General features: G+C 35.2%; 6 protein-coding genes across 9 annotated transcripts in view; 3 read left to right on the top strand and 3 right to left on the bottom strand.

Moving 5' to 3' along the window:
- LOC122277178 overlaps nucleotides 1–8,948 on the top strand; it is a 10,106-nt gene extending 1,158 nt beyond the window's left edge. The window contains exons 2-7 of the mRNA XM_043087076.1: nucleotides 939–1,083; nucleotides 1,227–1,280; nucleotides 1,376–1,467; nucleotides 7,211–7,446; nucleotides 7,860–8,030; nucleotides 8,339–8,948. Of these exons, the coding sequence (XP_042943010.1) occupies nucleotides 939–1,083; nucleotides 1,227–1,280; nucleotides 1,376–1,467; nucleotides 7,211–7,446; nucleotides 7,860–8,030; nucleotides 8,339–8,436 (796 nt within the window). The 3' untranslated portion in view covers nucleotides 8,437–8,948. The remainder of the gene's footprint in view (nucleotides 1–938; nucleotides 1,084–1,226; nucleotides 1,281–1,375; nucleotides 1,468–7,210; nucleotides 7,447–7,859; nucleotides 8,031–8,338) is intronic.
- A 417-nt stretch (nucleotides 8,949–9,365) lies between these two features.
- On the bottom strand, nucleotides 9,366–12,265 carry LOC122277177 (leucine-rich repeat receptor-like protein kinase PXC1). The gene is made up of 2 exons (XM_043087074.1): nucleotides 10,503–12,265; nucleotides 9,366–10,254 (listed from the first exon to the last, which is right to left on the bottom strand). Exons 1-2 carry the CDS (start codon nucleotides 11,860–11,862, stop codon nucleotides 9,581–9,583), a joined length of 2,034 nt encoding a protein of 677 aa, XP_042943008.1. The 5' UTR covers nucleotides 11,863–12,265; the 3' UTR covers nucleotides 9,366–9,580.
- Nucleotides 12,266–13,111: 846 nt separating this feature from the next.
- LOC122277179 (probable 3-deoxy-D-manno-octulosonic acid transferase, mitochondrial) lies at nucleotides 13,112–19,537 on the bottom strand. Of its 3 annotated transcripts, none has more exons than XM_043087078.1 (14): nucleotides 19,156–19,537; nucleotides 18,980–19,073; nucleotides 18,842–18,884; nucleotides 18,620–18,742; nucleotides 18,373–18,492; nucleotides 18,213–18,291; nucleotides 17,965–18,081; nucleotides 17,377–17,474; nucleotides 16,709–16,799; nucleotides 15,997–16,116; nucleotides 15,842–15,912; nucleotides 14,942–15,119; nucleotides 14,208–14,368; nucleotides 13,112–13,507 (listed from the first exon to the last, which is right to left on the bottom strand). In XM_043087078.1, the coding sequence occupies exons 1-13, from the start codon at nucleotides 19,355–19,357 to the stop codon at nucleotides 14,220–14,222; spliced, it is 1,485 nt and encodes a 494-aa protein (XP_042943012.1). In that variant the 5' UTR covers nucleotides 19,358–19,537; the 3' UTR covers nucleotides 13,112–13,507; nucleotides 14,208–14,219. The 3 variants fall into 3 exon arrangements, with proteins under 3 accessions (XP_042943012.1, XP_042943011.1, XP_042943013.1); XM_043087077.1 differs by having other exon boundaries at nucleotides 13,112–14,120; XM_043087079.1 differs by lacking the exon at nucleotides 18,842–18,884 and having other exon boundaries at nucleotides 13,112–14,120; nucleotides 19,156–19,297.
- A 22,275-nt stretch (nucleotides 19,538–41,812) lies between these two features.
- On the top strand, nucleotides 41,813–43,850 carry LOC122275107 (cytochrome P450 76A2-like). The gene is made up of 2 exons (XM_043084060.1): nucleotides 41,813–42,982; nucleotides 43,094–43,850. The coding sequence occupies exons 1-2, from the start codon at nucleotides 42,068–42,070 to the stop codon at nucleotides 43,703–43,705; spliced, it is 1,527 nt and encodes a 508-aa protein (XP_042939994.1). The 5' UTR covers nucleotides 41,813–42,067; the 3' UTR covers nucleotides 43,706–43,850.
- A 3,032-nt stretch (nucleotides 43,851–46,882) lies between these two features.
- LOC122277176 (protein PSK SIMULATOR 1-like) lies at nucleotides 46,883–49,779 on the bottom strand. 2 transcript variants are annotated; one of them, XM_043087072.1, is made up of 2 exons: nucleotides 49,503–49,779; nucleotides 46,883–49,022 (listed from the first exon to the last, which is right to left on the bottom strand). In XM_043087072.1, exon 2 carries the CDS (start codon nucleotides 48,962–48,964, stop codon nucleotides 47,246–47,248), a length of 1,719 nt encoding a protein of 572 aa, XP_042943006.1. In that variant the 5' UTR covers nucleotides 48,965–49,022; nucleotides 49,503–49,779; the 3' UTR covers nucleotides 46,883–47,245. The 2 variants fall into 2 exon arrangements, with proteins under 2 accessions (XP_042943006.1, XP_042943007.1); XM_043087073.1 differs by lacking the exon at nucleotides 49,503–49,779 and adding an exon at nucleotides 49,242–49,473.
- Nucleotides 49,780–55,958: 6,179 nt separating this feature from the next.
- LOC122275199 (AT-hook motif nuclear-localized protein 1-like) lies at nucleotides 55,959–60,045 on the top strand. Its single transcript, XM_043084176.1, has 6 exons — nucleotides 55,959–56,624; nucleotides 57,347–57,414; nucleotides 57,587–57,718; nucleotides 58,749–58,910; nucleotides 59,406–59,746; nucleotides 59,845–60,045. The coding sequence occupies exons 1-5, from the start codon at nucleotides 56,240–56,242 to the stop codon at nucleotides 59,736–59,738; spliced, it is 1,080 nt and encodes a 359-aa protein (XP_042940110.1). The 5' UTR covers nucleotides 55,959–56,239; the 3' UTR covers nucleotides 59,739–59,746; nucleotides 59,845–60,045.
- The last annotated feature ends 11,225 nt before the right edge of the window (nucleotides 60,046–71,270 follow it).

Consider the following 71,270-nt stretch of genomic DNA (forward strand, 5'->3'; position numbering starts at 1 on the left):
GTTGGTACTGCCGTACTGTGTTGAAAATGGAGCTAGTGGATTAGTGGGTCGGTGGGTGATATTGAACCCTCTGCGTACAAATTATCAGTGTTACTCTTACCTGCTCAAGATTTATGAGAAACATGATTATAGAAAAAATCTAGTAGCTGGTTTCATTCAGAAGTCCACAAACAGTGTATACTGTAATGGAGAAATGAAACAGGAATTATTATTATTATTTTTTTATAAGTGAAACAGAAATGATTTCTCTAATACAAAGTTTGTATTTAAATCGATATTTTACAAAAAGAAGAAGAAGGAAAACCTAGCTTGAGAAGCATGAATCTTTATAAGTATCTATTTGCAATCATGTGACATTTTAGATGAGCCCTTCACCCTGATTATAAAAGCAGACAAGTTTTTGAATATAAGCAGCACCTAGCAGCAACTAATCTTACAAGTATGCGTCTGAAAATTTTACTGGATTCCTATCCTGGAAACATATACCTGGCTGGTCTCCTTGTGCTCCTAAAACTAGAAGTTTTTATGTTGATTGTGTAGGTGTGAAGTGGTTATGATTGTCATCCTTTTCTGATTAGTAGTTATAATTACATATGTTGTGTATGCACTTGTTTGAAATCTTTGTCCGTATGTGCAACAATTATGTAAGTTTGATGTAAATTGGTGCTGGCTAATTTATTCAACAAATAGGTATATAATTCATTTGCATCATCACAGGGATGTTAGCATTTCATAGACGCTTATAGATAGGAATTCTTTGAGGTTTGTCCTCATCTTTTGTGTCCTAATCAATTTCACTGAAACTAAACTAGGCATGTCTAATTATTCACAGTGGTCAAAGAAAACTATTTGTGAACTTTTCTTTATTGCAAGACATCATGAGGTTAACGGTGGGATTTTAATCCTCACTGTATATTCTGATAAATGTGCTTTTGCAGATCAACAATTGCAATGCCTGGTCCTGTAGGTCAGGTAAACAATGTCAAACCAAAATCAATATCAAACCCTAGATGGCGGAGAGTAGTCTTCAAAGTTAGTGGTGTTGCTCTTGCTGGGAGTGGCCCTAACAATATTGACCCGAAGGTTTGGTGTGAGCCTACTATATATATATAGAAAATTTGATAGAATAAGCTTGAATATTGACCTTTTTAGTGAGAAAGGGTTCTTACCTTAATATGTTATCTGGGTTGCAACCTAAGTTAAATTGTTTTCTTCTTGATTGTTAGGTAGTAATGTTGATTGCCAGAGAAGTTGCAATGGCTTGCCGCCTTGGTGTAGAGGTATTATTTTTAGCATGATTACTCTTGGCAACATGGATGTTTGCTTATGTTTTTTACTCGGCATGGGACATTCTTCATTATTCATGGTATCCCAGGTGGCAATTGTTGTTGGAGGTCGTAACTTCTTTTGTGGAGATACGTGGGTCACCTCTACAGGTTTAGAACGATGTACTGCGTACCAAATCGGGTAATGCTGTTGCTTTTTAGAAGGCTTTGCATTATTGAATTGTAATATCTTCTCTTTTGAGTCATGGTTACCACTGAGAGAAAGAATGTAAGGTGAAATTTTAGGATACATACATATATATTATATAAGTTTTAAATTTTGTGTCTAAGTGATGATAATATGTCATAAAATATGTTACAAAATCTTATTTGCAACTTATATCATTACTAATTTAACAAAAAAAATCTTGCTTATTATTAATAATAATTTTTTATAAAATTTTATTAACTTGGCTGCATCTGGTGTGATCCTGTTTGCCACTACTTCCTCTGTCACCGAATTGTTTTTACTGAAAAGTAAAAGCTTCCTAAAATGTAATTACAAGACAACAGATTTTAATTCTGTTTTAGAACTTATATTATATATTATTAAAAGTTGCAAGACCAGATCAGGGTGCAAAAAATTGAAAGTCCTTTTAATTTCCTCCCAGATACATGGCTTACATACTTGGGTTAATATTCTTGGAAAACAATCGAATTGAGGATCAGGACGAGAATTGGCTATCCAATCTCGCAAACTAATGGAGACTGAATTTGGAAAAAGAGATTGGTACCCATGACGTGTTGTATCTGAAACCATACTTCAAATGTGAATTCTTTACTCTCTTTCATGTTAAATCATCAATTGTTACAAAACCTTAAGCTGATAGGAAATGATGAATTGAATCCTTCAAATAATATTCTCTAACACACTCCCTCATGTGCTAGTCCATACAACACATGGACCCATCTATTATGACATGAATTTGATGTGATAATTTAGAGATATAGTAGATTTGGGGTTTGAAATCAAGACCACCACTTTATACCATGATGAAATTAAAAGAAATCAAGAGAAAGAGGAGGAACAGAGTAAAGGTGAAAGAGATCCTGAAATTTGTGGGAATTGAATGTGATGGGTATGAGGAGCAATTTTTTGCTCTGTTCATAGCAACTGAAGCGGGTCATAAACAAAAAAGTAAAGGTGAATCAAAGAAGCATCGGGAACTTAAAAGATTAATGTGGTCGATGAATATGAAGGGTAGTGCTAGTAGAGGTAGGGTGAAGGGGAAGATGTTGGCCTTTCCTCAATGAAGCCAAAGATTATATTGTGGAATGTCTGTGGGCTAAATGACATTAATAAGCGGCTCCGGATTAGAAACCTGTTATGGGAGTGGAAAGTGGACATTGTATGCTTACAAGAGACAAACATGAAAATGATTGATAGGAGAATTGTGTGAAGCTTATGGAGTGAAATTCATGTTGATTGGGCTTTCTTGGCCTCAAATGAGGCGTCGGGAGGGGTAGTGGTGATGTGGGATAGGCGGGTGGTGGAGAGGGTGGAGGATTTTATTGGGTATTACATGGTAGCATGCTCGTTTAAGTGTGTTTCTGATAACTTTCTATGGGCTTTTGCAAGTGTTTATGGCCCTAACTTAGACAAAGATAGAAGATTGTTGTGGGAAGAACTTGTTGGGATCCATATCTAGTAGGAACTCCTTTGGTGTATAGGGGGAGACTTTAATGTAGTAAGATTCCCAAGTGAAGTTTCTGGAAGTAGAAGACTGCGGCCAGCTATGGAGGAGTTCTCGGAGTGTATTTTTGACCTGAACTTGGTGGATTTTGCCAACGAGGTATTTAGTAGACCGGATTTGGGATGGGTTATGCCCGAGATAGTAGTGGCGGTTTTGTCTAGCTGGACAGATTTACGAGGCAATCGATGGATCAAGGCTGTATGGAAGATGATTCCTATATGCATCATGTGGTGCGTGTGGCAGGAGCGCAATGATCGGACCTTCGAGGACAAAGAGAGATCAAGGGAGGAACTAATAGCTTTCTTTTTTAGAACTCTTTGTACTTGGGCCACATCTGTTATTTTTAATGGCCAAGATTTCCATGACATCCTTGTATCTATACTCCCTACGTAGTTAGAGCATTCTTTTTACTTCATATGGCTTTGCCTATTATTTCATTAATACACTTTGATTACTTATCAAAAAAAAAAAAAAAAAAACTTGGTGGATTTTGCCATTAGCAGGGGGAGGGGGTACTGCGACTTGGTCCAATAATCAGTCATGGTCTTGACTGGATCGTTTTTTAATTTCACCATAATGGGAAAGCCATTTCCCGGATGTATGGCAAAAGCGTATGCCTCGCATTGGGTCAGATCATTGGCCTATTTTGCTCAACCACATATTCTCAAATTTAAAAGGCCGCTGCCGTCTTTTAAATTTGAGAATATGTGGTTGAAATTGGAAGGGTTTGTGTATAGGGTCAAACAATGGTGGTCTTTTTATCAGTTCCAAGGTACCCCCAGTTTCATTTTTGTGGGTAAATTGAAAGCTCTTAAAAGAGATCTAAAAGTGTGGAACGTGGAGTTGTTTGGCAATGTTGGGGAAAACAAAAAAATAAAGCTATTGGAATTTCAGGCAATCGAGAGGTTGCAAGGGTTACAACCACTTACTCAGGAAGAACAAGATTGGAAGGCCGAGCTGGTTGCAGATGTTGAGAGGTTGATATTATTAGAAGAGATGTCTTGGCGTCAAAAGTCTAGGGCATTATGGTTGCGGGAAGGAGACCGAAGCATGAGTTTCTTCCACAGAATTGCAAACTCACATCGGAGAAATAACAACATTGAGATGCTGAAAGTTGATGGGGTGGAATGCAGAGACAAGTAGGTAATCTACAATCATGTTGTTGATTTCTATGAGAATTTACTAACAGAGCAGGTGGGATGGAGGCCTCTACTGAATGGGATGGACTTTGATACCATCGGGACGAGCAATATGTCACGCTTGGAAAGTGATTTTGAGGAGTTAAGAGGTATATGAAGTCGTGAGGAAAATGGCTAGGGAAAAGGCTCCAGGATCGGATGGATTCTCTATGAGTTTTTTTAAGACTGTTGGGAAGTAATAAAGGAGGACCTTATGAAGGTTTTTCTAGGCTGGAAAATTTGAAAAAAATCTTAACACCACTTTCCTTGCATTGATTCCTAAAAAGGCAGGGGCTACGGAGATCAAGGAGTTTCGGCCGATGAGTCTGGTAAATGGGGTGTATAAGATAATATTCAAAGTTCTTGCGAGCAGATTAAGTGAGGTGATAGGGAAGATTGTTACATAACCTCAAAATGCTTTTGTAAAAGGAAGACAGATTTTGGATGCGATGTTAATTGCTAATGAATGCCTTAATAATAGAATGAAAGCTTGGAACACAGGGATCATGTGCAAACTCGACATGGAAAAAGCATATGACCATGTTAACTGGGACTTCATACTTCTTTTGCTTAGGAGGTGTGGATTTGGGGAGTGATGGAGAGCGTGGATTCATTGGTGTATATCTTCGGCAAAGTTCTTCGTATTGGTAAATGGAGTCTCAATGGTTTTTTTTTTTTTTTTGAGCACACGTGGATTGAGACAAGGGGACTTGTTGTCACCTTTGTTGTTCGTTATTGTTAAGGAGGCTCTAAGCAGGATGCTATCGACAATGGTTGAAAATGGCTTTCTAGACAGCTTCTCGATCGGAACCCCGGATAGGGGTAGTATTAATATTTCCCATTTATTGTTTGGAGATGATACATTGATTATGTGTAAGCCGAGCAAAATCAGATGCGAGTATTGAATGCCTTACTTTTTTGCTTCGAGGCAATTTCTGGTTTGAAGGTAAATTTGGAGAAATCAGAATTGGTGCCAATTGGGGTAGTTCCCAACATTCGACAGTTAGCGAGAACGTTGGGGTGCAAGATAACCTCCTTTCCTCTTACTTACTTGGGACTTCCATTGGGGAGTGTATCGAGGGCTCCTTCGGTATGGGATACAATGATTGATAAAATTGAGCAGCGATTGACGGGGTGGAAGAGAATGTATTTGTCAAAAGGTGGAGGGATTACTTTGATAAAGAGTACTTTTTCTAATTTACCTACTTATTTTTTATCTCTATTTCCAATACTAGCAAGTGTGGTGGCCCGTATTGAGAAGCTCTGGCGTGATTTTTTGTTGGTGGGGGAGGGGGGGGGGTTTAGGGGATGAGTTCAAGTTTCATTTGGTTAAGTGGGAGCAGGTTGTTGGTGGGGGAGGTCTGGGGGTTAGAAACTTAAGGGTATTCAATCGAGCGTTATTAGGCAAATCGTTGTGGAGATTTTCCAGGGAACCTAAATCTTTATGGAAATTGGTGATTGAGAAGAAATATGGGGGTTTATGGGGGGATTGGTGTACTAGAGAAGCAAGGGGGCCTATGGAGTAGGTTTATGGAAACACATAAGAAGAGGGTGGGGGGTATTTAGCTGTTTTGCTAAGCTTCAGTTGGGTGCGGGATCTAGAATCAAATTCTGGAGCGATGTTTGGTGTGGAAACAGGGCTTTGAAAGATTTGTATCCTTCACTCTTTCAGTTGGCAAGTGCCAAGGATGTCTCAGTAGCGGAAGTTATGGAGATATCAGAGGGATGACTTCTTTGGAATATTAATTTTAGTAGGATGGCACAGGACTGGAAAATAAGTAGCTTCGCAGATTTCTATAACCTCATATACTCCATTAGACCAAACAGGCAACAAGAGGATGTTCTGTGGTGGATTCCAGTAGGCAAAAGTATTTTTTCCGTGCGATCATTCTATAAGGCCCTCACTCAAGAGTCCAAGACTAAGTTTCCTTGGAGAAAGATATGGAGTCAGAAGGCACCTACCAAAGTTTCTTTCTTTGTTTGGACTGCCTCTTTAGGTAAGATACTTACTACCGACAATTTAAAGAAAATGAGGATTATTATTGCAGACTGGTGTTGCATGTGCAAAGGAGTGGGAGAGTCGGTAGATTACCTCCTATTACATTGTGATATAGCAAGGATTCTCTGGAATGAGGTATTCGCTCGACTGGATATGGCCTGGGTTATGCCAAAAACCGTGGAGGCAATTTTGGCTAGCTGGGCAAACATAAGAGGTCGGGAACCAATTAAAGCTATTTGGAAGATGATCCCTCTTTGTATTATCTGGTGCTTGTGGCAGAAGCGCAATGAACGGACATTTGAAGATCATGAGAGATCGTTGGAGGAGCTTAAAGTTTTCTTTTTTAGAACTCTCTTAAGTTGGGCTATTGCTGTGGACTTTAATGGCATGGTCTTTCATGATTTTCTTGTCTCTAATGTGCCTACCTAGTTAGGACATCAGAGTTGTAATTCTGGCTTTTGCCATCCGTTTTGATCAATAAAGTTTGTTTATTTATAAAAATAAAGCTTAAATTTTTTAGATAAATGATGATTTAAGAAAACATTAATGAATTTTCTTGTAAATTTGTCTTAGCATATACTATGCATACTTGAGCAGCTGTTTTGAGGAGTGTTGAACACATGCCTATTGTCGGATGGTTGATATGGATATGTTGTGATTGAGAGAGAGGGTAATTGTCATTTTCAAGGATGCTCTCTCTCTCAACTTCCATTGGATGAAAGTGGCTTTCCTATTTTGTTTTTCCTGCCTATTAAGGAAGGGGTAGATAATGATATGTCAGCCGCTTGACTTTTAAAAAATAATGTCTATAAGCTAGGGAGGACATGCATGGCCAGGTTGATATTGTCTCCCATAGAAGAAGAAATAGTAAAGAGTAAATTTTGTATTGCATATGTGGAAGTTGTCTCTTCTCTTTTAGCTCAACAAATGTAGATCTCATTGTTCTATGTTGTTTGCTTTTGTACAATAAAATTATACTAGATTTTTTATTCTAACATGTAATATATGTGCCAGTATGATGGCAACGGTGATGAATTCCGTACTGCTCCAGTCAGCATTAGAGAAGATGGGAGTTCAGACACGTGTGCAAACTGCATTTTCAATGCTGGAGGTTGCTGAACCATACAGTAGGCAACGGGCCATCCGACATCTGGAAAAAGGCAGAGTAGTAATTTTTGGTGGTATTGGTGCTGGTTTTGGAAATCCACTCTTTTCCACCGACACAGCTGCTGCTGTTCGAGCTTTGGAGAGTATGTCTCTGCCCCACCTAAAGTTATTGATATTTTTTATTTGTCTTGGTGCACATGGTCCCTATCACTCTCTCTCACATGCACATGCGCATACATAGACAAAGGTACTATAGTATCTCACACTAGTATTAGAGGGTGGTCAATGAGATGTTTGGAAGGTAGAAGTTCTTGTAATGTATAATGATTCCAAAGGGCTCCAATTTGAACACTGGCTAGTGCTTTTGGAATATAAGAATAAATGTGACTTGGGCTTTCCTTGGGTCATAATAAATGGTATCAGAGCTAATCTCAGCAAAAAGTATCGGATTTGAGTCATGTTACTTGTAACGGATTAGCTTGACAAGGACACAACAACCATGCATGTGCACACATACCTTTTAGGGCTTTTGTAAATTATGTGCTGTTTCTCTCAGTTCATGCAGAGGCAGTCCTCAAGGGTACCAATGTAGATGGTGTGTATGACTGTACCTCTCGAGACAACAATTTTACATTCGAGCACATATCTTTCAGGGATCTGGCCTCCAGAGGTGCCACGTCCATGGACACAATGGCACTGAACTACTGTGAAGAGAACAGCATTCCTGGTTTGTGTAATTTCTTTGTGCTTGTTTCTGTGTAGGGTGCATCTTTATATTGGTACAGACATTTTGAGTTCATTTGGTAACCAATATCTCAGTGCATCATATTGAGGGATAGAACATTATTTCTGTAGATCAACTGATAATCAAGTATGCTATATATTATTTGGTTGTCAATTTCTCTTGTGAAGGTATGTGAGTTTCATAAGCCTGGATATGATAAGCTGTCTATAGTAACTTAACGAAATGGGAAGCAGTTTTGGGTTTAGTATGAGGGAGTTGCAGACAGATTAATTTATGTTTTTCATGTACAGTTGTGGTCTTTAATCTTCTTGAGCCTGGCAACATCTCCAAAGCGCTATGTGGAGAGCAAGTTGGTACACTGATTGATCAAACTGGAAGGATTAGCTAATATCCATGAAACTCTGACCTGATAAATTGCCAGGTCATGTTACCTACGATGCAATCTCAAGTGAGTTGACCCTTGAAACACTTACTGGGCACTTGAATTCAGCTGCCGGCTACTATTTGTGGAGGCTTGGATGGTTATCCTGAGCCGTGATTTTCTGCCTTTACTGTACACGATAACTGATCAAGGTTCAGAAATGCCCAGTACACTGTTCACGTTGTTTCTACTTTCTAGTGTTTTATTCTATATCTGCATCTTAGTGAGGTGCTTATATTTCTTGTATCCTTATATTTGTAAATGTTGTTGAATTGAAAGAAGCCATTAGTTGGGAGAATAGTTGGTTGAGATGAATTCACAGTGAGTGCACTGACAATGGATTTCTTTGGGAGCAAGTTATAGAGTTCGAAGTCATGAGTCTGTTATAGGTTGAAATTGTTTTGTCGTAACATGTATGATGAAATTCACACTTCCTATTTTTGAACTACTATCAATAATGCCTGATAATATTGTGTTTTCATGGGGGTTGACGGTTGAATTTATTGAACTGGGAGAGGCGAGGCGATTGTTGTGAGAATGGCCTGCAATTTTTTTTTTTTAAAACGTAAAAGAAGGAATAAATTCAGCACTCTGAAGTGTGTGGACATGCCATAAGATTGAAATATTGTCTTCTTTGAGAAGTGAAGGGGTGTGGTTGGTGACCATGTCCATCGGGAAAGGAAGGAATCGCCCCCATTCCACGGAACAACAGCTTGCAGTTCCTTCCTTTGTCATTGTGGTACTTTCCAACCTTCGGGGGCTGTTAAACTAATTAACAGAGTAATTAGGCTGTCGAGGGTGGAAAAAAGGCTGCTTGGGGAGCTACCGTGCTTCTTGAGATTCTCTAGCAAAGGATATAAACGACGAACAAAAATAAAGTTACATGACACAGAACAAAATAGAACTATCCTGATGGATCGTGGACAATCAGAGCTCTCCACCAACAGAAACATTGGAAAACATAGAAGCTTACAAATATTACAAAGAAATCGGACAAGAGAGTCTGCAACAGCCAGAATTTGCAGCGAGACAATGCAAATTTAAACGAGCATATGGACTGGGATAGAAACATTTGGCAAATACTGAAGCAATTTAAAGAGCATGAGCATCATCAAGCCAGTCCATCTTCAGTGGTGGCAAGTGAAGGTGAGAGAGAATTGCGCGACTCATCGTAATCCTCCCCAAGAGGAGACTGCTCCACCCTGATGTCCTCTATCATCTTTGCCACTTCCGCCATGGTTGGCCTTTTCTCAGGCTGCGGCACCACACAGGCCAACCCCACATGGAGCATGGACACAAGCTCTTCCTCGATGTTCTTATACCTCAAGAGTTCTTGATCAAATACTTCAGCTGTCCACTCTTCCTTTACAACCGATCGAACCCATTTGGGAAGGTCTACACCCTGTTCCTCCTCATCCACGCGTGGCCGAGTTGGTGAAGGGTACTGGGATGGAGCTTTCCCTGTCAGAACTTCCAACAACAAGACCCCAAAGCTGTACACGTCTGCCTTTTGAGACAGCCTCTTGGTTTCTGCTTGTTCAGGAGCCCTGTATCCTCCTAATCTTGCAACGGCATGTACCGAGTTTAGAAGCAACGACAGCCCAAAATCAGACACGCACGCAACACCGTTCTTATCAAGGAGCACATTCGAAGATTTCACATTCCCATGAGGTATTTTCGAGGCGCTGTACTCTTCGTGAATCTTTGCTAGTCCTCGAGCCGCTCCTAGCACCAAGCTGATCCTTGTAGTCCAATCCAAAGGAATTCTCCCCGGACCTCGATTCCCTAAATTTAATCAACGCACAATTAAACTTATTCCAAACATAATATCGTATATTGTTAAAGCCTCACGTGAATTATCATTAAGATGCATGGAAACAATAATAAGTAGGTAATATATAACATAATTGAACTCGAACATAAATAAAACCTCAGATGTCAAAGTTCAGGTACTTCGAGATTTCTGAAGTATTTAGCTCCTAATATAGGTATTACGTACGTGCTAAGAAGTAGAGACATAATTTATTACTAACCATGAAGAAGTGAATGCAAGCTCCCATTTGGAAGATAATCATAGACAAGAAGCTTCTCCTCCTTGGCATAGTAATAAGCTCTAAACCTCACGATATTTGGATGCTTGAGCTTCCCTATCACATCCATATACTGCTCAAACTCCTTCCTCTCACAGGGGTTCGCGTCCTTGAGACGCTTCACGGCCATGGTGCACCCGTCATCGAGTACTGCCTTATACACTGTCCCCAAGCTCCCTTTCCCGAGCATCTCTGCTGACGCCCTGAGCAAATCCTCGAGCTCAAACTTGTTCTTCCTATCGAAAAACACGAGCTTGCTCCGGTCCGTAGCGTTAGTCCCATCGCTGCTATCTCCGCCTCCATTGTTGGCATACACCTTCTTCTCGCTCCCACCATAACTACTCGCACTCCTCCTCCTCCTCTTCCCACTCTCGCTCCCCGCTAACGAACCCGAGAAGCTCCGGTCTCTTGCGCAGTAATGCGCAACGATGAACGACACCACCACCAACAACGCCACGCAGTTGGCTATCACAATGGCCACTATAGCACCGGTGCCTAGCCCTTTCCTTGATCCTCCTTTGCCTTGACTTGTCACAGGCGCTTGTGGCAACGAGCTCGGGTTCGAAGGTACGGTCTGAGTAGAAGCAACCGCCGGTGGAGTCCCTGTGAACGAGCAAACGGGCAAGGGGCTCGACCCACATAGCCCTTCGTTCCCTGAAAAACTTTTGTCGCCGAATTTCCTCAGTAAACCGTCAGGCAAACGTCCGTACAACTCATTGCTCGTCAAGTTCAGCTCTTTGAGATTTACCAGACTGGCTGAGAGGTCAGGAATCGTCCCAGAGAGGGCGTTGTTCTGCAACCGAAGTGTGAGAAGCTGATTTAACTGGGACAAATCTTTGGGAATTGGGCCGCGCAGATTGTTGTCGGAGAGGTCGAGGCGTAGGAGACTCTTAATGGAGGATATATCGGGTGGGATCTCACCCGAGAGATCGTTGCGGGAAAGGTAGAGAAGCTTGAGGTTGGTGCAGTTGGTGAGGGGAGAAACGGTGCCGTTGAGGCGGTTGTTGTGGAGGTCGAGGAGGCGGAGCTGGTCGAGCGGGGCCAGAGAGTCAAGTGGGCCGCGGAGGTTAAGAGAAGGGAGGGAGAGAACGACGACGCGTCTGTTGTTTGAGGAGCAGCGGACACCGCGCCACGACGCTGCGCAGGCGTTACTGCCACTCCAGTTGGACTCGAGCAGGCCGTGGGCATCGGTCTGGAGGCGAAAACGTGTGAGTGCGTCTGTGTCATTGGGGACACAGAGAGAAAGGGTGAGGAAGGAGAAGGCTAAGGCGAAGGCCAAGGGTAAGAGATGAGGATTATGCATCGATCTTTCGGTGTGTTTGTGGTCTCAGGTCTAAGCGGGAAGAGTGGATAAAGGAGATCAGGAGATTGATTTTTTAAATTTGTATGCTTTAGTGTTCAAACTCCGAAGAGAGTGATAGCTAGTCTCTTTCTTCACTCCATGTCTTGGCCTAACGAGTTAAAAACTTGGTTTAATTCTACACGGAGAAAGAGAGAATTTTGTGTGTTTTTTGTCTGATAAGGATGAGATGGACTAGAGAGAGAGAGAGAGAGAGAGGAAATTGAAATGATTAAAGAGGAATAGGATGAGAATGAGAGTGTTGTTTGTGAGTGTGTTTATGATGTCTTTGGGAGCAACACTTTTTGAGGGAATATAGGTAAATAACTAAATATGATTAAAGGTGGCAATAGTATATGGGAATGAGGGTGGAGAGTGGTTGGGTGAATGATTGCATTTCCCTCCCCACTCCTCTTGAATCGAATAAGTATAGAGGTTTTAAATCAAGTGCTTCTTTTTTCCCTTACCAATGCAACAAAACAAATTTGATCCACACTTTTGCATGGTACACCTTATTCCCTCCTCCCAGCCCCATTTACAGCTAGGATAACCCATAATTTCTCACTTAAAAAGGAACATCGATCATGGCATGCATGCTTTTTAATTAAAGAGTAATACTACAAAATAGAATCGACTACTTGGTACCACTACAAAATGGGATTGATTCATACGAGGATGCTTTTTGTAAGATGAACATGATAAGTAGGTTTGATATATAATAGGATGCTTTTATCTTCTAGATATCCTCCAAGATTACTGTTATGGATTAAGAGTAGCATGATTCATGGATCTTTCTGGATTTATTTAAATCATGCATGACTGTTGGCTTTACTCGTTCGTTTTCCCTTTATTCAGAATCTGGTATAATTACACTTGCTTTGTGCTGTGGACCACTATATTTAACATTTTGCCACATACATAACCTTTGGTTGGTAACTTGGTTTGTCTATGAAAGTCATGTGCTAGCTGCTTCGATCCTCCTTATAAAGAGAAGTCAGGGAGAACAAAAATAAAAAAAGAAAAGAAAAGAAAGTTACGCACATAATTTTATTTGTCTGCTGTTCTTCGGTTCTTCCTTCCTTTTCGTATCGTGGAAGGAAAAAGTGCTCAACTTTAATTCATAAGAAAGCAAAGTTGCTGTACCAAACCCATAATGATGATGGAGAGAGAATATCACGCAAACATACATACATGGATGGTGTAGATCCCCAACTTCCAAAACCCAATTAATCTATATTTGACAAGAATGACAATACTCATTCATGGGCTTAATTGTAGATCACCTACAGCCTACTGGGGCCTGCCTCTAATCTTGAAACGAGGAGTTACATCCCTTCACATTTCAAAACAAGCTACTCAAAAAAAAAAAAAAAAAAAAAAACTAAGCAATTTTGAGACTTTGACACAGGTTGACCACGCAGTGGCAGTGAAAACCCTGAAAGTGGAAGGAACACTTGTGACTTTTCCAGCTGGACGATCCAAATCCAAAGTGCTTTTGTTTTGTGATAGTTTTCTTGATTTTCAAATGCCACATGGTGGGCTCATTGGTGGTACACGCCCAGGCCAGTTTTCTCAGCCTTCCTCTTCAGTCTTCACGAGTATAGTAATGCTGTCGCACAAAGCGAAGAAAATGACTCAGCTTTAATTTCCTTTTTAGGTTTCATTATGTTTCGGTTTGCCCTTTTCTTACCAAACATGCCATTAGAAAGGGAGGAGGGGAGAAATTGAAGGCGGAATTGGCGTTTTAATTTTGTGCCAGAATGTCATCATTCAATTCTCTCTCCACCAACTCAGCAGCAAGTGGACAAAAGTAGTGTACTGCTACATTATTATTATTATTATTAGTGTTATTTTCATTGTCGTTATTTACTATTACTGTTCTCTCATGTTTTATCATTCCCTCGTGGTGGATCATTGGAAATGAAAGAGTGCGCAGGGATTTCAGGTTTGAGATGTTTCTGGGGCCAAATAAAAGCCGAATCTGAGACTGCTTATTCATCCTTGGCATCACTTGGTGTTTGGATTACTGGCATGTGAGTATATTCAGGCAATTTAGCTAATCTGACTGCATTTTGCCTTGATGGTCTCTCTGTTTCTTCACTTCCCCAATTCATCTCATTTTTTTCTGGGTGTACGACTTGTCCAACGTCAGCCCGAGAGACCGAGCACTTTTTTTTTTTGGTAATAAAATTGTTTGTAGGAAGAGACATTGCATCTTGAACCTGAGCCCAGAGGCCAAAAATGAAACTTTATGCACTTGCATATCATATCAGAAACTAAATAGCGTGCCTAAAGTTGGAAGATATTACCTTCTCCATTGTTCAATGTTTTTGAGCTCCCAAGCTTGCAGTTCTAAAAAACAAGTAGATCAAAATGTTTGCTTGGCCACTAGACCCCAACACCGTGATTGCCACGAGAAGATTATATCTCAGCGTGAAGCTTTCAAAACGCGAAAATTGGAGCGATGGATCTTCAATTTTGGCGATGAGAAAAGAAAGTTAGAGAGAAAAAAGATAAAGATAAAGTAGATAGACAGATAAAGTAAGAATATGTAAGCACAAAGTAAAAGAAAGTATGTTTCAAAAAAATAAAAAAATAAAAAGTAAAAGAAAGTATATATTTTGCTTTTAAAAAAAGAAGAAATATATGTAATGAAAAGCGTCATTGTTTGTCCATGCAATGCATAATTATCTTCCTATTCATCCAAATCCAGGACAAAATGCAGCTTTGACTCGAGGTAAGATATGACTACAATGTCACGTTAATCCCTCTTTCACCTCCGACGGGGAAGAGATGCCCAAATTGAATGTAATCAATGAGAAAGCAAACCACCAAAATAGAACTTGCATGAATGTGATTGTACAGATCATTCTGCGACTTGAAAGTTACAGTGACAGCTGCCAAAGATTTCATGTGCGATGCCGAAAAGCCAGAATGGGTTTAGATGCACTAAATAAGACGCCACAACAAGTACTTCTTTGTTGTAGAATGCAACAAGTTTCACCATCACATTTACTTCTGTTGTATGCGGCTCTTCATTTACCTTCTAACAAAGCAACCCGTTTGAAAACATGCGAATTCAGTAGATTCCAAACACTGGAAACAATACCGCTGGACAGAGAATGGTATGCTTGTTTTGCAGCCATTCGACGTGCTTCCAGAACTTTAGCATCACTGAATAGCTCCTTGAGCGCATTCACGAGCTCCAATTTGCCAAAAACCTGCATGGCCACAGTTAAAGGTCCTCGGTTTAATGAAAAAACTTACTAACATTTATTTGCTGTTATTTTAGAAGTCCCTAATATGATCTTATAGACTTTTGATTAGAATGAGCCTTTGACTGACATCCTTTATTATGTTTCAGCAGAGAGAAATCCGAAGAATTCCAGTTTTAAAATTGTCTGGATTTAAGCCCCTTTAGCCCATTTGGTTTGAAGTAAGTGAATTAATTCATAGCTTCTCTCAAAAGAGTTCACAGAAGTAGAGAATTCATGAATTTTCAACTGTTCCTAAATTTTCTTCAACCACTAATCAAATAAGGAACCATCTGTGAGAAATCGCTTCCTCCGTACAAAATCAATGATATGCTCTTGCTAACATTAAATCTTCTAGAACTGATCAAGTCAATTCAATAGGTGGAAATTGGAATCTACTTGTCAAGGGTGGAGTGGGTGTGATCACCACAAACAAAACATGAAACTATTCAGGTTTAACAAATAAACTAGCTTTATATACCGTACTAGAGACCTAAAAATCAAGATAAGACAGACAGATACTTCTTTATCTATACTGGATTTGTCATGGTGCAATTATCATATCATGCCATACTGTGGAAACATCAATAATGAATTTAGAGAATTGACTCGAGAAAGTGTTTCAACTAATCTTTTCTACAAATTGTCTTCTAAAGATAAGAATGTAATCAAGAAGAGGTTCTTCAAACCTGGAGAACAGACAAAGAATTTAACTGTTGCATTTCAAGTACCATCTGTGAGAAATGGCCAATATGACGACCTGATATAACCCAACGAGAAAAGCTTTTAAAATGGTATTAAAAAAATGACATGTCAACCCAATAAGCTAAGAACAAAAGTTTACCAGTCAAAACAGCACAGCCAGCTGCAGCGGCTTCTAAAATGTTATGGCCAGCTAAACCTGGTAAGAACGAACCTCCAACTACAGCTATTGGTGTTAACCCATACAAGAGCCTCAACTCGCCTGCAAAACAAATTCGAAGGATATAGTGACCTGGGGGTCAAATCTCCCTAAAAGCAAGCATACACACTGAAAAAAAGGGGAAATGAAGCCAAAGTTAAGAATATTATCTGGGAAACCAAAGTTAAGAATATTATCTAGGACCCGTAGAAAAAAAAAAAAATTGAAAAAATACCAATAAAAGTAAATTAATGAGCATAGGGCATGCGAAGCTTTCACGTTCACCTGTGGGTGCAGTAAGTCTCATGGACTAGTTGGCATCGGTACCATAATGTGTGCAATTTAGTGAAAAACATAGAATGATAAATGTGAAGAAAACAAAGTATCTAAATAAGAACCTCATTACCAAGCATCTCCCATTATGTGTAACAAAGGATTTAAGGTAAACCTATCTCTGTAAGTGCATGGCATGTGCCTCATGAATGCCCCAAACTTTTAAGTTTGAGTGTAAGGGAATTAATTTTTGATCAGTAGTGTAAGGAATTGATGATGATAGGTTGGAAGGGAAATTAATGACGATAGGTTGTACAATTTAGCATTACTGTTGGGAAGAAACATATATTTTAAAATTTAAAAATAAAAGTAAAAGAAATACCTAATGTGTCCACGACATATATATTAGTTCCTGCCACAAGCTTTTCATGTCGAGACCTCAACGCTACATTTTGCCCTTTTTTCCGCAATTCCTGCGCTATTTATGGCAAAAGCATTTTTTTTAATTTAAAAAAAAAAAAACAACAAATTTTAAATTAAAAAAAGCATTTTTTTAACTAAAAAACAAACTTTGGTGCAAATGGGTCATCAATTAATGCGTCATATACATACTTCAAATTTAGTTGCAAAATTTCTGTTCAGGTTATATATCTTTACGAAATTATCTTTTACTTGTAATTAGTATAGCTTCTTTAGCTAGCGTATCTTTTACATGAGCTTCAGTTTTAAGATGTCTTTGCAACCCCCAAGATATATCTTGTAAAAGGTTTTCCTCCGCCAAAAGGGAGGGTTTATAAATAAACTTGGGGTATAATCCTCTTCTTTACAATGACAATCATGCATGCATGCTTACTTTTTCCCCATATTATTTAAAATCTCAAACTCAAGTAGTAGTTGGTTTAGAAATGACTTCATAATTTATCATAAAAAGGTCAATGGGAACTTTCGTCGCAAAATATGAAGCACGATAACACACATACATGCAAAAGGAAAATGACAGAGAATTGAAGTATAATCCTACTGATAATTACTGCTGCATCACAATCATACTTGAGTGATCTCTAGTCCATGTCGTGGAACTCGAGGTACAAGTATAGTGACCATATCTGGATGTATTTTCGTGAGCTCTCTATGAACTCCTAGCATTACTGCATCATAATCGTAATTGATCACATTAGACAAGTCAAGAAAACTAAAAAAAAGATCAAGAGTAAAGAAGGAGAAAACTGGAAACTGCTAGAGCATGCCAATGTCCATAAATGGATTAGAAAATTAGTATTATGCCCCCAGAGATAGAGAATAAGTTGCACATATGATATTATTGCTAAATAAAGAAGCAAATATGATGAACATTCAACATCACCATTGTTGGTCGATCAGTTATACTTCAAGCATATACTGACCTAGAAAATATGAAAAGTCAGGACAAGAAACAGATAACGCAAATTGCCCAGACAAAATGAAATCACTTTCATAGCAAGGATGTAGCCAATGTTTCTGGAGTCAAACTAACCTAGCATATCATTCCTTTCAGTTGCATTTGATTTATAGAGTAAGGTGTTTCTATAGACGTCTGACTCAAAACGAAAACAATCTAGAGTACGGTATAATATTGGAGGAAAATAAGTGGGAACTAACTTTCTTCTTCACCCCTATGTATGGAAGAAGCCATCCAGACCTGCCTGTGGGCGAGCTCTAACTTCAGATCTTCTATACTTCTCAGCTCCCCCTCAGAAACATCAAAATCTTCCACCACTGAATGGGGAAAAAAACAAGTAAAGACTTATAAGAATACAGTATATCTATCTCATCCAACAATCCTCAACATATAATTAATCGCATTTAGAACTAGTAAAAGGATTTGTGCTCCTAATTGATGGGCATACCACATTTCAAGTCACCGGAAAAGTTGATGACACAAGGAGGGGCTTGTAGTAGCTGAAATTGGATTGCCTGCATATTGCTCTGTGCCGTAGAACAATATCAGCAGCAGCAGGACACAGATTACATTCGTAAAAATATATGTAGTTATCGGACTATACATACCAATGGAACAATCAAAGAAAACTTTGAAAGCATCAGCGAAATAAGTGGAAGAAGCACGGGCCCTGAAAAATGCTTAAAGGATTTTGCAGACATACGAGCATTTAACAGTGCCAGCACGATCTGAAAATATGATGGATGCATATAAACTATGAGAATCATGAACATTATGTGCGAAGCATAAAAAGCGTACTCCACGTACTTGATGTACACGGTTGTATGCATGTACACAAATTACAGAACAACTTACACCATTTGCCGAAGCAGTCATGATAAGATTTGGCCATAATTCACTCTCTATAAGGATGATCGCATTCGGTTTCCAATAGTCGACGAAAGCTCTGACCGCTGTCAGGGTATCAAGTGGTGCAAACTGATTCAACCGGAAGATAAAAGCAATTAAAACAATTGCTACATCTATTTGCCGTTAAAGATGAAGAGGACGGGAAACGGACCAAAGTTTGTACATTACTTGATATATTACACCACTAGGAAGCCGTTTATTTATTACTTCGCTGCAACGAGAAAAATAAATTCACAGTCCATAATAGAACGATTTTAGGCCACTATTCATTATTTTTCATTTAATGAGTAAAAGGTTCTTCCTTACAATGCAGACGCTGTTGTAGTTGTCATCAAAATGTTCAAATCCGGTCTTTGCTTTATGCATTGTTTGATTATAGGAATCGCGGCCATTCCTTCACCTGGATTTTTAAAAATCAAATAATAATAATGATGATGATGCTTCATTATGTAGCTGAGGAAACTGGAAAAGATAAATCAAACCTAGAGAGACGGCGTGAAACCAGAGGAGAGGGCCAAGGGGACGAGGGAGAGAGGGACGGCCAAGACGCTCGGTCCAGCGGTGAGGATGTTCACGGCCACGGAATCTGCGAAACCGTAGGTAAAGATTCAGCACCGGCGCTGCACCGAAGCTGAGCGCCCTGTATATGTTGTACACCAGCTTCCCCTCTTTCGTTGCCGCCATTTTCTTCTCAATACTCAAACTCCCCAAATTCCCACACCACCTTGTTGACGGCTAGAAGCGTGCCCCCCGTTTTTGCCTTCCTTGAGCTAGAGGGGAGTCCGGTGGGCCAACATGCGAAGCTGCACCAACGGGGCCCATCGTATATGCCATATGGAAGTACTTGCCCAATTGTACAATATATTGGCGTTTTTTGTACTTCTGAAAATTTATATTTATAAGTGAAAGTAGGAAATTTATCTTCTTATTATTTATATACTAAATTAAATATAATCTAAATTTTAAATTTCAAAGTTCTTTTTTGCGAATCAATTTTTATCCTATCAATAACACGAAAAGTATTATATATTGTTATGAAACTTAATGAAAAGGAAAGAGTTTTAAGAGATTGAGAGAGAACGAGAGAGGAGATTCTCTTATTGATCTATATATCATATAACATCAATATACTCATATATATAGAGTTACAAAAGAGACTATGCTTTTGACGACTAGTACTATATATTTGACGGCTAGCTCACTATGCTAGCACTATGCACTATGCATTTGACGGCTAGCTAAATGTGGTCATATAATTCAAGATAGTTTATAACACTTCCCCTTTGGATGACCATATTTAAAGAATATGCCTCGTTAAAACCTTACCAAGGAAAAACCCTGTGGGAAAAAACCAATGGCAAAGGAAAAAGAGTATAGTATTCATGTGTATCGTCGAGTGCTTTATGATTGCCTCATTAAAACCTTGCAAAGGAAAATCCAGTGGAATAAAACCTTAGCGAAGGAAAAAGAGTACAATCAGTACAAGTCTTCAAGACATTACTTCCCCTGAAAAGTGCATGATAATAGGTCTTCAAACCTCCGCATTCCAATGTTCTGCATAATCTTCTTAAATGTTGCAGTTGGTAATGTTTTAGTGAATAAATCAACCTCCGAGCCTAAGTCTTCCTCCATTGGCCATGGTTTTTAGCTCTTTCTTCTGCATGGCGTCCTCGAGATCCCCTCCTCCGATCTTGCCTTCACTGTAGTTCCAATAGGTTTCACAACAGAAGCTCCGGTTCGGAAATGAGTCCGAGAAAAACAAGAAATGAAATCGGAAGAGAAACGTGGTGGCGATGGGGTCTCCGGTTCCTGTATGGCTTCAAGAAGGTAACCCAGCTCCGGTTATAACCTCTTCAGATCCGCTTTCTTTCACGTAGATCTCTCCACTTTTGCAACGGGATCTACCCTGGTATTTGCTCTTGAAAACCGACATTTATCGGCTAGGAATAGTGAACAATCTTGGATCTGAAGCATGGTTTCGGCTAGGGGTGAGTTCGGTCCGGTCCGGTCCGGTCCGGGGAGGTTTTGTGGACCGGACCGGACCTATTCGGTCCAGGGTTTTCCAACCCTGGACCGGACCGAACTCCATCAGGACCGGTCCGGTCCGGTCCTATTCGGTCCGGTCCGGTCCGGTCGGTCCATTCGGTCCAAGGTTTTTTTTTTTTTTTTTTTTTTATCTAATGACATTTTTTTTAATATTTATGTAATTATATTGTAATATATTTAATATATATACATATAGTATTATATATATATTAGTAATATGCTAATACTATTAGTCTATTAGTAATAATACTATAACTAATAAATATATGTAATAATAACTATACTATAACTAATAACTATATGTAATAATAGTAATAGTGATAACTATATATTTATATAATATGCTAATATTTAATGACATTTTTTTTAATATTTATGTAATTATATTGTAATATATTTAATATATATACATATAGTATACTATTATATATATTAGTAATATGCTAATACTATTATATAAATAATATATATAAATAATTTTTTTTTTTTTTTTTTATTCGGTCCGGTCCGGTCCGGTCCGGGGTGAAAAACTCCCGGACCGGGACCGGACCGAATCTTTTCGGTCCCTTAAAAATGGGACCGGACCGGACCGGACCCAATTCGGTCCGGTCCGGTCCGGTCCAAATAGTGCCGGTCCGGTCGGTTTTGCCGGTCCGGACCGGCCGATGCTCACCCCTAGTTTCGGCGCAGGTTGGCGATTTAGAAGCCATAGGGATCGATCTTAAGAGCGGCCTGCTGATTCCCGAACTCCTAGCTGCTACGACGTCGTCTTCCGTTTCTGTTGCTTCATTAGAAATAGAAGACGAGGACTTCGAACTGGAACTGGACCATGAGCGATGTTTGCAAGGAGTTAATTGCTTCTTCAATGGATTTTCATCAATCATGGGCCACCAAAATATTCTCGTTTGGCATGTTTTACTCCATGGATCTACTGGACCAGCTGTGGGACGGAGATCGGAGGATCTTGAGCGAGAAAGAGATAGACAAAAGAAAAAAAAATCGAGAACCATCTGGCCGAAGGAAGATTTTTCACGCATCGTGCTAATAACGTGTTATGAAACTTAATGAAAAGGAAAGAGTTTCAAGAGATTGAGAGAGAACGAGAGAGGAGATTCTCTTATTGATCTATATATCATATAACATCAATATACCCATATATATAGGGTTACAAAAGAGACTATGCTTTTGACAACTACCACTATACATTTGACGGCTAGCTTACTATGCTAATACTATGCACTATGCATTTGACGGCTAGCTAAATGTAGCCATACAATTCAAGATAGTTTATAATATATATATCTATACTAATATATAAAGTGCGAATCGCTTAAGAACAGTATTTTCGCCCAACATTTTTATTTCCAATTTTGTCCTTAGTTTTATTTGTCAATTAAGGTTATTTGCATTCTACTTTTATTCTACCGATTGTTCTTTTGGTCTTTCTCCATTCCCACCAACTTATTTAGCTTTTCCTGTTTTATTTTCAGTTTTGCCCCTTAATTTTATTGTCCAGTTTGTTGTCTTTGGTGTCGTTTTGATTCGCCGACTTTATTTTAATGTCTTTTTACAGTTAAAGCTTATCACTTTGTCTGATAAAATGCAATCGGATTGAAATTTAAATGTCAATATTTCTTTCATTCCGTATCTTCAACTATCTATTCTCCGTATTCTAACCTTTTAAAAAAAATATCCTGGACGAAGTTAATCGTGAATCTCAGCAATTCTAGGTATGTTCTTGTTGTTTCTCTCAGTATTGCAATGATGAATTGTATTGTATGAATGTTATTACAGTGTGTAATTAGATGATTTGTATATGCATATGTCGTGATTTCTTCTAATTTCTTCGTATGTTCTGAGAACACAAAAAAAAAAAACACAGTTAAGAGTGAAAAAAGAAAGCCCAGTTGTTCCTCACCTTCAGAGCCAATAAACAATAGATCCAACCGAAAAATAACCATAAGAAAAAAAAGTTCCTCCACCAAACAACAGATCCAACCGAGAAACCTAATAATATGCCATCAGAAAAAAAAAACACCCAAACAGAGTTCCTTAATACACATGAGATGGTGAAATAAACCCACCCAAACAACAAATGCAACCGAGAAAGTCAAAAAAAAAAAAAAAAACTCCCTTTCAACAAAAAAAAAAAAAAAAAAAACTCATTCGAAAATAAAATTTCAAAAATAATCCTACGCCCACCTGGTCTTATCTGGTCTCTTCCACCACCAAGTGCTTCCTCCTCCCCAAGCCCGAGGCCTGTAGTCCCTTTCTTTTCCCTGGCACAGATGGTCTCTCTCTTTACATCTCTTTCCTCTCATTTGTCCCTCAGATCTGCCATCGACGGCAGCTCGCAGTTATGCACGGGCACACCCACTACGTTACTATTTTAGATAAAATATTATATAATATATATAATATTATATAATATATATTATTATCATCTCACCCACTCCGTTACTATTTTAGATAAAATATTATATAATATATATTATCATCTCACCTCCAGCGACTCTCACCCACCAACTCCCACTCATGTCGGGAAAGAATCCAAAATTAATTGCTGTGCACACCCACTCCGTTACTATTTTAGATAAAATATTATATAATATATAATATATTATATATATACAGTTATTATATATATAAATAGATACTGAATCCACCAACTCCAGCAACTCTCACTCACCAACTCCCAGTCCTGTCGGGAAAGCATCCAAAACTGATTGCCGTGCTGTCTAACCACGATGCACCCAACCATACGGTGATGCCGTGTGACCTTGACATGGTGGCGGCAAGGGGGCCACCGGGTGACAACCCAACAAAAGAAATAGAACCTAAAGGCAAACAACAGAGAAAACAAACACATACCCAACAAACAACAGAAACCCCAACTGCGATGCATCCCAACTAGACGCTTACATTGTTTAGTGTCGGCGTCCTCGCTACATGTAGGGGTCAATAGCCCTAGGTGGTCCAATCACGATGCAACCCAAGCACATGGCAACACCGTTTGGCCTTGACGTGCTTGCAGCATAGCAGATCGCAACGATCAGTTGCTGCAACAACTACAAAAAAAAAAAATTAGAAATCCACTTTAATCCCATTGAGAGAAAGAGGGAGGGGGACGATTGTCCGCTAGAACCCACGGTGTGGCCGTGGGTTGGGGGAGAACCCATGGTGAGTAAACCGATGATGATTCTGTTGTGGGTGTGGCCATGGTGAGAAAGAACCCACGGTGACTAAAAGAGAAGAGGGGAAGAAGAAAAATGGAGAAGGGTTGTGGCAGGTGCTATGGGGCGACAATGGGAAGAGAGGGATGAGAGTCTGAGTTGAGAAAGCGAAGAAAGTTTGCTTTGCTTTGTTTTGCTTACCGTGCTAAAACAATCATCCAACTTTTCATATTGATTGAAAGGAATATGATAGGTGACAAAGAAGAGTTATTATACAAGGGAAAAAGTGAGGTGGGTGGAGGACCGGTGGTAGTGATTGACAGCCTATAAAAAATATGGATTGACATAAAATACACAATAAACAATGAAATGTTAGGTGGCAGGAGTGAGGAATTACTGAACCCATCCTCACTCACATCATCAGCTCACCCTCCTTCCGCTGTTACACTCAACAGGGATTAGTTTAGCCATTTCCTTCACAATGCGTCTGTATGTGTGCCATATAATATATACATATATCAAAATAGTTTGAATTTCAAACTCCCAACAAATAATATTAAATTATTCACGAAACTAACATTTATTGACTGTCTTGTAACAACTCTCAGAAACGGATCACACTAAAACAAAAAAAATAGTAAATGATTACAGTTTTTTGAAATCTTTATAAAGTGTAATAATAAATTTTCATATAATTGTTTAAAAAAATTTTGCTTTGCTTTGTTTTGCTTACCGTGCTAAAACAATCATCCAACTTTTCATATTGATTGAAAGGAATATGGTAGGTGACAAAGAAGAGTTATTATACAAGGGAAAAAGTGAGGTGGGTGGAGGACCGGTGGTAGTGATTGACAGCCTATAAAAAACATGGATTGACATAAAATACACAATAAACGATGAAATGTTAGGTGGCAGGAGCGAGGAATTACTGAACCCATCCTCACTCACATCATCAGCTCACCCTCCTTCCGCTATTACACTCAACAGGGATTAGTTTAGCCATTTCCTTCACAATGCGTCTGTATGTGTGCCATATAATATATACACATATCAAAATAATTTGAATATCAAACTCCCAACAAATAATATTAAATTATTCACAAAACTAACATTTATTGACTGTCTTGTAACAACTCCCAGAAAAGGGTCACACTAAAACAAAAGAAATAGAATTTTTAAACATTTTAGATTCTCAACAAAATTTTATTTATAACTCATATATTAAGCAAAAACATTTAAATGAATTGTGTACTAATATCTAGATAACAAAAATCTTTTATAAAAATTATTATTAAATTTTAAGTCATTATTAATGTATAAATTAAAAAAAAATTACAACATTTTAAATTTTATTTATTTATATTTTTAATTATTAATATAATTTTATACAAAATTCATATATGAATTGAAACAATTTAAATGAAGTATATGCTAATAGTTAAATAATGAAATTTTTTTATAAACATTATCATTAAATTTACAGAAAGGACGTGCATTGATGAACTTAAGCCGATCACCCTCAATCCACTTCTAAATGTTTATCCACACCTCCATGTAAGAATTATCATTTTAGAATTCTCTAGATAATAATGACGACCGGAACTGATGAAAGGTGTAGGTGAAAATTTTGTTTTATATTTCTTAGTCAAAGCAAAAAGTACTTTGTTTTTATTAATTGATTGAGAAAAATTGTGGGGCAGTAAATTACTAGCTGTATTGCTCATATTCATCATGATTTTACTTCACAAATATCTCATCCTTCAAGTCTTCAGAAAAATTGATCCAATAATCTTGAGTAGGTGAAAAGAGAGTTATAGGTTTGGTGGCAGGTCTATTTTTGTATCTTTAATATCATCATTCTGTTTTATTTGATTCAATAAAACTTATTACTTTTTAATGCACCTTAAACGCCATCTAATAATCACGTGGATCTATACTGCTTCAACAACACTAATAATGAATTGTTCTCTTTCTAAAATTAGATTATTAATTTACTAAAGAGAATGTACATTTAGTTGTCTTTTATATGAGTTGGCCAGCTATAGCCTGTAACATTTTGCAGCCAAACAATGGGTCCCACGCTGCCCATCTCTACTCTTTTTACAGTCCAACGTTTTGCAGTACCCAAAAAGAAGACAATTCGCATTTCGCACCATAAGCAGCCATGACCGAGTAATACCATTTTGAAGAATGCACGGTGCAGAAAATTCACCGTTTCAGAATTAGTGCGCGCACAATCTTGCGAAATGGATTATTCCTAATCTATAAAGAGTTTTGCTATATATAAACAAAGTTATGTATTAATTTACGTATTAATACTGATTTTTTTATATTTAAAATTTAATTTCATTTAACATATATTCTTGCAAGTTTTTGTTTCTTTCATCTATTTGTGCTGGGATTTATTTAGTTGTTGGTTTGTGGTGTGGTTTTTATTTCTTTCTTGTTTTGTTTGTTGTTGCGATTGAGATTTATTTTTTTGTTTCGTTTGTTGTCACAAGTCTGAACACATCTTTAGTTGATTTTCTTGCGTTTATTTACAGATATGAACATATCTTAAGAGATCTGTTGGTTCCTCTCGCCCCTTCGGTATTTTTCTTGTACAATCTATTCTTTTTTTTTTTAAGTTGTGCTTGTTGTTACACCCATGTAGAAATTTTTTGTTCTTGCATTTCATGTATATTCGATTAACGTTCTTTTTTGCTTGCATTTTAGATTTGTAGCATTTTTTTTATTTTTGCAATCTGTTTTTTTAGGGTTTCAGTTTGAAGAGAGCTGTTCTTGGTTTATTTTTTTGCATTTATTCATAGATGTTCAGATATCTATTTGTTCTTTCGTCTCTTCCGATTTTTGTTTCTTGCACATTTTTTGTTTAAATGTTGCGTTTGTTGTTACACATGTAGAAAAAAATTTTCTTGCGTTTCATGTATATTCGATTCACATTTTTTTTAACTTGCATTTTAGAATCGTAGAATATTTTTTTTTTTGCGATTTGTGTTGCTACGGTTTTTTAGTTTCCGATCCATCTGGAATAATATTTGAATATTAAAAGCTATTGATTCCAAGGCTCTAAAATTCAAACCACCTAAATCGTCCAAAATGAACCACCTAAACCATTATACTAATAATGCATTTTCAAATCGTTACGATTAAATATTAATATAATCTTCAGGTCCCATCCCTTTTTGTTTTCCCACACCCTTTTTCTCTCATGAAAAGCAATTCCACAAAGTAGTCATGATCAAACCCACCTAAGTTGTATTGGAAGCGAATCATTTCCATGTACCAATTGTCAAAAAGTTATCCATCCATGACTACTTTTCCAAACGAAACTAAGAAATTGAGAAATGCTGTTTTTTTTTTAAGTTCTTTTCATTCTTTATTAGTTCTTAATTATAAATAGTGAAATTATTTATATCATCTTTTTTGTTTATCATTAGAATAATTTTCATCAAGCAACATATTATATATGTAGGTTTTTTTGACACATCTTTGTCAATTGTCGATCACCACAGGCCAGTACCGCCAAAGGTTGTTGGCCTGGCCTCCTTCTGGAATAATATTTGAATATTAAAAGCCATTGATTCTAAGGCTCTAAAATTCAATCCACCTAAATTGCCCTTACGTCAAAGTGAACCACCTAAACCATTATACTAATAATGCATTTTCAAATCGTTACGATTAAATATTAATATAGTCTCCAGGCCCCATCCCTTTTTGTTTTTCCACACCTTTTTTCTCCCCTGCAATAGATAGTGGTGGTAGTTTGTAACAATACTCTTTTAATATTTTAAATTATTATTATAATTTCATGTGCAATTCATATACGTAAATAAATTATGTGATAAAACATGATAATGTAAGTCTATAAACACATGATAATGTATTTTTTTCTCATAGACCCCACAACATTAACGTCACAACACCAATGAAAACCAATTCCACAAGGTAGTCATGATCAAAGCCACCTAACTTGTATTGGAAGCGAGTCATGTCCATTTACGAATTGTCAAAAAGTTATCCATCCATGACTACTTTTCCAAACGAAACTAAGAAATTAATAAATGCTGTTTTTTTTTTTTTAAATTTTTCATCTCGAATCATATCAACTAATAATTGATCATGTATTGTATTTTAAAGGATATATAAATATTATAAGTTAATTACTTAAAGATTGACAGGCTTCTAAAAATATATACAGCATGTATATAAATCGGTATGTTTGGAGATGACATATATATATATAATGGAAGGTGGAACTTAATAAATAATTGAGCTTATATATATGTTTAATTATATGCCATTAATTATATTAAATTACCAAATTAGTTCTTTCCATTTTTTGTTAGTTCTTAATTATAATTCATGATTGGGAGCGATCTATGGTAGGCATTTTGAGAAGGAACTATATATGATTTATATCCTGATTTATTACTAGCTGATATTCTTACTGCACTACATGCTGTTAAATACAATAAGGATTTGGGTTTAAAGTAGGTCATTTTGGAAGATCAATTATGTTGTGAAAAATATGGCAATATGCCTTGGGGTTTGATATTTTATTTAATTATTGGTACCAAATTAATATGATGGTACCGTGGTTAACAGACACAGAATTTTCGATCCATACACTAAGATCGATTGAGTATTATATATTAAAAAAAATTAGTGTTACAATATAGTTATAAAATATATAAGTATTAGTCGTTTTAAAAAGAAAATCAAATTTATTATTAAAGAAAATAATTTTTTATATAAAGCTTGTATTTTTTTTTTTGAGAAGTAGCAAAGTATTTATACATTCACGACTATAAATATTATTTTTTTGAATAAATAAAATAGAAACTTTTTATAAATTATCTGTAAACGAAAAATTATAAACATTTTTTTAAATCAAGTAACAAAGTAATGATCCAGGCGAATTAACAAGAGATTTATATGAACTAACAATAATGATAAGAAAGTTGATGAATTCTTATAATTAACTGTTTGTTAGGAATTAATAGTAAAACATCATTTTGCTTACTGATCGCTTCAAAGTTATGGTTATTGAGTTTTTATACATAAATATAGTATTTAGTCTTGTTATTTTCAAGATTTGTTTGAAAACTTTTAAAAATTTGATAAACATTAACTTATTAACGCAAACATTATAATAAAAAAATAAAACAAAATAGCATTTCCATTTATTTGTGGTTTTTTTATAGCCTTTTATTTGTTTTTATTTTTTTTGTTTTATATATTTTATTAAACATATGTTTGATAATAAATTCCATTCAATACATTAATTCTTTGCTTGTAAGTTTTTTTTTTTCCAGTAAATAGTGAAATTATTTACATCATCTTTTTTATTTATCATAAGAATAATTTTTTTTATGTATGTTTTTTTTGTCAGATTTGTTGCTTTTGCTTTTGTTTGGCTCTTCATCAATCTGGTTGGTATCAATTTGCTGTGTCCACTTTATTCTTCTGTTTGTGCTCTACTTCCTGGTACGTTCTTTTCTATCTCATTTGAAAAAATATTATTCAATTCTTTTATGTTTATATAAGTGCGCTTATAATTAGGATAAATTGATGATATTATATTATTGTTATGTTAATATTTACTTTTTTCATTTTTTTATGTTCAATTTTTTTTTAGATTACGCATCAAAATCGACACAGAATTTACAATTTTTCATAACTTTATGCCGATTGGTAAGACAATATTATTAAATGCAAAAATATACTTAAACATTATTAACACTGGTTTTTTTATCTAACTTCTTTTATGAATAAATTCAGAAGAGAGTGAAAACAATCCACGAAGAAAAAATTGGTATAGTATCCAATCAAACCAAAAAAAAAAAGAAGAAATCCATCAAAAAAGAAGAAAAAGATATGCTGAGTTGAAAAATCTTCGACATAATGAAATGCGAAGGCAAAGACAGTCTCAGAATGTCCTATCTCTTTCTTCAAACAACAATGAAAGGATTTGTATAAGAGAAATTGGATCGTCTTCGAATATCAACTTTTCTGGAATTAACATCGATAACAATGCGTCAACTTCAGTATTGACCAATCAGGTTTATTCATAACAATTTCTTACTAAAAGAAATATTTCCTTCAATTCCTTTCTCATTCTATTCAATAAATATTAAAAAATGCTTTTATAGGTTAATTATCTAAATGAAGATGAATTGAATTTTCAAAGAACGTCAAATTCCAATTTAGGTAATGTATAAGCTAACACATTTTTTCGTTAATTTTTACATTAATATTTAATATCTTATCTTTAATAATATTATTTTTTATTTTTTTAATATAGGAAAATGACAAAGAAGATCTCCTTGTTTTAGACAAATATTACACACTATAATTCTTGAACCAAGTTATTTACCATTAGTACTGTCATGTAAATATTGTGGAGCAAAAAAATTTTATCATGAACCAAACAGTTTTTGTTGTGCAGATGGAACAATATCGTTAGCGTTTAGTCAAATTCCTAATGAACTATATCAGTTATTTACTTCTAATTCAAACAAATCTGAAAATTTTCGTACATACGTGCATACATATAATAATAAATTTGCCTTCACATCATTTGGAGTTAAGTTTGATACAAATTTATGTAGAAGAAACAGAGGAATTTACACATTTAGAGTTCAAGGACAAATCTATCATTACATTAATGATTTAATTCCCGAAGATGGATATCCTTCGTACTTGCAACTATACTTCTATGATACTGAACATGAATTAGAAAATCGTGTTAATGATGCAGAAAGATTAGATCCTTCCATTATTAGTCAATTGATGGATATATTCAGAATTAATCCATATAGTCATTTCTTTCGAAACTTGAGTAACATTCCAAATCTCGAAAATCATGTAATTCACATAAAATCAGATGTTGGATTAGATCAACGTGTTTATAATACCCCATCAGTATCGCAAGTTGCAGCTATTTGGACTGAATCTGACAATTATGCAGAAGAAACAAATCAAAATATTATCGTTTTTAGTCATACAGGTCAAAATCATATTGTTCAATATTATTTTGGTTGTTACGATCCACTTCAATATCCATTATTATTTCCTCTTGGTGATTCTGGTTGGCATGAAGGAATCGAAAAAATAAAAAAAGGAACAATATTGCTAAACAATCAAATATCAACATTAAATGATTTACACAAATCAAGTAATGCAGAGGAATTATTTCGAACTGAAGAAGAAGGTAATAATAATTTTAAAGGTTAGATTTTATCCCCTCCAACTATTACTTAATTTACAATGTACCCCTAAAATTATTGATTGCATCAAAATATCTCCTCTTATTTTCAAAACGTCTCAATCGCCCTCTTCCATCTACAACAAGCATTAAATCGAACGAAAATGTCATTTGTGTGCTTTTCACGTGTATTTCCTTTAATGCAAAGACAAAATTATCCTTCACTTCATCAACAACATTGTCGTTTGCATTTCCCTCGAAAACAAAAGGGGTTGGTTGATCTGCTTTCCTATTTTTTTTATCCCCACGAAAATTTCTCTTTTTCACATTGTTTTCAAATTTTTTCCATACATCTCGTAAGTCCAATGAAAGCAGGTCCGGTGTACATGATTGTGAATTAAATGATAGTCGGAGGGGGCAAACTATATTTAACTCTAATTTTAATTCTTCTAATTTTGTTATCTTAAACTTTTATATGTTTATATTTCTAAATTTTCTTCTATAATTTTTGTAGTTTTGAAGAAGAAGAAGAAACAACTAACAATTTCATGCCGTGAATATTATTGTTTCAAATTACAAATAAGACAACATAACAAATCAATTTTATTATTATCTGGTCGTTTATTACAACAATTTGTTGTTGACATGTATATTAAAATTGAAACATCAAGATTAAATTATTTTCGTTCGAAACAACAAGAAATTAGATCAGATATATATCAAGGTATTGTTGATAGTATTTCAATTGGAGAAACTAATGCCTCCAAAATTGAAAGACGAATTATCTTACCTTCATCTTTTATTGGAGGTCCAAGAGATATGCGCAAGAGATATATATGGAAGCAATGTCATTAGTTCAACGTTTTGGCAAACCTAATATTTTCTTAACTATGACATGTAATCCAAGTTGGAAAGAAATTTTAGATGAATTAAAACCACATGAAGAAGTTCAAAATCGTCCTGATTTAATTGCACGAATATTTAAAGCAAAATTAGAAGATTTAAAAAATGAATTATTTAAACGAGAAATTTTTGGTAAAGTTGCAGCATATGTTTACACAATTGAACATTAAAAAAGAGGCTTACCACATGTTCATTTTTTAATAATACTACAAAAAGATTGGCGAATTTATGCACCTGAATCTTTCGATGAAATTGTTTCAGCAGAAATACCTGATAAAACAAAAAATGTACACTTATATAAAAGTGTTGTTAAACATATAATGCATGGTCCTTGCAGAATATTGAATCCAACTAATATATGTATGGAAAAAAATGGAATTTGCAAAAATCAATATCCCAAAAAATTTACATCTAAAACAACTGTTGGAATTGATTGTTTTCCATTATACAAACGTTCTAATGACGGAACAATTGTGAAAGTTAGAGGACAAAATTTAGATAATTGTTGGGTTATACCATATAATCCATATTTTCTTTCAAAATTTAATTGTTATATAAATGTTGAAATTTGTTCTACAATTAAAGCTGTCAAATATTTGTATAAATATATTTACAAAGGACATGATCGTATCGCTTTCAATTTAATCAACGACGAAAATAATCAACAAATTGATGAAATTGAACAATTTCAATCAGGTAGATGAATTACACCACCCGAAGCTACATGGAGAATATATGGTTTTGCACTTAACGAAATGTATCCATCAGTTTACAGTTTACATCTGCACCTTGAAAATCAACATTTAGTAGCTTTTCGTGCACATGAAAATTTAAACAGTATTTTAAATTCAGATTTGTCAACAAAATTAATGTTAACTGAATTCTTTTTAACAAATCAAATTGATCAAAATGCACACAATTTATTGTATAAAGAATTTCCTGAAAAATTCGTTTGGAATCAACAATATAAAATTTGGACTCCAAGAAAGAAAGGAAATGTTATAGGGCGAATTGTTAGTGCAAATCCAATTGAAAGTGAAAGATATTACTTGCGAATATTACTGAACCACATTAGAGGGCCAAAATCATTTGAAGATTTAAAAACAATTAATGGTATTGTTGTGCCCACATTTCATGAAACAGCTAATTTACATGGTCTATTGAACAAAGATAGTAGTTTAGAAGAATGTTTAGAAGAAGCTTGTTTATACCGAATGCCAAATAGTTTAAGATGTCTTTTTGCAACAATTTTAGTATATTGTAATCCTATAAATCCGAAAGAACTTTGGGAACGATTTGAAAAAGAAATGTCTGAAGATTTTTATTCAACAAATACAACAGCAAAAAATATTAAAAAAATGGTACTACAAAACATCTCTTTTACGCTTGAATCAATGGGAAAGAATATAAATATGTATCATCTTGCTCCAATTGATATATTCTCTGACGATGAAGAATTTAGACATCAAGAAATTGATGATGAATTAACTGTTACAATTCCACAAGAAGATCTGCTTGCATCAAATCATTTAAATTCTGAACAAAAACACGCATATGAATTAATTCTCGAAACTTTACTTCTCAACAAATCTGCTGCATTTTTCATTGATGGTCCTGCTGGCACTGGAAATACATTTCTATACAAAACACTTCTTGCTGAAATTAGATCAAAACATATGATAGCACTTGCAACTGCATCATTTGGTGTTGCTGCATCAATTTTACCTGGAGGCCGAACAGTACATTCACGCTTTAAAATTCCATTAAATATAGAAAAAAATAGTACATGCAATGTTAGCAAACAAGGAAATCTTGCTAAATTATTGCGTCTTGCAAAATTAATTATATGGGACGAAGCACCTATGTGTGGAAAATATTCTATAGAGGCAGTGGATAAGATGTTACAAGATATAAATGATACAAACCTTCCTTTCGGTGGAAAAGTTATTGTTTTTGGCGGAGATTTTCGTCAAGTATTACCTGTAATTCAAAAAAGTACAAAAGAACAACAAATTGATACAAGCTTAGCCCGCTCTCATTTATGGTCTTCTTTAACCAAAATTAAATTAATAGAAAATATGAGATCTAGATTGGATCCTGATTTTTGTCGTTATTTAATTGAAGTTGGTAATGGTAATAAACCAATTACTGTTAAAGATATGATCAAAATTTCAACAGAAATGCTTATTCAATATAACAATGATGCTGACTCTTTAAATTGTTTATTAGAAGCTATTTTTGAAGACATATCAAATTATTCAAACAATTTAATTGAAATGACAAATCGAGCTATATTAACACCAAAAAATATCTCAGTTGATGAAATAAATGCTATAATCATTGAAAAATTTCCAGGTGATATGGTGCGATATTATATTTTCGATGAAACAATTGATACATCTGAACAAGGTGTAATCGAAGATTTTTTAAACACTTTAACACCAAGTGGATTGCCACCACATGAATTATTGCTTAAAAAGAATTGTCCCATCATGTTGTTTAGAAATATAAATCCTTCAGAAGGTTTATGCAATGGCACAAGATTGATTTGTTGTAATTTTAATCGTAATGTTATTGATGCAAAAATTTCAGTTGGTCATCATAAAGGGAAAAGAGTTTTTATACCCAGAATTCCATTCTTACCAGATATAAATGAAAATAATGGTTTTACATTTAAACGCACACAATTTTCCATCAAATTAAGTTTTGCAATGACAATAAATAAATCACAAGGACAAACATTAAATTCTATCGGAATATATTTACCTGAACCAATATTTTCTCATGGACAATTATATGTAGCATTATCAAGAGCCAAAATTGCCAATTCAGTAAAAATTCTTATAAGACCAACTACAATTGATAACTATGAAAAAAATTGTACAAAAAATATTGTGTATAAAGATTTTTTGAAAATAACAAACTCATTATAATGCTATATAAATAGTCATATTTAATATATTCTTTAGTCTGCTCAGTTAATGTTTTTCAAATATTGTTATCATTTATACATTCTATTGTTTTTTTTAATTATATTATACAATTTATAATATATATATAGTAATACTTCTCTATCTTCTAATTTGTAAAAACAGCAAATATGCGAACCGTTTATACATCAATCAAAGACATTATTTCAGTTACCAAAAACTGGAAAGTAAAAATGCTCGTTGCAGAAAAATCTCCAAAAAGGATTGCACGAAACTCAATAACAAAATATCAGAATCTCACATTGATAGATCCTCAGGTATGAATCATTTTGTATTTATTATATTTTATACATTTCAATCTATAAACATATTTTCTTATTGTATTTATTATATTGTATTTACTATTGATATATAAATATTTATTTCTTTAAATCCAATTGATTAATTCTTCAATTTTTTTTTATAGGAAAATCGTTTACAAGCAGTCATATTTGGTAAAGATATCAATCTGCGCGATGATACATTGCAGGTTTTTCAATCTTATTATATAGGCAATGCATATGTCAAAGCAATAGATCCAAGACACAAAATCGAATCGCATGAATATCAATGGATCATCAATTCGAGGACAATTATTGAAAATGTTGAAGATGACGAACCAGTGCTAAAGGCTCCAGAGTACAATATGATCCCTTTTAATGAGCTTGATGCTTATAAGGATACAGATTTTGAAATAGGTAATAACTATATAAATAATTATTAGATATATTTATATGCTTTTGTTTCATTATGAACTAACAAAAAATATTTTGGTGAAATAGAGATTCTAGTTATTGCAATCCAAATGATGCCACCCAGAGAAGTCAACACGGTTAATGGAAAGGCAACAGTTCAAGATATACAACTTATTGATGAGAGGTTTAAATACATCTCTAATTACATTTATAGCATTTTTTATTTAACGCATTATAATATTTTTATTATTACAAACTTAATTCTATTTCTAATTTGTATAACCTGAAGCCTTTAACTTTAACAATGTGGGCTCGATTTGTTCATGACGAATGTCAACAAATTTCAAACATCATTACAACAAAACCAATAATTATTGGAATGCGAATTAAAGTTGGTTCTTATGAAGGTACTTTTCGTTCAAAATAATACTTTTGTTAATTATTTATCATGTATTTATATATTTGCTAACACATATTTATAATACAGGTCTATCTTTATCATCACAAGTGACAAGCGTGTTTACCATCAATCCTCTTTTACCGGCTGCGGTTTCGTTACGTACATGGTAAATTGTCTTTTTTAAAAAATTATTTCAATAATTAATTTTATAAAATCTAAATTATTTATTGTTTCATTCATTATAAAATAATATCGTATAATTTTAATAAATATTATTGTTTTTTTATTACAACCATCGTTTTAATTATTAATGTAACTTTTTTTTACTACATACATTACTTTAATTATTAATATAATTTTTTAGGGCAACCCAAAATGATGCATTACTAGAAGAAATCATTGCCAAGGGTTTCAATACATCAAAAAGATCGAGTTCAAGCAATGCCATGCAGACAATAACAAAAATTTCTGAAATTGCTGAAATTTTAGATTCTACACAGGCAATGACGGTATAACTTTTTTTTTTTAAACTAAATTATTTCTTTCTATTTAAATTCACTTTATTGCTACATTCATATTAGAAATTTATTTTTTCATTTTTAATGCAGAAATCAACATTCACAGTTAAAGCAAAATTTTTATTACTCGATTTGCATCAGCCGTTCTACTATATGTCCTATGTCAACTGCAATAAAGTGACTGGATATGATTATAATGAAAAGTTCTCGTGTTACAATTGCAAAAATATGAGCATCGGACAGCCATGGTAAAAAATTTATTTCAATACTTTAAATTATCATTTTTTACATAATAAATATAAAATAATAATTATAAAAATTATGCAATAATGATATTCTCATTAATTATAGTTCTCGAGTATATTTGGAAATAGAAGATGACACAGGATGCATAGCAGTTGTTGCCTTTGGATTGGTGGCAGAAGAAATTCTGAATTTTACAGCAGTTCATCTATTAGAGCACACAGGCAAGGTAATAAATCTCTTTATAAATTTATTCAAAAAAATATATTACATTATGTTCTATATTTTTTCATTATTACAGGAACACCTACCATATTTAACAAACATTGAAAGTGCAATTTTAGAAAAAGAATGGATTATACACTTGCGCACAGAGATGAATCAATATGGACAATTACGACAGAACAAGCTCAATGTTCTTTTTGTCAAATCTATAAATTAAGCTACGCTATAGATACTCTAAATATCTTTTTGTTAAACTTATCACTTTTATTATTATACCTTTAAATAGAACAGTGACATGTATGTATAGTTCATATATGTATAATTATATACTTAAATGGGACACTATCTTGTATATAAACTTTAAGTTTGCTTCTTTACTTTTAAACTCTGTTATAATTATATACATAAATAGGATACTAACTTATATGTAAAGGAATTTGTGGAATTGGACGTGTAATGACCCATGAATTTGTTGGATTTTATTGTTGGGTTATTAATTTCAATATGGTAGTTACGTTTGGTTTTGGTATTATATTGTTCTGGATATTTAGAAGTTTAGAATTGTTTACTCACAATGTGCTTTGTGTGGTTATTTTCTAACCTATATTTAACTTTTCTAATGGTCTAACTGAGAGTTTGGATATGCATAATTAAATGCATATTTATATGAGTCATTGGATCATGTCATATATATGAAAATCCCTGAATGAAAAAAAATGGAGCACATAAAACATCTACCAGAAGATAAAAACACAAATATGAATATTTGTTAAATATTATTTTTTTATCTCGAAACAAAATTACAGAAATTTGAGGCTTTTTGCCTCAATCTTTAAACGCTCTTGCTCTTCAAAAATCTGCATGTCTTTCCTATCTAAAGGAGTAGCCACTCGAAAAGAAGATTTAAGCAAAGATTTTAAATCTCTATTATCTCGCTTTAGTGCTTCTATCTTCATGTTGGACTCCAGAAGAAGCCGCTGAAGGATAGAAATATTCTCGTGGAGTTTGTCAACCCCACCAGTCCTGGATTGTAGTCGCTCAAAATATGCGACAGATCATTATTGGATTGCATTATAGCACCTATGGAAGAAGCAGAAACAACTGGTGAACGAGGTGCAGAATACCTCATATATTGGTAATGAGAAGATTGCTGAGCCATTGCAAAATGAGAAAGCAGAAAGAGATTGCAGAATAAGAATGCATACTGATTTTAGAAAAGTGGAGAAGATGAGATGTAAAAGAAGATGAACTGAATAATTCTTTTATAGAGAAAATTATGACGAATCATCTCTCGTGAAGTATTTCTCTACAAGAGACAAGAGCGATGTAGTATCATAGCTGCGGCGCCTGACAGCTACAGAAGAACAATGTAGTATCATAGCTATGTCGCCTGACACCTACAGAAGAGCAATGTAGTGTCATAGCTATGCGGTGCCTGGCAGCTACAGAAGACCTGTAAAAATCCTACGAATCAAAGTTGTTTGGTCTAAAACAGAGGGCCACCGCTTTTGTTAAAGAGAGAGAGAGAGAGAGAGAGAGAGAGAGAGAGAGAGAGGTTAACGACTTAATTTTGATGAATTCTCTACTAACTATGGTATTACAATAACACTTAAAGAATACTGCCTATGTTTTTCTAAGAAAGAGTTTTGGAAGTTTATTTACTTGAAATTTAGGTTTGAAGAGTATGTCGATACAACTTGGCCAACCTTGTGGAAAGAAGTATAATATAATTGTTGGTTAAAATAAGAGAGTTAAAAAAATGACATAATCTCAAAGGTAGATATATACGGAATAGACAACAGGTTGGTAAGCAACACCTATTCCTTAATTTGTTATTTCTTACTTACTTCGATTTCGAGGACGAAATCTTTTTTTTAGGAGGGGAGATTGTAACAGCCCGCTAGAAATTCAATTGTAAAATTTCTATTACCTTTAGGAATCTCGTGAATACTCCATAAGTTTTCACGAATCCATTAATCATATAGGTTTTAGTCTAACCACATAGTTAGTGTTATTATTTACTATTGTATCAGAAGTGTATTTTTGATTATTGGAGATAGTTAGAAGTGTCAAAATGTATTATGGTTTGTGCCATTATATATATTTCCAGTGTTGAGTTTTTTAAAAAATTTTTTACGTGTTTAAAAAAAAAACTCAAATGGATATCTATAAAAATTTATATACCAATATTGTAGTAGTACTTGTCATACTCTACAAAACGATATAACAGGTTGTCTAACCAGAATACTTTAAATTTCTATTGCATATCTCCACATCATTTAACACTTATGATTTTTTGGTCCAACAAAATTTCTTAGATTTCTTTTTATTAATATTTATTTTATTAACATAATGTCAAAGGTTATATAATTTTTTATTTTCATCATTTTCTTTAATTAACACCCAAATTTATAATCCCCACTAGCCAAACGTCCAAAGGACGTTGTGTTTCCTAGTATATTTATATATATATATATATATATATATTGATTTGTAAGTAAACGGATTGGACTGATAAGAGATTGGGAAATCCAGTACTTAATTATTTACTTGAGTTTGGGCTTGGGGTGGTCTGAGCTTGGGCCGGATGAGATGCACATGACCAAGAATGCGGGAGATAACGCTCAGGAAAGATGTCCCATTGAAGGCCATACGAATACCTTTCCAATGGGTAGCGTTAAACGGGGGGGCGGAGTTTTAAAGTGAAAAGTTTGGAATTCATGCATAGAGTTGGCATGCTCAATTAATCTTTGGAGCATTCAAGTTCTTTTTACGTATACATTTTCATCTTAGCGTACATGGAAGTTGTAAACATGACCTATAATCCAGACAGTTCGAGAGCTAAAAACGAAGTCTTAAACGTTTGGAAATATTCTTGTTCGTATGTAGAATTTAATAAAGCTAAAACATCAAATTGAACTCTGTGATAAGAAGGAATGTCAAGTATCCACGTTGGGCTCCATAGCATAAACATCATGCATGACGTGTAGATTTAGAGTTATCATCATCCATGAGCTTTTTACCTTATTTAAATTTAATTATATTTTCACTCATTGCATTGCATTGCATTGCATTGCATGCATGGGTAGTAAAATTCAATCACCTAAATATTTGTTCATGATACTCTTACCATCGAAACATGTGATATCCAATGAAAAGATATTGCGTGCAAGAACTTACCTGACACACGCAACTCTATAACATAAAAAATAATTAATGTGACATCAACTTAAATTTTTTTATATTCCCACGCATTTCATGAGGTCTTTTTTTTTTTTTTAACCATTTGTTTTGTAGGAACAAGAGATTCCACATTCACACAAATCAGCATTTTGTTAATAAAAAAGTACCTCGTATTATAAGACGATAATCAGTAACTATTTAAAAGGTCGTATGCAATAAGACAGAACAATGATGAGTTTCATAATTGTGGGGCACCTGTAATGATCAGTCATATGAAGGTTGGAGCCTTTGCCTTATTGTCGTTATTATATAAACTAAAAATCATTACGACAGACTATTGAAAACAACGTTAATCCTTCATGTACCATGCATGCAATGGATTAATTAATCTCGATCTAACTCCAGATATGTTTGGCATTTCTCATGGTTTCGTCGATACCATCATGATCAGCATCATATTGGAAGGCTGCCTAACCGCTAGAATCCAAATGCCCAGAACTAGAAACTGGTGCATGGTAGCTAGAAACGATCCTTAAAGTTGCAAGGGTTGGCTTGATCTAGTCATGCCCTGCCACCACCCACAAATACCATTTAATTTCTTCACGGCCCACATGCTTTAGTACTGAATGCCATGCTTTTTCAGAAGAATGTGCCAATGCAATGCACATATAAGATGATCCTCTGTACGCATAATATTCCTATATATATATATCATTATAATTAATATTTTTCCTTCCTTCTTTCTGAGCAAAACAAATCAAAATAATTGGAGCTTAAATTATGACAATAAAAAGTGAGAAATTAGGCACGAATCATACCATATATATATAGTGCGTGGGCCAGCTTACACGTGGTCATGATATAGACTAATATGTGGATTTTAGTAATGATAAAACTGCAGCTAAAAATGAGCTCAAGCATGCATGCATGAAAGCATCTAACCTTTTGTTTGTTTAAATGTTAGTATCTATCTTGCCGAGGAAAAAAGAAAAAGAAAGCATCTAACCTACCCGATACTTCGAAGCTGAAAAAATATATACATACGCACGTGCATATTAGCTAGTTTGATCAGATTTCAGGCTGATTTGACCTAATAAACAATATATACTTCCTGCGCGCCACCCTTCTTTCAAGGTTTATATATGCAATGAATCCCCAATTGATCTGTGTCTAATATATGTCGATTGATTCATTTGCATCCCTCAAGTTTATAGGACTAGATCGATCATGATCAAGAAGTATATAATATAATATATATATACATATATATATGAATTGGGAATACGATGTTTTGCAATGCATTAATGCTAATATATATATATATATATATATATCACTTACGTAACTGCCTGATCAACAATATATAGAAAGTCAAACAAATGAATTTAATTATCTAATTAATATGTATGGTGAAGAGTAATTTCAGTGGGTGGGTTACGTTGCCTCGTGATCATCGAAAAATTAAATTATTATCATTAAGTATTGACGTTTTACCTAACTAGACAGTGGCCAATTCGGGACAACGCTCAATTATATCACGTACTTCAATCAACTTTGAGAAATTCAAATGGGGGACAGCCATAAATAACAAGATGTCTTTCATTAAGCGGATCGAATAGAATCATCTTGGATACAAAACTCAAAACTCAAAAGTTAAAACTCATAAATATAATTTTTTTTCCTGACCGTCCGCTGACGACGTCCGACGAAATAGAGACGAGAAAGGCGCTGGCAGAGTATATAAATGAGTAGCAAATGTAAGCAAATTAGGAAAGGATTAACAGGGGGAGAGGGCCGGGGAGCAAGACCTTTATTGTTCTGATCAAGTCATGGAATGGCCTTTAAACTTTGTTGTTTGCCTTTTTATTATCTTGTTGTCACCAGCTCTACTCCTCCTGCTCCACCGTAGAAAATCTAGCCGCAAGCGGCTTCCTCCTGGGCCACCGGGATGGCCAATATTCGGCAACATGTTCGATCTTGGAGCAATGCCACACCGCACCCTCGCGGGTCTAAGACCCAAGTATGGAGACGTTATCTGGCTAAGAATGGGTGCCACAAAAACCATGGCAATCCTCTCTGCCAAAGCGGCCACTGAGTTCTTCAAGCACCACGACCTCTCTTTCGCCGAGCGAACCGTGACCGAGACCATGCGGGCTCACGATTACAACCATGGATCCTTAGCGCTGGCTCCTTATGGTCCCTATTGGCGGGTGCTCAGGCGCCTCGTCACGGTGGACATGGTAGTCAACAAGCGCATCAACGAAACGGCGCCCATACGGAGAAAATGCGTGGACGACTTGTTGCTGTGGATCGAGGAAGAGGCACGTAAACTTGAAGCTCCGCGTGGGCTTCATGTGGCAAGGTTTGTGTTTCTCATGACGTTCAACTTGCTTGGAAACCTCATGCTTTCACGCGACTTGTGGGACCCCCAGTCAAAGGAGGGGTCAGAGTTTTTCGCGGCGGTGATGAAACTGATGGAGTGGTCAGGGCACGCAAACATGGCGGACTATTTTCCATGGCTGCGGCGGCTGGACCCGCAGGGGTTGAGGAGGAACATGGAGAGAGATCTTGGGAAAGCTATGGAGATTGCATCCAGATTTGTGAAGGAACGGGTGAAGGATAGGCAGGTTGGGGGCGGAGAGAAGATCAGGAAGGACTTCTTGGATGTGTTGCTTGAGTTTGAAGGCAACGGAAAAGATGAGCCTGCGAAAATTTCTGACCGGGACCTAAATATCTTCATCTTGGTAAGCGACAATATTAATATTAAACGCCCTACGCCCTCTAATTCGACCATCGTTAATTTGCAGGAAACAGTACTAACTATTGTTGTTCGCTAAATAACGATAAATCTGCAGGAAATATTTTTGGCTGGTTCAGAAACAACAAGCAGCACTATTGAATGGGCACTCTCTGAGCTCCTATGCAACCCCGAGTCGATGATAAAGGTCAAAGCTGAGCTCGCACGTGTAGTCGGACCAAACCGAGATGTTGAAGACAGTGACATTGACAGTCTCTCTTACTTACAGGCTATAGTTAAGGAAACACTACGATTGCATCCTCCAATTCCATTCCTGGTTCCACGAAGGGCAATGCAAGACACGAATTTTATGGGGTTTCACATTCCCAATAACACCAAAGTTCTTGTGAATGCCTGGGCAATTGGAAGAGACCCAGATGCGTGGGATGATCCTTCGTCTTTCAAGCCCGAGAGGTTTTTGGGCGCAGACTGTGATTACAAGGGGCAACATTATGAGCTAATCCCATTTGGAGCTGGAAGGAGAATGTGTGCTGGCGTCCCTTTGGCTCATAGAGTGCTTAATCTCGTTTTGGGCTCATTGCTTCACAAATTCGATTGGGAATTTGATGGCAATGTGACTCGAGAGACAATGGACACCAGGGACAAGCTGGGCATTGTCGTGCGGAAGTATGAATCATTAATGGTAGTCCCTAAAAAATGTGTCGCCTAGGCTCGGAAGATCACTGATAGCCATGTTCTTGAGAACTCAACTTCTTGAAACAAGTTGTATGTATAGTCATTTGATGGAAGTTTAGGAATATGTAAATTTCATCATTTAATTTATATTTTAACACTCTCCTTACATATGGATTAAACTTTCTAAATAAGTAGACCTTGTTGAGTATTGCTCTTTGAGTCCCACATTGGTAGTGAGTGAGGAAGAGGCAAGACTCATGAGTTATAAATAAGAGGCTTTAGCCTCTTAGTTTAAGTGCACCAGTCAATTAATGCTTAGTTAGTAACTTTTGATTCTAGTTAAATTCCTCTATTGTCTATTTTTATAAAATAGGAAGAGGTGTGAGTTAAAGTTTTTCTAGTGGAGAAAGCTTTGTGGGTGTGTTTGGGGTGAGGAGAGAAATTATGTGATTGTAATAATTTTTCACATAGTATATTTTCTTCTCTGAGTCTGGTGGTTTTTCTCCTGTTTAGGAGTTTCCACGTAAAATCTTGTATTGTTATTATTTCTCTATTTTTCTTGTTATGCCTGCAAAAGGTAGATCCTAGGGGAGGTGAATTTGGAAGGTTCAAATTCTCAACAATTGGTATCAGAACCACTAGGTTCTTTTTGTGGGGTGGAGTTTTGGTGTGGATATGTACAGTCTAAGGAGGTTCTGTCTAGGAGATTGAAAATTTTAAGTGTGTCCATTGTGACCCTCTAATCTTTCCTGGGAACTGACTTAGTGAGGTACTATTCATTTCTACGGTAAATTCATCAAAGTAATGTTAGAAAGTATGGCTTCAAATCCTATCAGATTTGAGGTGGAGAAATTGGTTTACACAAGACGTTGAAGGGCAGATCAACCCCTGAAGTCGACAGTGATACTAGTGATTGGTGAAACGGCTAGTACAAGGAGCAGGTTCGGCAAGTGGCTCCAAGTCAGTAAATGGAGATACTGGTATTGATGCTAATGTTGTGTTTCTCTCCATAGAAAAAGAGACATGTATATCCTCATGGCATGTCGCTAACTCCCAAAGTTGCCATGATAGAGGATGTGTTAATATTAGCAGATCCACAAGTTTGCACACAGGCATTGGTTTGGCATTGATGCAGAGTGTGTGGTGGAAATTCATGTCGATGGCTGATGAACTTCCAAGAAAGCCAAACGTGGAAGTTATACAATAATTTTCAGCAATGTTGTTTTCGACATGGGCCGAAGTGAAATGATTGGAATTGATTTATACTGAGTGGGTATGCTTTTATGGTGAACCATGATAGCGGAAGTTATGAAGATTTTCATTGAGGTGGAGCTTGGCTGTGGGACCAGTCAAAGTCACAAGGTGGAGATTGTTGAGTATTGCTCTTTGAGTCCCACATTGGTAGTGAGTGAGGAAGAGGCTAGATTCATGAGTTATAAATAAGAGGTTTAGCCTCTTAGTTTAAGTATACCAATCAAATGTTTAGTTAGTAACTTTTGACTCTAGTTAAATTCGTTTGTTGTCCATTTTTATAAAATAGGAAGAGGTGTAAGTTAAAGTTTTTCTAGTAGAGAAGGCTTTGTGGGTGTGTTTGGGGTGAGGAGAGAAATTATGTGATTGTAATAATTTTTATATAGTGTATTTTCTTCTCTGGATCTAGTGGTTTTTTTCCTGTTTAGGAATTTCATAGTAAAATTTTGTATTGTTATTATTTCTCTATTTTTCTTGTTATGCCTGCAAAGGATAAATTCTAAGAAGGTGAATTTGAAAGGTCCAAATTTCCAACAGACCTCACGTACACATGAGATATTTAATTAAATGGTGGTGAAGAATAGAGTTTGGATTTGAGTTGATGATATATAAGAGGTAGATTTAAGTTAATCTATATTCTAACATTCATAACTTCAAGTATAGCCTGTGTCGCCCCTCGTTTAAATCTAATCAGTTATTCATGGCGCGTTTGTGTCGTGTTCTCTACATCTCATGTATTGATAACAAAAACCAAGTGGAATCTCACCAGTTTCCCACTCCTTTTGGTTTTCTTCGCAACAAAGAACTTTCAGTTACCGTCTTTTCCTCAATCTTCTCAGCAAACATAAATATGAAATTAACAAGAGGTCAACTCTGATCAGATCTAAAACACAGAAACTGAGTGATCTCCAAGTCAGGCAGCTCCTGAAGGCAGGAAATTAAGATAATGAAGAAGACAGATCGAGCTGACAATATAAACATCTCTGGCATATATGGTTCTTTGGAGTTTGAACTGATAAAAAACAATGGCGTTGATCTTAGAATCAACACAAAAGATCCATGCAGAACTGAACCTCATTCCAGAGTAGGTGAGAAATGCTACGGAAGAGCTTAATGAAATTGTTAAACCAAACGGTAGTTATAGACACAGTGACATACATGATGAGCTGCCATATTAGTAGGTTGTGGTGAAAATTGTTGGTTTTTTCCAATCCTTTTTCTATTTTTGATTCGTAAGACACAAGTCCAACACATCTTTGACCCCACCGCCTCCCCCTCCATCAGTTACTGTAGGAGGAAAAAAACCATTTGGCAAAGAATCCACACAGTTGCATCCTGCTCTTCCATTAATGCTGCTTCCACAGAATTCATCACATGACTCCGACTTCACTGGGAATGCAATACCCAGAAACACCCTAATTCATGTAGACATCACCGTTTGGAAGGGTCAGGATCAGACCTGGGAAATTTAAGGCCGCACTTTGAGTTGATCTTTGGCTTCAAAAGCTGAAGTTGTGTCCACAAACAGCATGTCATGCAATGAAAGCTGCGCAGCCACATCAAAAATTAAAGTGAAGCAAGGTAACAAACTAAATGATGTACGGTAAAAAGAGAGGGCGGTGATGTGAGACCACGAAAAGAAATAAGCACAACGGTACTTTTGAGTAGCCATGCAGTAGAAAGCTCTCCTACTATTCAAAATTAAAGTGTAGATCAAAGACATTCAAAATTTTACAAGTTATATATCCGTCGCAAAAAGTTAAATATCCGTCGCAACGTTGCTGAGTAGCTACATCAAAATTAAAGTGTAGAGAGGTAACACTCAATTTGCAAAGGAAGTGAGGAAAAGAGAGAGGATTGTGATGGATACCAGGCGGGGAAATAAATTAAACAGTACTTTTGAGTTACCATGCGGTAGAAAGCTCTCCTACCATTCAACAGATATTACGTAGACATTCCAAGCATTAAAAGAGTGATTTACTATGGCATTCCATGAGACCACGGTGGGCGTCTTGTTACAATACAAACTACACTTTACATCGAAGTGAAATTCATCCACCATATCAATAAGTAAATGAATCTCTAGAGCCCTATAGAACAACTCAATTAGCTGAGCTGCCAGCTCCAACAAACAGAAAACAAAAAAATTAAAATGGAAGCTGAGAAGGAGACCTCAACATGGAAGGAATGCCCTATCTTTTTATGAAAAAATAAAGAGTAATCTCCTGAAAGTCTTGTCTATTACCCCATTCCATATGAACGGGACATGTCTCTAGATTGATCATGTACATTTTATGACACCTAAAAGAAATCTCTGTAGTTATTAAACATTGTAAGCAATGTCATCCCTTATGAACGTATAATCATAACAAGGTCTCCTGATAGCAGGCTCCTGCACATGTTTCCTCTGATGTTCGATGCCAATCCTACATATATAGTTCAGACCTACAAGAAGCTCGGTAATTGCAGCTTCAGTTTTCGCTTGATTTGCAAAGTGAAGTGTTTGGACAAGTAGCACGTTTGTTTTAGAAAAGTCATAATGCTTCTCAAAATTCCGCTCAGAATGCCACCTTGTCATGTTATGAGCAAGTGGAACCAGCCAATCAAATATATGCCCATGGGCGAGACTCCACTCTGCTGCTAGGGCAGCATTGTGCTCAGATGAAGTCATGGTTTTGACATACGATTTTAGCCTAGCCCTCAGAGCACTTCTTATGGTTGAGGGTAACCTGTTGTACAGGTCATCTCTTGTGTCAAGGTCCATTAAGTGAGGTGCCGAAGCTAGTCTCTCAATCAATATAATCACATTGGCATAATGAAGAGCTAAAGCGGCACCGCCAAGACTAGATGGAGGTGCAGTCCATGACCTACACTTAGAGTTGAAGAAGGACAATTTAGAATAGACCCTGTTGCTGCAAGAAAAAGATTTCATGTTGGTTTTACTGTCTTCGTCAATATTTTTCATACGAACACTACTCAACCTCATAGAACCACCACCAGTTGGCTTGCAGCTCAGTACAACAGGAGATTCACTTCCACCAGGCATGCACCCTTTGAAAGGTCCGGCATGAGCAAACCAATTGCTTTCCAAATTCGGGTGGTTTCCATGTATTGTTGATGGCCAATGATGATCCTGTCGCTGCTTTTCCTTTCTACTGCTCTTGTCAGCATTTCCTGGCTTTGAAATTGACCTTTCAATACAACCTGAATAGAACCCACCAAGATTATTCTCGGATGGATAAATGGAAGAGTACATAATAGCAGAGAAGGAATGGCTACGAGGAAAACACTCAATATTCATAAGCTGAGAATCGACATTTGCCTCTACAGAAGGCACTTGAAATGTTCCAAGTACATGTTTTATCCTCTCTAGTATCGTAAAAAGTGAACGCATCAGAAGCCGGACAATGTAATCATAAGTTCTATTCCATGGAGACATCCCTCTCAGATTTCTCACTTCGTGACGCTGACGGATTACCTTCTGCTGAAAATCAAGCACCTTTGCCCGATTTAACTCAGCATTCTGCATTCTCCTAAGAGTTTGTTCGAGCTCCACCAGTACTTCCAGTTCTTGTGACAATTGTGTCATAGAGGCAATGAATCTCTCCATCTTCTTCACTTTTCTCTCCATTTTCTTCCATTTGTATTCCCAACCAACCCATTGAAATCCATTCTGAATAGGGTCATTAACAAATTGCTCAAAACGGTGATAAATGGGATCTCTGCACCTCTTCCCAAACCTGGCCACAGACCTTGCCACGAATACGAAATTCTCAACTATCTCATTCAAGGCAAGTTCCATCAAGTAATCATCATCATCAGAAACGAGTTTCTTAAGCCCAATTGAGTTCGCAACCTCTTCCCTCAACCTATGAAGCTCCTTATCCCCCAAACTTTGCCACAAATTAACCACCTTTAGCATCAAGCTAGCAACTTCAAACGCTAAAATTTCGATCACCCCTTTGTCATTGTCAGATCCACCCTTCCTTGAAATCCACCTCAAACTACCAAACCACGATTCAGTCACACTCTCACCCCCCATTACAACGCAAGCAGTGCGAACCTAACCTATCAAAAAATCCAAAAGGAAGCCTCGATTCCTGTATCAAAATCAAACGCATAAAAAAATTTAGAAGGTCAAAATCTCACCAAAGATGCAAATTACAGCTTGGTCTAAGCACTAACTAGTTAACAAGCGCTTTCATGCTGTAAAGTAAGGCAATAGTATTGAGACTAAAATGAGCACCAAAAGAACCTAGATGCTAAACTTAAACCGTCGTTTGGTTCCCGAGAAAGCAGAGGAAAGAAAAAAGAAGTACATCGGCTAACTCAAACCAAGCTAAACCCTTGAGTTAAGCTCACTTGAGTGGAGAATTTAGTATCTCAGGTCCCACACATTTCAAATGCCAAAACCTCATCTATTTTCTTTCCTTCTACCTGCAATTTCTCTGAGAGCAAATGAATCACGACCCCAAATCTCAGTCAAGTTCTCCCATTTTCAAATCCCATAAAGAATTACAAAATACCGGTGAAATCAAAGATATTAATTATAACAGTGAGTGATACGGAGAGTAACTTACAGTTGATATCAAAGAACGCGGAGGCATCTACCAACAACAATCAGAAGCAACATTGAGGTAAAGAATAAGAAGAGGAAGAGGAGGACTAGGAGGGTAGGGGCAAGCGGGTGCACAGATTAGTAACGTACGCACGTAACCGGTGAGAAGTTGAGTCGAGTTGAAACGGACGAAGACGATTTGGGCCAGAACTCGGAAGGGCCAATGAAGTGACAAGACGGAGAGCGTGGAAATATGGTCAAACCGAGGTAAAAGGAATCGGATAATGTTGGGTTTATGCTTTTGAAAATTTCAGTGATTATAACGGCTTGTGAGTTGCGTGGACGTCCTAAACTTTTTCTAATAAAAATTAAAATTTTCATTGTACTTCTGAGTTGGAAGCTATGGATTAGTAGCATCTTATTCCATCCTAAAACTAAAAATTCTGCCCAATACCTCCCAAATACGTAATTATAACTATTATTTAAAAAAAAATTTATTTATTATCTTAATTTTCATCATCTTATAATGTGAAATTAGAAAATATGTTTATAAATAATATTAGAAATTATCTTTATTCTTTTCTAATAAGCAGAGTTCAAAATAAAGATATTAAGCAAGATTTAACAAGAATATATTCACGTACATGAACCAAACAGATTCAAAACTAATCAACAGATTAGACCTAACAGCAGTATCAGGTTATATATAAATTCAGTCTAACAAAATATTCAACCTAACAGATAAATTCAGATTATTTACAGATTGTAACAGAACAAGATTAACAAGAAACTAAACCGTAGCAAGATCAATAATCAAAGGAATAACAGAAATGACAGAAATAAACAAGAAATAAGCAAGAAAAGAACAACACAACCGATTTACGTGGTTCGACTCTAATGGTCTACGTCCACGGCAGGAATGGCCTCATATCTTTATTGATAATCAGTGTCCTTCACAGATAAGCCTCAGAAACACTCAAAGATTTACAAATCTCTCATCTCACTGTAAGAATCGCACAGATTTCCTTCACAACAGTGAAACCCTAGTTTCTCCTCACTGCTCTCTCTCTCGAAGACTCTCTCTCTTAATCGGCTGAAACATACAAAATGAAGATTAGGTCTGCAGAAAGACCCATAGCGATACATATATATGGTGACACAGATGGCTCCACGTGTACAGATCCTGTGGCTGAAGTTTAACTTCTCTTGATGCTGCTTACGAGTCACGTGCTGAACACGTGATCACCAACTCAAGCTTTTAAACTTCATTAATCCAAAATCTTCTACTTATTTATTTCGTTCAATGTCACAAAGAGAAAAGAGGTCAGATCACATATAACAATAACAAATAAATTAATTGCCATAACACTACAAATAAATATAATAAATAATATCCAATCATCTAATACTACATTATAAAATGATAAAAATATGATAAATAGCATTATTCTTATTTAAACCGAATGATATTCTTCTGGTGAATTGGTGAACAGGGTTTGAAAGATTTTCCTTTCCGCTTCTTAATTTTTATATCATTTTAATTTCATGCATGCTTGTTTGTATGTTTGTTTGAGAATTAATACCAAGCATTGGGAGTGTCAGAGAGTTTGGACCTTTGGAAGGGCTAAAAGGCATTTAAGGAGGATGGGTTTGCTGAAAGAAGTTGTCTTATTCTCTTTAATTTTTAACTGTATCCATTTAATTTTGTTTTTATTGTTGTTTGTTTGTTTGGTAGAAGAGAGCTGTGGTCCAGCATTGGGAGCTTCGTGCATTGGGCCAATGGAAAGGCAAATGGCCAACTATACGAAAGTGGATATGGGTATTTGGCATGCAAAAATTATCCTCAGCTCAACTAGCTAGTTAGTAGTCTCTGGTTGGATGATTTGTTCATATCATAGTATGTATGATGAGTAGATTGTACGCCTGAGGCTGTGAATTCCAAGTTCAGTTAGAAAATGAAAGTTGCACTTTCTTGCTTTGGTTTCTGCGTGATACAGCTACTACCAAAAGCTCGAAGATCTCAGTCTACATATCAAACTTAACGCCCACCCACCAACCTGTTTTACTTTAACTAAGAAATTAAGCGTGCAAAATACAAGCACGAGCAATTAAATCCATTGTTACCACGCCTTAACACCTTCTTACTAGTCTATCTTATTCGCGTATATATATATATATTGGTTTTTTTTAATAGAAATATGTTTATTTTCTTATTAAGATTCCATATTTATAAGCCAGTGTAGAGCATAAATATTTCACATAATTGATAGATTAAAAAAAATCAAATTTTCAAGCATCTCTCACAATAAAATTCTTGACATATCGGTGGTGTAAGGGGATGTACGTCTTTTACACTGACTTGCAAGTAAAAAAAAATTCTTTCTTATTTCATAGAATTTCTCCTTTTGTGATAAGATGCTCCAATGCGTTTTGATATGTCACAGTGATGTTTAGTCCTCTCACTCCTTTGCTCATTAACAAGTTGAACACCCAAGTCTTTAAATTATATATGTACACGGGCCAACAGAAATATTAACCCGAAAAACAACAATTCAATGGATAAGTTTGAAAAGAGAGAAAAATGGTAAAAGGCTTTGCCATTATCATCGTCTTTTGAGCTATGATCACTTCTAAAACGGGCCAGAAAAACCAGCCCAAATATCATGAACGGGCTACGTTGACAGCCCTGATGCCCTACATGCAAATAATCCAATCTCTTACAACAACTGTACATTTTTTTAAATTTGTTTATTACAATTGTCGGTGTTCATTAATCTTGTTGATCTCTTTCTGTTCCTCGTATCGTGCTTAATCATTCTTTCCTTTTTATACTGTATTTTCTATAAATACCGCATACGCTGTTTTAATGTCATCTAGCCTAAGCCTAATGCTCCGATGGGAAGGTGTTTGCTTAGTGGTACAGTGATTCATAAGGAGGTGAGGTTTGTATCTATCGTGACATCGTCCTTAATATTTATTCACCGCCCGGTTGAATGACAGTTCAGCGTAATGAAGTCAACGAGAAGCAAAACCGAATCCAAGCGACAACAATGTGAAATGATAGGATAAGTCCAACACGCACAACTACAGCTTCAAAAAGACAGTCTGTTTCTTTACCGCATGTTTCTTTGCTTTGCTTTGCTTTACCCATGTTATTGCTTACTTTAGCCACATTACTAGTCGAGGAGTCGTCATCTATTGTTTTAAACCAAAAACTCTGCATGTAAATCTTACATTATACATATCCACTTAATCAATATATAATTTGTCATTTTTTATTTTTTTATTATTATGCTTAAATATGTGTGTTAAAATAGAATGATAAAAATAACAAATTACATGTTTATTATAATATTTTATCTTTTTTAATATACAAAGAGCAGTTTTTAACATATGTCGTATTTTCTGTAAATACGACAATACACTCATAATCATGATATTATAAACTATAGGTGCTTTTTCCACACTTAAAAATGATCATTCCTAAAAAGCAATTCTTCCCCATCCTTGTTGCCACTACACTACTTTTTACCAGAATGAATCAGCAGAATTTGATATTTGTTTTGTTTCCTTTTTTTGGTCTGTCGGTCTCAAAAAAGGAAAAAAAAAAAGCCAAGGATTGATCTTAAAATAGAGTTTCGTCGGTGAAGCATGGCCGATGTGAGAGTATTAGCATAATGAACCCACATGCAGAGAAGCCAAGAAAGGATTTCGATTCCGCGTATAAGCACTTTAATTATTAACTCTGCAGCTTTATTTTCGTGCTTATTCATTCAAATAGCCATGAAAGACTTAAAAATGTTCTCCGACTCTGTGGTCCCCAACCAATACTTGCTTTCGCCCATTTCTTAAGTTAAGTTATAATAATAAATACTCTCTCTCTTTTTTTTATAAAAACTCTTGTAGCTTGTATTACAAAAAAGATAAAGATTACCATTTTCCTGAGCAGATCGGTTATACATTTTGTTGGGACTGTGCAAGCTGAGGTTATAAATATACATGATATATATCCTAATATCAAGGCACTCATCGGGAACCCAGTTGTCTAATTTCCTTGAAAAAATGTGTAGCCTTGAATCTCCTTAAGCTATCTCCGGGGAATCTCCTGACGTTTTTAACTACATTCTCCTTTCTTTTACATTTAAAAAATGCTAAAGCTAGATATAGAAATTTCAATTGGAGATTTTGATTGTGATTTGTTTTTTTACTTAGTAATTAATGAATTATTTTAAAAAATTTTAATGATGTTGTGAATTTTTTTAAAATATTTAAAAGTATTCAAAAATTCAAAAAAATTACACTGCCGGGTCCCATGTCTGGCTGTAGAGCCACTCTTTAAATTTATACAGCTGCTGGTTAGGGAAAAAAAAAAAATGATAAAAAAATATGAACCAAAGAAAACGGTATATGAATGTGATCATTAACATGAGAAAATTCTGTGGTCTCTGTACTTCTTAGAAAAACAACTTCCACTCGAAGTGGCTTTTAGGTTGATTAAAGAAGAATACAAGTAAATGGGTCATAAAAGACACATTATATAATCTTTTTTTGTTTTTTTATTCTTTTTATGAAATGCTGGCCGAATTCATTGCATAATCAAGCTTTAAAGATGGTTGAGTAATTTTCAATCATCTGCCTAAATTGACTTTTATTTCCTTTCGTGGCATTATGATATAGGCATGCGCAAAGTTTCCACCTTTAGTTATTTTTAGGGCAGAGTGCTATTTGTAGCAAGTAAAGTAAGTTAATTTTGTTTTAGGAATGGCATATAGTTTTTGAATAAAGAGGTACTCTAGTGATTTTGGCAAGAAAACATGGGATGAGATTCTATTTTCCAGTGAGTTTTGAAACTCCCAGGGGCAGGCCATAACACGTGCTGCAAAGCCCAGTTTTAAAAGTTGCTTCCAGGACCCAGGACTCCCGTTGAACAACATGCCTAGACATCTCTGTTATTCTCCTAATTTTTTCTCGTTATTTTATTTTTCAACTGCCTCGGGCAATATATATAGAAAAAGCAGTGTGTGTTAGGTCAAATTGGTAACCAAAGAGAATAACCGAGCAACCAAACCCCATCGGAAAGGAGCTGTTTGAGTCGTTTCCACACTTGGAATCTGACGTCGTTCACACCCAGCTGCTACTTCGCAAGCAAATTGCTATTTCTTCTCTAAATCCAGCCAAAAAAAGTCAATGATATCTGGTCAAATTGTAAGCAAAAGCAGTTATTTTTTAATATTTTATTAATGTGATATGTTATCTTATTTATTTCAATAGAAAATAATTATTTTAATCAATTATTTAAATAAAATACATAAAAAAAAATACTTAAAAGTAAAGGTAATAGCATAACTCGATTGGAGGGATCGTTCTTTATCCATACTTATTTGTGCGCGGAATACAATTTTACTACTTTTTTGTTTTTTGGAAAACTGTAAACGTCTTTGCTTTTGGGAGCGAGTTGAATATTTCAAAACAAATAAACTGCACTCTCACTCTGCTTATCAGCATGCCTTTTTTTTAATTTTAAAAAGAGTTTTACTATGTCTAAGTAAAGTCATGTATTAATATTAATTATTTTATATTATTTACTTTTTAATCAATCATAACATACAGATTAATACACAATTATGCTTATAAATAGACTTTTTCTTTAAAAAAATCTTTAAGCACGTGAGACAAAAAAAAAAAAAGAACACAGAGAAAAATCAAACGGGCATCCTGTTTTGTATTCTTTATTACAAGAAAATGTAGTACTCTTACGTATGAAATAAAACATACGTATGCGGCTTTATTTTGTTGCTAAAAATAGAATAAAATAAAATTTAAAAAAAAAAAGCATTATTTTAAGGTTTTTTTACAGCAAAGCACCATTTTAGTTTGACCCGATATTTAAATCCTGTTTTGGAGATTTCCATAAAGCCTGCTTTTATAATCACTCCGCGCTTCCGTTCTTATACACGACGACCAAGAGTGGAATTCCATCACAATTACACTATTGTCCTTCACCATCGATTTCTATTTCGGTGCTCGAACCGTTAATAGTTTTATCTTTTAGGGTATAATTTCAATTTGTAACAAAAATCATCATCTTATCATCTGGCATTAAATAGCTAAAAATACTTATTAGTTTTTAATATATCATTTAATATCAAAGGGTAAAGATCACGAATAATTTTCTCTTACCGATTTCAATACATATTAAAAGCTTAAAACAATACATATAACACAGCTTTAAATGGATTATACCATATTTATAATTGTTTAATAAGTTTATTAAATATTTAATAAGTATTATAAAATATAATTTTTATTTATTTATTTCTTCCGTTTTATTAAACTCAAATTTCAGCATAACACTTTCGAGAAATTGTGGAGCTTAGAATTATGGGAGCAGCCCAAAAAATAAGAAAATAAACTTTGGCAGGTATTCCGGTAATTCTGCCCATTAGATTAATATAAAGTCCAAAATAAAAAAAACGAAAGTAGAAATACCACACCGGCCAGTTGTTGTTCCGAGTCATTTTACTGCCTCCCAACCATTAATGGTGGGAAGTTTTTATGAAATCTGCGACCAAAGTTAAAAAGGGAAAAAAAGCTACAGCTAGCAGCCCTTCTTCCATTCGCTACTTCTGGCGCCATTTGAATACAGCCTCTTTGTTCAAACTTCTTCTTCATCTTCCTCGCTTCCTCTTCTAGAATCGAAAAACAAAACCTTCCTGGCTGTACACCCGCTTCTCTGTCCTGTTCAAACGTATTTTATTCATGGAAGAGAAGGAGAGCACGGTTTCTGGGCCACTCGGCAACTCGGACACCGATTCACCCCCAGCTCCGTTGAGCAACGTGGCGCCACTGGTGAACATGGCCGTAGACACGAGCCTTGGCATAACGACAGCCCCGAACACCGCGACAACCACGATTACAGCAACTAGTATGACACCGGGGAGCGCTGAGTTTCTTGGGAAAAAGAAGAGAGGGAGGCCAAGAAAGTACGACGCAGATGGGAACCTTAGTCTGTCGTACACAGTGCCACCATCGCCAGGGTTTGCCTTTTCGCCTTCTTCTCCCACTTCTCCTTCTCTGTTCTCTTCCAAAAGGGGACGAGGCAGGCCTGCTGGCTCTGGCAACTGGCAGCTTCTTGCTTCTTTAGGTGAGTTCGAGAAAAGTACAGCTGGGTTTCAGGTGATTGAGAGGCCAGTATTGTTACTGTTTGGTTGCTGAGAAAATGTAGGAAAACAAAGAAAGATATTTAAATTTTGTGGTTGGTGGCATGGACTTTGCACCTTTCCTATGTTGGTCAACAAAGATCGATTCACCCACCACAACAAGATTTTGTTATTTTATTATTTTATTATTTTTTTAATTCTATTTTCGTCTAATTAGTAATTTCTAAGCTATTAAGACGTATTTGGGTTGCTTAAGCTTTTGTTCAAACTTTGAAGTGCGACTGATTAGCGCATGGATGTAATTAATTTTAAATATTTGTTAAACATTTAATTTAAAAAATTTACAAGGACGTATATTACGTGTCTCTGACTCTCTAGCTCACATTTCGAACTTTAAATTTGGGTTATTTTATTTTTAAATATTTAAGACTGTAAAAATTTTATAAGGACATCTATAAACTTTAAAGTTTAGGCAAGAAATTCCTAAATTTAAGGATCATTTCATTGTCTTATTTACCAAATTGGAAAATTAATTCAATTAGAAATTAGGGTTTTTGTTTCTGTCAAATAAACATGATAGATGAATATATATATATATATATATACTAATTATGCCGTATGGAGCTTAATTCTTCAGTATAGGCATGTTGCTTTTGACATTTTGTCAGCTTAATTTTATCTTAAATCTGGACGTTGATCTGCGAAGGTGACTTGTTTGCGAACACGGCAGGAGGGGACTTCACACCGCACGTGGTGACTGTTAATACTGGGGAGGTAATGTGTTGAAGATGATATATACAATGTGGGCCACCCCCACATGAAATACTTACTATGTTTTGCTTTTCTATTATAGCTAATATCAACGATAGTAATTCTTGAGGCCTTTGCGCCAATCCTGATTGTCTCTTGTACGTACGCCCAATTGAGATTCTTGTTTATCTTGCAGGATGTTGCAGGAAAAATTCTTTCCTTTGCTCAAAAGGGACCTCGAGGAATATGCATTCTCTCTGCTAATGGAGCTGTTTCCAATGTTACAATTCGCCAACCTGGTTCTTCTGGTGGAATCTTGACATACGAGGCATGTTCTTAAAATTGTACTTTTTCAGTCAAATTATTGTCATTTTTCTCTTGCATTGTCATTGAATTTTGTCACGTAAAAGGTTTCGTGGCCTCATTTTTCATGTTGTATTTTTGGGCAAGCATAGTCAAATCTCCTGATAGTTATAATTTCAATAAGAAGGTAGGAGGGTGTTCTCTCGTAAGGGTGGTTGGGGCAGTGAGGTGTTATTGCTCCATCCTGTGAGGAGGAATTTGACCTGGGTAACCTTTCCTATCTACTTTCATAGTGCTTAAGACTTTTAACAGAATCCCTAAACTTGCAAATAAACACGCTCAAGGCATGTATTATTTTTGGCAAGATACTTCTAGATCTGTGTACCTTAATACTTTTCATGCCTTCTGAGTTCTGAACACAATTTGACTTAAGTAGACAATTTTGGACAAGTTTTGAATGGAAAGATCATTGCCCAAACATCCAAAAGGAAGAAAAGATAATAGAAAATAGAAAGATAAAAGTTTATTGCTAGGAAGAAAGTTGGTCGGCAGATATGGTTGCGTGCCCATCTTACAATCTGAATATAGTAAATTTTATGGTGTGCAAAGAATAAACTGTCTGCACAGAGGACTTTTCTGATTAATATCACGTACTCTGTAAATTTGAAAAACTGTTAAGGATTCTGGTCGGTTTAGTTTTCTACTCTTTTATTCAACTTGAAAGAAACAATGCATTTTTATAGGTTGTGCCATGCAAAATATCAGGAGGTTGTATTTTTTGTCTGGAGTTGATTTCCATTCCGCCTGATGAAGCCTGCAGAAATGTGTAATGGAGCCAATATGTCCAGTAAAACCTTGTAGAAACTTGATATGGGCCTATGTCAAAATAATCCTGGACAATAGATCTGCCTTTTATGTCTGAAAACCATAGAATTTATGGTTGCTGCCCTATGCACTTCCTTTTTCTGATGATTTTATACTGCTTATAGTTCTATGCATCACAGAATTAACTTTTTTGCATCCAATAAATATCTAATTAAAAAAGTTTCTTGTAGGGCCGCTTTGAGATATTGTCTTTGTCTGGATCATTCACAGTCACCGATAACGGTGGTACAAGAGGTCGAACTGGTGGATTAAGCGTCTCATTGGCTGGTCCTGATGGTCGCGTTATAGGTGGTGGTATTGCTGGTTTGCTAATGGCTGCTGGCCCCATCCAAGTGAGGCCTTTCTTTTAATTTCATTTTAATTGCTTAATCGATGCATAAGTTTCTTATTTGTTGACTATTTTTCTTACTACAAGATGAGAATAAGAGACATAATGTTGTATCAATATCTGTTTAGTAGCTTTGGGATTACTGTATGTTGTGAAGGAAGCATTTCCTCCAAATATGGTTGCAACTATACTGGGATTATCAAAATCCATTCGTGAGAATAAGCTAAGAAATTGAGAAACTAGATCCTTGCGCTATGCAATATGCAGCATCAATTGTGGCATTCAATCTGCCTCTTCCTCCTAGGGTGCGTGAGCAAAATATAGAGCCTCAACCATGTTTGTCAATGCTTGAAAATGTTTTCATCATGCACGCAGACCTGAATTTATATCATGATGTTATGACGAGGTACTTCTGACATGTATACCAGAAAGACAACAAACATTGAACTAGTTTTTTTAGCATGAAGTGAAAACCATATTTGTTGTTTTTCATTTGCAGATGGTTGTTGGAAGCTTCATGCCAAACGGTTATAAGACACATAAAAGGAAGCACCATCGAGAACAAACCATGATGTCCCCAGTTTCAAGCTGTGATCCAGACATGGTGACAGATGCGTTGCCTCTTTCACAATTACCAAAACCTGAGGACCAGACCATGTGTGCCCCAACACAGTTACAGGGGCAGAACAAAGCAAAAGCAGATAACTACAGGAGTGATGATAAACTGAAGAACCCAAATGGCACACCGGATAGTGCTGGTTGGAATAGATCAGAGCCAACCTCAGAGCAGGGTCCATCTCCTGATATCAATGTCTCTGCTTCTGGGGAATAGAATCATTGGTAGACTTGTATTTTCCTTACTTTTTCCTTCCATTGCGGATATGATTTTTGTCTTTCATATCTGAGTTTTGCTGCTTGGTGTATTAATTTCATTTCAGGTGTATCTAGGAGGCTTGGAGGCTGAAGAGATAAGACTGATTAATTTGAGTAATTACTCTGAAACAAATAGATATAAAATGTTGAAAAATGCCAACGTAGGATTAGGAATTAGTAACCAATGCAGCCTCAAATTTTTAGCTTGAACTGCTGTGTGATCATTTTAAATATGAAAATATTAGTGGACTGTAAGATCAAGATCATTTTCTTCTGTATCTTTACTTTCTTTCCATTTGACTGTTCTGTTCTAGATGGCTTTCTTTTTTCCTTCTAATTTGATCTCGATCGCAACAAATTTGCATGGTACAACCGGTGTGCAATGTGCATACTTTCGCTGACGTAATTTGTTTGCATAACTGGAATTTGCAACAAATTTGCAATTATGTCCTTTTGACCATTCTGTTCTTAACTGGAAAACCACAGCATTGTGCAATTCTTCACAGTAAGGTTTCCAATAATCTTGGAGAGGAGATGCTCTCATGAATGGTTAGCAGCAACACCATTTTTTTCCCCCTTTTTCGGGGACGAAGTATACTCTTCTGTGGTGCGAGGTAACAAGCATCTTGATCGTCAGTTGAATATTGAGGAATTGAAACCTTCCCCAAGGGGGCAATCTGTTCTGATTTGATTGTTTTTCTGTCCAAGCTTTTATCGATCATCATCATTGTCCGTTCCGGTTTTAAAAAGTGGGATAATTTTGTTGGTTCCCGGTCATTTTGTAGCACGAGCTGGATTTCCTATATATGTTAAATCTTCATTTTTATTTTTTTTTCTAAAATATATTTTGGGGGTACGTTTTTTTGTTTTGTTTTTCCATATATAAGGGGATGGGAGGGTTTGAATCTAAATTTTATATTTAGATAACCGAGTTATGTGCCATCAACCTCCTGGCATAAGTTTTGTTAATTCTCTCGAGTTTTCACTAGAGAATGAAGAACGATAAGAGGAAACTTTTCTGAGTTGATTTATAACCTACCAAAATTTTATAGGATCACGCTCCAAGCATTTAATTCCGACTAACTACGATCTCAGCCCAGCCCAATCACGTGAGCTAGAGGCTAGAGATTGTGGAGTTGGGCTTTATATTTCAAGAGATAATAACCTTATAACTCATCTACAATTTATTTATAACTTATCGGTAAAATAATATTTTTTTTAAATTTCAAACACATTAAATCTAATTGACGAGCCATTTCTTGCTTCGTGTGTCGACCGTTTGGATCCCAAGCCCTCCTCAACTCATTTCATCTCATCATTACATCTTTTTTAAATTTCCATACACTTTCAAATTTCTATATAAAATATAATAAAAAATTTAACTTATCATTACACATTTTTCAAATCTCCATACACTTTTTCAAATTTCTATATAAAATATAATAAAAAATTTAACTTATTATTATACATTTTTCAAATCCCTATATACTTTTTCAAATTTCTATATAAAATATAATAAAAAATTTAACTTTTTTAAATCCCAACATACTCATAATATTTAAAACTAATATTCTAATAATATTTTATTCAACTCAACTCAACTCAACTTAACTCAACCCAACTACCTATCGTTGCTTTGCGACGTATACGGGAAAAAGTTTAAAGTTTATTGATTAATATATTAATCAATTTCGACTCTTTTAATGATTATAATACATGAGTTTAGTCACGTTCTTGTAAATAATATTACTTTTTAAAAAAATGCACAAACTGATCATAAGTGGTCACCGACATTATAGGTGTTAATAATAAGGAATGGGATTAGCCCCGATCCCAAATGAATGGGTCTTGGTGCTGGCTGCATACTTACCACGCTTGAGTTCATGCCCCATCGATTGCAAACTACCAATCAGTAATTTACTAATTTCTGTATAAAAACTTAAGTTATATAGCGAAGAAAACTTCTTTTGCCTGCAGGAAATGTTCGCATTCTTTGGATACAATTTCGTAGAAAACAGAGTTTATTTATTTATTAAAAAAAAAAAACTTTGGGTGAGGGGGAGTTTCCTCGTTTTGAAGAAACTCTTATCCTTCCTCCAATGACGTCCCAACTCTATCAGCGGATTCAGCACAATACCTTCGTTCATCAGCTCGTTTGAGTTTCTCAAGACTACGATAGGGATAGCCATTGTTTCAAGTTAATTGGTCCAGCTAGGCAATGTGCTATGGTCTTGCACGGCAGCGAGAGACTATCTCAATGACAATATTTCGTTACGATCACTTAATCTTCTGATAAATAATATTTATAATCGTAGTTATGTAAGCGATATGTAGTCTCTTTAAAAAAAATAAATTTATATAAAATTTATATAAAAAAATAACTTTTTAATCGTAGACTTCTTTTTCAAAACAATTACACGACGTTTACACATTTCACAACTATAAATAACATTACTTTAATCTTCTACCTCAGTATATAGCTTTAGAAAACCAATTAAGAAGAATCAGCACATAGCCTTTGATCTTGACAACACGAAAGACTAAAGACTTAGCTCAACTATAGCAAAGGTACGTATATTAAGATGGGCTTTGCTACATGCAGTCGGGAAACGTAGTCGGCGTGCAGTCGGCTGTACAGAATGAATAAAAAAAAATTATAAAAAAATTATTTTATATTCAGGAGGACCTGCATGAATTATAAAAAGCTATAAAAATAATTTTTTTTTTTCATGTAAGTCCTGTATTAATTTTTTTTTTACAGCCGACTGCACGCCGACTGCATTTCCTGACTGCACAAATCATTTCTCTATTAAGATATAGGATCAGCATCGAGTTGGTAACCTCAACTAGAACTACTTCTTGACCGTGGAAACTTTACCTAACCGACTCTGTTTCGGCACGTAATTCTTTCTTGTCATGGCCGACACGGGTCTTCTTGAAAGTTGTTACATATATATATATAGTTTGAAGAATCAAATGAATGAATCATTTAGAAGAACTAATCGTAGAGCTGGCAGGGGCATTGACTGACCAACCTAGCCATCACGTGTTTAATTAAGATGTTGTGCATCTTTCACAGGCCGAACGTTGTACCGTCGTTTTGAACTAGTAGTTAATTTAAGACTAAGAAATCGTTTGTTCTACTGCAGAAATGGAGGACAGCACAGGGCTTGAAAAATAGACAATAATGATTATTGGATTGCTAGCTGGTGCCTAGCTACATCATTGTCCTGTCAGTTATATTTTTACCTATATAAAGGAATTTGATCAACATTTTTAGATCAGGTCCTACTTAATCACTCCATTTTTCTAATATATATATATATATATATATATATGAGATAACTGCGTTTGTGACACCTAAAATGATATGTCCTAAGGCAGAAAAATTCGTGTCGGTGGTTTTAACAGTAGGTTGCCAAGAAGTTGGTGGGCTCGATCATCATGAATCAGCAGCTGGTAGGGGTGGCTGTAGCCTGTTGGTCTTTGGATCCCATAGGGATCAAAGTACTTTCTGTGTGGCTCTGGTAGTTACCACAGCATTTAAATTCATTCAGCAATATTTCTACCCCCGCCCCTTAGCTTTATGGGAGTACTTACATATATATATATATATATATATATACACATACATACACACAACAGATTTCAATAACAAATTAAATCCAAATCGTAGTTCTCGTCCCTACTTGTCTGATAATAAAGCAATAAAGGGACTCTCGACTAGCTACTCAGATATATACTTCCACAAGTGGATCTCTCTCTCTATGGGTAGTTTCAGGCTTTCTACTCCATCATTATCTATTTACTATTTATAAGTTATTAGAATTTTTTTATTTTTTCATCATTTTTTTAAGGATTTTTTTAACATCCTTAACCTTTAAGAAAAAATTAAAAAAACATATAATTTTACTAATAATCAATTCATTAATAATTAAGTAAAATAAAAAATTAAAAAAAATTAAATACAAAATGAGTAGTAAATAGGTAGTAAAAGAGTAATAACCCTATAATTTTCCATATATATACATATTCAATTAGCTTTCGAAAGAATTCATGTTGGACCAAAGATTAAGGAAGAACAGATCCTGCTTAATTAGAAGTCGCCAAGATCACAGACTTTCACGCTCGTTTGGTAAAATCGTTTTCTCTGTCTGTAAATATATATTTTAACTTTTAAGTTCAAAAATTGAAATCGCATACTTAATATGTGACAATACTAAATATTGGATGGAGTAGTGGGTAAACAATATAAGACATTTGGAAGGGTAAAAGTGTCTGGTTGAAAGTGATGGACCATCTGCCAAATTAGAGCAAGATACCAACGAGACGATTTAATCTATAATTGACTAGAAATATTACATAATTACCAGAAGTGGTAACCCCTTGAAATACATCATTAAGAAGCAAAAGGGAATATTAAAGAGACGACAAGTACGATCAGGTTAAAGAAAAGAAAATAGAAAGGTTTAGAAATGATTGCCATTGCTAGCATCCGTTTTTGGGGCATTACCTTGGTTAACAATGATAACATGAATGATTAGGCAGACATGAACACTGAAATATCATTAATGTAAAAAGTTGTCAAAAAGTATCCAAAGCGAAGATCTCCAAACAGCTCAAAAGGCGTGCAGATCGTCAGCCACTTTGGCACTCGTCTTTTTATCTTTTTTTCAGGCGCATAAAGAACTCGCTAACTCGTAGAAATTAGAATGACTGAGTGAAAACAACAAGAAGATTTTTTTAGGGTTACTGATGATCATAAGTTATATAATGTGCTGCATGTGCATCATGTGTTACGTACTGTGATTAGTGTAATTAGCTGCTTCATGCTGCTTGTTCTGGGCCCTTTGTCACTTCTCGAGTTTGGTGGCCGGGAAATTTGTACAGATACTAGTGCTAAAAGGAAATCCATGCACGACATGAATAATTCACTATCACGAAGCTTCATTAATTAAGGGTAAAGAGTAACAAGAAATTAAATATATATCGAAATATTGCACGATGTATCTTATTTCTAAAACCACATTTTTTGGTTTACTAATGCTATGATTGTTTTGCCCATATGTGTGTGTGATTACTATGAAACTAGCTAGAAAGATGTTACCCTTCATAGTGCAACATATTAGTCAAGAATAATTCTACTTAGCATCCCATGTGTAAATCACATATTTTTTAATTTTTTTTTTCCTTAACAAAGTATTTGATATATGGATGATAAGTAGAATAATTTTAATTAGTTTATCAAGAATAAAATATAAAAATTAAAATATATATGATATGTGGTGTTGGATTATAAGTAACAAAACTCATTAATAAAAGTGCGAGAATGGAGGGGACGTGGATTCAGATAATTACTTGAAGTTCTCTTGAATTGTCCGATGCACGGTTTTGGGTGAGATCTGGTATCCGGAATTTACTCCCAAGAATGGTTCTCAAGTTATCTTGATGGAATTCCACTTTATTACAACAACAACTACAACTACTGCCACCTATAATAATAATAATAAAATAGGAGGGACTTATATATACCAATAAGAGTGACACGTATTTTTTAGAACGTCCAAAGATCTGTAGGCAAGTTCTGGACAAGAGACCCACTTGCAGGCAGGAAGTACACACACACATATATATATACACACACATGAAAATATTTATTTTAAATTTAGAGATCAACATTGACCACAAAAATAGTATTTTGTATGTGCGTGTAGAGAATTAATAAAGAAAGAAAATAGGCATATATTCTTGTTTTATCGAGTACTAATTAACAGAATTTACTTCTTTTGGTAGCACATGAAAAGGCCAACACAGCATATAGAGGGCCTAACTCTGACTCTCTCTGACAAGCTTGGGAATTAAGTTAGAACTAGGCTTGAAATGGATGTATAAGGTGTGGTGTCTAGCTGAACTTGGACACAAACGCAAACATTCCACATGACAACTACTTGAGCGCGATCAAACTGAAAATATTTTCAAGAGACATGGTGGATAGGATATCGTTGTTTCCAGTATGTGTGCTATGGACCTTCAGGTCCACCAATTAACAATTTTACCTAAATTAATAATATTGAATGAAGTTCTTGACGTAAAATCCCCAAGTTGTTTCAAATAATTAATACACACCTTAATTACGGTAGTCCTCCGATCCAAATATATATATACACATTAAAATAAATGGCAAATCTCACCTTTGGAAAGATAAAGGGGGGACTAATTGCTCTGCCACCAACCAAAATATGCTTTATTTAGTAGACATAGACTATGGTAGCTAGCCGGATTCCCCTTTGACTTTAAAATTCAAAAATATTCGGAAAAAAATGAACCTTGAAAGCCTTTAATTCTAGAGCTTATATTTGGAGGAGTGTTGGATAAGAAATTATAAGGTGGTAAGGAATATTGTGATTTCACTGCTATGTGTGAAAGGTAATGATTTACAATTTGAGATTTAAGTTTCTTCTAATGAATATTAGCAATGTCGATGAGTGTATTATCTATTTCTTCTTGACTAACATAGGAATAATATTAGGTGAGGATTAAGAAAGACCAGTGACATCCCATAAAAAAGAGAGAGACAGATCAGTGACAATGCTGTTTTCTTTAAAAAAAAGAAGAAGAAAAAAACCATCGTAATCCCTTCTTTTATTAACTTAATTAATTAGGATCTGTCTAATTTAGTTCACCCACCGACAATGGTCCGACTTTAACGAAAATCTTAAACTACTGCTAGTTTGCAAATTCAACAAAAAAGGAAAAAAGAAAACAAAACAAAAAATCTAGTGCATATTAGCTGCCCAACTCACGATCAATTCGATCTCCCTGATCATTTTTACTATCTATGGCATATGATGAGACTCTAGCTTTTTTCTCTCATTTTTTTATCAATACATATATAGGGCCGTGTGCTTTATGTATTTGTATTGGAATCACGTAATTACACGTAAAATGTATAAAAAAATGCACCTGCCGACGAAACTCACTCGTTCATTGTTGCCACTGATTCGCAAGGGATAAGAGTGGAAAGCGATGGCTCCTTTCGCACCCACACGTTGTCCATGCTTTAAAGCGTAAAAATATTATTCTTTATCTTTTCGATTTGACAAAAAATATCCTCTCTATTCTTTATGACTTTCATCAATCAGTTAAAACTAATACCCAGAATCAAAGTTAGCACACATTAAACACACACACACATATCACTTTAAGAAAAATTAGTACGTTTTTATTGGGAATAGTCATTTTAATCTCAAATATCTATTTCTCTTGTAGTGTATATATAAAAGAATTGTGGTGGGGGGGGGGGGGGGGGGGGGGGAGATCTTAACAAATACTCAACAACATAGCAATCACAAGGCACCAAAGAGAAATAAAATGAAAATGGTCCCATGTTTTTTTACCAACGCGCCAAGAAATTGCTCGCCATGGAGATTTTTTATGAAGCAATCTGTATAAATAGTGATAGTTGTGACTCAGTTGTTGGAATTGGAACGATCGAACAACAGATGCCGACCGCTAAAGAGATCCAATCTCTCATCCTCTCAACTTTGAATAGGTTATAGCAGTCAATCATCAATAAAAGAGAATACAGTTTGCTTCTTAGAAATCAGATGAAAGAAGGTAAATCCATCTAAGATATTGGAGCGGTGAAAGTATTTATATCTTTACGTAACGTGCGAGGCAGCTCATGCGTCGGTAGGAATATAAATAACTGGAGGGTGATATTCAACAGATGGATTTATGGATGAAGCCAAGCGGCCAGTTATCATGGCCTGTCGGACAGGTGTACTGGGCTTATGCTGGGTTGACTTCATGTAGGTCTAGCTTCTCACATTTTAGCAGAAGTTTAGACAAAATGGAGAAAAGACGAGAGAAAAATAAAATAAAAGAAAAAAAAATGGAGATGAAAATATAGACCGGAGCAAATAGAATAGTCGGCAATTTTGCACTATCTGATCATCGGTCTCTGACGTGCGCAAGTTTGTGAGAACATATAAAAAAACAGCAAGCTAGCTAACTGATCATGAAATCATAAGACACTTGACACATGCTAATATATTGATTGCTGACATCTCCTCAGTAATATTTCCCCGATTATTTTTTATTAAACGAAGAAAATAAAAGAAATTTGTATATATTATACTAATGTACGTAAGTAGACCTAAATTTTCTTTATATTGAAGTAATTAAAATTAATTATGAAAGCAACGGACAAGCAGAAAATGATGTCAGCTTTGGCTGTCTGAAATAAATATTATTTCAATAACTCCGGATCGATCTCTCACTATATTTCCGCATAACCCCACAGATCTAGAACATGATCGATGTATATTTTTTGTCGTGAAAAACAAGGCCCATATGCGCACTTGCAGTCATGAGTGGCAGCTAGACTTAGCGGTGGCAGCTGCTGGGAAATGGGTATATATTTACACGTGAGACATGCTGGGGGGATACTCCGGTCGTGGAGGACCGGAGGTCGGTCCCAGAGACACTCAAACATCTTTGATGATCTGTTTTTATATTAACCACACTTTTTTTTTTAATTGTTATAAAAGTACAACATTATATTATTTAATTCAGATTATCTTTGATTTCTGGATGTACGTACAACATAATCAACCCTGCAAATCATACTGCTGTGTTAAATATTGCGCAATATCCTAGGAGTTATAAGTATTAAAACAAGACCAAATCTCAGACCTCAAAAAACTTCTTAGGAACTCAACCACAAGACAATAACCACAAATAATACAAGAAAAAAGGATCAAAGCAATAACGTGCAAGAAAAAACCTGCATGAACATATAATAAGATAAGAGTTAAGCAACTGCAAATTCAAAAAAAAAAAAAATATATATATATATATATAATTAAACTCGTGAAGTCAATGCTAGGTTTCTTGTCAGACAATATACTCTCAATATTTTAACGAGCATAGGAATATTAGTCTTGTACTTACCCAAATAAATAATTATCAGTGGTGAGTTTCCCCCGGCCGGCCAATTGCTTTTTCTAGGCGAAATCCACGTTATGTACTATATAATATTTGCTCATTACTCACGATCGAATACATTATTATATATTGCGAACGATTCAAGATTACTAATTCATGGGACTAATTCCAATCTTGGAATGGCAATCGATCGAGTATGCTTTTCATATGCATCATTTTTCACACCCATCATTTTTTCAACGCATAAATTAGCTTTGTGATGACCAAAAATAAAAGAATTAGAAGGAAAAAAGCTAATCGAATTGGTGAAAAGACTAACAGACCATCACTACTTCGATAGTATATTATACATTTTGCAGGAAAAATTAACTAACTAAATACTCATTAGATTTAAAAAAAAAAAACAAACATAAATACTTTAATTATTACTAAAAGATTAATCTTACGAATTGACATGATTTTATATAATTTATTAAATTATAAAATTATTTTTATTATATAATAAATCTAATAAATCACAACAAATTATATAAATTTATAATATTATTTTATAAAATTTATTTGTGCCTCTAAAAAAAAATATCTCGTAATTTGGGTGTTTGGAGAATTTAAACGTAGAACAGGGTGTATTTGACATTTACGTCGACGATGAAATAGAGTCGGTCAAAGACATACAGGCTTTAAACACGAAAAAATCCTCTGACTCGAGCCAGTTCTTACCCCAACCACTCTTCCAGCAATCCTAATAACCTGAGGACCCTACTGTAATTTCAACAAAAAGCATTCGACATGAGAAGCATCTGAGCTGTCACATATACAGTGACAATACCGAAGTCATTTCACAAAATTTGGCTCGATGTCTCCGTCTTGTCCTTTTCTTTCATTTTCATTTTGCCTTTTTTGCTTTTCGTTTACCCTTTTTGTTTTATAATCTAAGCAATATTAATTAATTTAAAATAAATTCAAATAATAATAATAATAATAATAATGTAATAACATCTAAATTTGAAGTTAAGTCGATTACACGATTTATCTCGTCTCTTTAGGACAAATCATATCAGCATTAACAAATGACTAGGACTCTCTAAATATATTTGACCAACATTAAATGTCTAGATTTTTATAAAAGACAGACCCAATTTAATTTTAAAGAATAATATTAAATACAATTTTAACGTGTACAAATATATCACTCTATTTTAAAAAAAAAAAAAGAGTTAAATATAAGACTAATGAAAAAATAAGTTTTTAATGTACCTTACTCTTTTTTAAAAAAAATACGTGTGATATTTATAACTTTCTTTTACAATTATTTTACAACTTATTTTATAATAAACTAATTAATAATTGTTCAACTTCATTTAAAATATTTTATATAACTATTGTACATTTAAAATATAGTTATAGAATCGCAAGTGCAATTCAAATTCAAATTCCCCATTTATAATAAAGTCAATAAGGAAAAGAGAAATAAAGTTCTATATATGTGCTGGGTTTTAATTTGCTGCCAACAAAACCAGAATTTGAGCAATCAGGAATAAGGCTAACCATCTTAAGTCAAGAGTACTTTGAAAACTTTTCAATGCCCATGAGGCATGGGATACAAGGCAGACAGAATGAAGTTCCAAGACCAGAGAAAAATCTCTAAAACAGGAAAATAAACGGCTTGATAATACAGATCAGATGGCATAAAAGTTAAAACTTGAATATAATTTTTATTTTAAAATTTTAAAAAATTAAATTATTTATTATATTTTGTGTGATAATTTAAAAAAATTATAAGAATTATATAAGATGATACGAGATAATTCTGAATGTTAGATACAAACTTACTGTGTATAAATATCGCACATTTTATTTAAAAAAAAATTAGTAAATATAAGATTTATATAAAAAAATAATTTATGTTAAAACTCACTATTTTCTAAAAAAAAGTGCCGAGAGATTTACATATATTAAAACTATATATAATATTATTTAACGCGAGACTCATTATACAATGTTACGGAGACACTCAAATAATAAATGTTATAAAACTGGCCTCCACGCACGCTATCTTTCACTGAGATTTTGAATCTAGATCAACAAAAATTGTTTCTTCAAATAGCTAGTCCGAAATAGTTGCCATGATTGCTGTTATACGTAATATACCAACCATTTTATAAGCAATTCTGTTTGTAAGTGTTTATATTAATGACTATGCTATAAACGTGTCTATTTTAGTGATATCAACGACCGTTGCTTCCAAGTCATTTATAGATACATTTCCCCACAATCATTGCTCAATATTTTAAGTTATGGTCATTTAGATATTAGTCTATATGGTAACGATTTTTCCCCAGTCCTACACTCAAATTTTAATCCCGACCACCATGGGTAGTGTTCGTGAAATAAACATTATCATAGACATGCAATCTGTAGTGGTCGTGACTCATGAAACATCATTACTATAGACCAATTTATATATTAATATAGCGTCGTAACAAAAATTGATGTAATTTACGAAAGACTTTTTTTTTTCCAACCGTGATCAAAAGCCTGG

This window comes from Carya illinoinensis, chromosome 9 (genome assembly GCF_018687715.1).
Source record: "Carya illinoinensis cultivar Pawnee chromosome 9, C.illinoinensisPawnee_v1, whole genome shotgun sequence".
NCBI lineage: Eukaryota > Viridiplantae > Streptophyta > Magnoliopsida > Fagales > Juglandaceae > Carya > Carya illinoinensis.

Bases quoted from the DNA above. Each gene is read 5' to 3' on its own strand.
- LOC122277177 (XM_043087074.1), bottom strand. From the start codon at position 11,862: ATGCATAATCCTCATCTCTTACCCTTGGCCTTCGCCTTAGCCTTCTCC. The intron at 10,255-10,502 runs GTTAGTAATAAA...GATTAAATTTAG, and splicing joins CTTGCATTCACTTCTTCATG to GGAATCGAGGTCCGGGGAGA.
- LOC122277179 (XM_043087078.1), bottom strand. From the start codon at position 19,357: ATGGCGGCAACGAAAGAGGGGAAGCTGGTGTACAACATATACAGGGCG. The intron at 17,475-17,964 runs GTTAGTTCCCAC...ATTATGATGCAG, and splicing joins ACATAGGGGTGAAGAAGAAA to TAATGCTAGGAGTTCATAGA. The intron at 16,117-16,708 runs GTATTTCTTTTA...TTTGTTTTGCAG, and splicing joins ATATGTCGTGGACACATTAG to GCGAGTTGAGGCTCTTGTAT.
- LOC122275107 (XM_043084060.1), top strand. From the start codon at position 42,068: ATGGAATGGCCTTTAAACTTTGTTGTTTGCCTTTTTATTATCTTGTTG. The intron at 42,983-43,093 runs GTAAGCGACAAT...ATAAATCTGCAG, and splicing joins ACCTAAATATCTTCATCTTG to GAAATATTTTTGGCTGGTTC.
- LOC122277176 (XM_043087072.1), bottom strand. From the start codon at position 48,964: ATGGGGGGTGAGAGTGTGACTGAATCGTGGTTTGGTAGTTTGAGGTGG.
- LOC122275199 (XM_043084176.1), top strand. From the start codon at position 56,240: ATGGAAGAGAAGGAGAGCACGGTTTCTGGGCCACTCGGCAACTCGGAC. The intron at 56,625-57,346 runs GTGAGTTCGAGA...TGATCTGCGAAG, and splicing joins GCAGCTTCTTGCTTCTTTAG to GTGACTTGTTTGCGAACACG. The intron at 58,911-59,405 runs GTGAGGCCTTTC...TTTCATTTGCAG, and splicing joins TGGCTGCTGGCCCCATCCAA to ATGGTTGTTGGAAGCTTCAT.